The sequence below is a fragment of the Peromyscus eremicus genome, chromosome 1 (assembly GCF_949786415.1).
Source record: "Peromyscus eremicus chromosome 1, PerEre_H2_v1, whole genome shotgun sequence".
NCBI lineage: Eukaryota > Metazoa > Chordata > Mammalia > Rodentia > Cricetidae > Peromyscus > Peromyscus eremicus.
In genome coordinates this window covers 51,329,374-51,399,937 of record NC_081416.1, presented here as the reverse complement: position 1 = coordinate 51,399,937, position 70,564 = coordinate 51,329,374, and the positions used below count along the sequence as shown (strand labels likewise).

At 49.5% G+C, this 70,564-nt stretch overlaps 2 protein-coding genes across 5 annotated transcripts in view; one reads left to right on the top strand and one right to left on the bottom strand.

Moving 5' to 3' along the window:
- Nucleotides 1-3,789, top strand: part of Fads3 (fatty acid desaturase 3) — a 15,808-nt gene extending 12,019 nt beyond the window's left edge. Inside the window, exons 7-12 of the mRNA XM_059261014.1 lie at nt 389-465; nt 841-938; nt 1,339-1,435; nt 1,580-1,659; nt 1,817-1,942; nt 3,431-3,789. Of these exons, the coding sequence (XP_059116997.1) occupies nt 389-465; nt 841-938; nt 1,339-1,435; nt 1,580-1,659; nt 1,817-1,942; nt 3,431-3,482 (530 nt within the window). The 3' untranslated portion in view covers nt 3,483-3,789. The remainder of the gene's footprint in view (nt 1-388; nt 466-840; nt 939-1,338; nt 1,436-1,579; nt 1,660-1,816; nt 1,943-3,430) is intronic.
- Nucleotides 3,790-10,128: 6,339 nt separating this feature from the next.
- Nucleotides 10,129-64,164, bottom strand: Fads2 (fatty acid desaturase 2). 4 transcript variants are annotated; one of them, XM_059260987.1, is made up of 14 exons: nt 64,078-64,164; nt 56,465-56,566; nt 52,896-53,142; nt 38,505-38,615; nt 35,379-35,576; nt 35,173-35,274; nt 28,984-29,109; nt 17,941-18,001; nt 17,650-17,726; nt 12,462-12,559; nt 12,202-12,298; nt 11,586-11,665; nt 10,642-10,767; nt 10,129-10,290 (listed from the first exon to the last, which is right to left on the bottom strand). In XM_059260987.1, the coding sequence occupies exons 3-14, from the start codon at nt 52,914-52,916 to the stop codon at nt 10,239-10,241; spliced, it is 1,149 nt and encodes a 382-aa protein (XP_059116970.1). In that variant the 5' UTR covers nt 52,917-53,142; nt 56,465-56,566; nt 64,078-64,164; the 3' UTR covers nt 10,129-10,238. The 4 variants fall into 4 exon arrangements, with proteins under 4 accessions (XP_059116970.1, XP_059116979.1, XP_059116987.1 ...); XM_059260996.1 differs by lacking the exon at nt 52,896-53,142 and adding an exon at nt 47,691-47,809; XM_059261004.1 differs by lacking the exon at nt 52,896-53,142.
- Between the last annotated feature and the right edge of the window lie 6,400 nt (nt 64,165-70,564).

Below are 70,564 nucleotides of genomic sequence, written 5' to 3'. Positions count from 1 at the left end.
TCCTCACTCTTTCCCATCCTCCCCAGAGCCCCTCTGCCCTCGAGTCAGGGTTGTCTGGAGCCCTAGAGTGCTCTGTAATTGCCTCTGCAAACAGGGACAGGGGAGACTCAAGGGCAGAGTCAGTGTAAGGGCAGTCAAGGGCAGCCAGTGTAAGGCTGGCTCCTAACCTATACAAGGGACAAGGGAGGTGGGAGACAGGGACAAGAGCCAGCCGCCAAGAGACTGAGTACAATCTGGGCCCTGGGAGAACTGGGAGGTCATCTCAGTGGGTAGGTCCACGTTTGTATCCTATGGGTGTTCCTGGAGGAAGAGCCTTTTTTCTCCTCTGCCCACTCCACCCGGGTACCCCACCCCTGTTACTGCATGCCCCTGTGCTCCCTTCTTGCAGTTGGCCCACCGCTGCTCACCTTGGTGAACTTTGAAGTTGAAAATCTGGCCTACATGCTGGTGTGCATGCAATGGACGGTGAGTGGCACTGCTCGGGACCGCAAGCATATGGCCTTCTGGGAGAGGTGTGTGTGCAAGAAGAGAGTATGCACCCTTTGGGTCTCTTCTGTAAAGGGGCTCCCTCCTCGTGGGGAGAATCCCTGGACTGACTGCCAGGCACCTGTATCCCAGGCACGGGCTGGGTCGCCACCGTGGTCAGCCCTAACTGATGAGAAGGCAGGTTCCCTGTCCTTTTACTCAGCCATGAAGGCAGAAGCCCAGTGAGGGGCAGTGGCCTGTCTGGAGCCCCGAAGCAAAGGAAAGAGAGAGCTGAATGACCCCAGCCCTTCCTCCTGCCTCCCGAATCCCCCAATCCATGGAGGCCACTCAACACCTCCTTTCTCGTCCTCACAGGACTTGCTGTGGGCTGCCAGTTTCTATTCCCGCTTCTTCTTGTCCTATGCTCCGTTCTATGGCGCAACCGGGACACTGCTGCTCTTTGTTGCTGTCAGGTATGGCCAGATCCAGAGTGACAGGGAGCGGGGAGGTCTCACACAGGTGGCGGGGGACCCTGACCACAGCCACCCAGCCTAGCCTGTTGTCCCTCTGCAGGATGGGGGCCAGTACCACCTCTTCAGGTGGCTGTTGGGGTAATCAAACACTAGCAGGGTGGCCAGACCCTGGGGCTGGCGGGTCTGAGGAGAGCAGCTTGGCTTGGTCATGGCTCTGTGGGTGGCGCTCAGCCTCACTGGGGACACTGCTCTATAAGTTTCTTTAAATGTCAAGGCGGAAGCAACTAGACAACTCCATCGTACAGATGGGGAAGTTGGGACCCAGGTCAGGGTTCAGCTGGATGTATGCCAGCCTCTACTCTGAGCTGGATACAGGGCAGTGCCAAAGCCTCCCTCACAGGGTCCTGGAGAGCCACTGGTTTGTGTGGATCACACAGATGAACCACATCCCCAAGGAGATTGGCCATGAGAAGCACCGGGACTGGGCCAGCTCTCAGGTAGGTCCCAGGAAGCCTGGTGGGAGGATATGCCAACTGGGGAGTCATGGACTGGGAGGGATCAGGCCTTGCTGAGGCTGCCAGGTGGTGGGGTCAAGGTTCTGAGTCAGCTCCCCTCACTTGTACCCCTCCTTCCCCTGGCAGCTGGCAGCCACCTGCAATGTGGAACCTTCTCTCTTCATTGACTGGTTCAGTGGGCACCTCAATTTCCAGATTGAGCACCAGTAAGTGTGGCCTGTAGGGCTCGCTGGGTTCAGGGTGAGGCCAAAACCAGGGCCCAGGACTCATCTCTGTGAGATCCCTGGAAGATGTGGCCTGGAAGGTGAGGAGTAGGCGGGCTCCCTCTGGCAGCTCCCTACTCAATCTGGCCTGCCCTCCCAGCCTCTTTCCCACGATGCCAAGGCACAACTACCGCAGGGTGGCCCCCCTGGTCAAGGCGTTCTGCACCAAGCACGGCCTACACTACGAGGTGAAACCCTTCCTCACCGCCCTGGTGGATATCATCGGGTAAGGCTGCACTGGGCCCCTCAGGTTGCATGTGCTAGTCTTTCCCAAGGCTCCATGCTCACTCCTGACATGGTCAGCATCTTCCGAGCACCTGGCGCTCAGAGAGGGCCCTTCCTAAGAACTGGCTCTCTAGACCTTTCCTGATCAGCCAATGTTCTCCTTTTCCCCCAGAGTGGAGAACTCATGGAGCCCTACAAATATGGCAGCGAGTCAGACAGGCTGAAAGGTTTCTGCCTCCTGGGAGACAGAAGGGAAACAAAGCAAGCATTTGTAGGGCTGGGGAGATGGCTTAGTAGGTAAAGTGCTTTCTGTATAAGGACAAAGACGAGGTCAGATCCCCGGCACTCGTGTAAAAAGCCAGGAATGATGACATGTGCCTGTAATCCAAGCACTGGGGAGGCGGGAGCGGGATTCCTGTAGGGTTTATTGGCCAGTGAGCTCCAGTTTCAGTGAGAGGCCCTGTCTCAGAAAATAAGATGGAAAAGCAATAAGAAGACGCTGAGCATCAACCTCACATGTGTTCATACCATAAACAAACACACACAGTGTGTGTGTGTGTGCGTGTGTGTGCGCGCGCGTGCGAGAGAGAGAGAGCGCGCACGTGCGCACGCATGCACATGCATTTGCTCACATGTGTGCAGTTGAAGAGTACATGACAAAACTTGAGAACCATTTTAATAGCTTAACAAGAATGAAAACCTAAGGTGGAGGCGGGAGAGAGGATGTGGAGGATCAGGCAAAGGGTGTAATACTGTTTATGGCATGGCAGGTGCTAAGTGTGGAGGAGCAACAGGCACGTGGGTGCGTGTGAGCAGAGGCAAGAAGCGGGGAGACAGCTGGTCACTGGGTAAAGGGCACCTGGCTAAAGAGTGTCCCAGAAGAGGCCCTGCAGAGGCCCTCAGGCAGGAATGTGCCGATCTGTGGGTCTCCCCTCCACTGAGAGGAGAGACCACCTGACGTTCACATCATGCGGAGATGCTCTAAGTGGGCATGCACTCTGAGCAAAAGTGGAGGCAGAAAGGGGAAGGCCAGGCTGTTTGTATCTGTTCAGGCGTGGAAGGGGGTGGGGGGAGGGCTCAGCCCTCAGAAGCAGCCTTGGAGGGGGGGAAACGGAAGTTGGATTCTAGACCTGCAGGCATCTCTACATTATTCTTTTCCTGTTCTTATCTGTGGGATCATGATGGGGCAGGTTCTGTGTCCCACGCCTTTGGGTTGCAGAGTCCAAAAGGGAGAGGTAACAGGGAGAACCAGGTGAATGATGGCCAGGCCCACTGAGGCCCACAACTGGATTTGGCCATCTGCCACTCACCTCCCTGTTGCAGTCCAGATTCCACTCTGGTTAATGAGTACCTGGCCCCACACAGCCGCCTGTCTGTCCCAGGGGGGATGGGAACTCACAAGGATGTCTTTATTCAACACTCCTTATGGGGTGCAGGGGGATGCTAATACCTTCCAGTTGAGTCCCTGACCCCCATCCCCAACTCTCAGGTCCCTGAAGAAGTCTGGCGACATCTGGCTGGATGCATACCTCCATCAATGAAGACAGCACCCTCATGGGTGGCAAAGGGGGTAAGGGTACAGACTCCAGCAGTCACCAAGCTACTGGGCAAGATCGACAGCCCTCCTCACCCCCTGCTGGGGCAGCCTGTCTGCCTGCCTGGTCCTGCTGGCTTTCCTCAGTCCTCAGCATTTTCTGTTCAAGAGCCTTATGGCCGTGGCACATGTCCAACAGGACCGGGGTGGAGGGACACACTTAAAGCTACATGGTGAACATAGCATGTTTTCCTAGAGCAAGAACTGAAGGAAAGCTTGTTATTTTTATATAAAAAGCAACCCAGACACATGGAGCCAAGTGTTGAATTTTCATGGACTTTGGAGCCAGATCTGCTTCAGACTTCCCAGAGGGGGCGTCAGAGTGTTGCGATGGGACAGAATGTGAGGAGTTCCCCCTCCACCCTGGGTGCTCTGGGTCGTGGAGGCAACAGCTGCTGCAGCTCGGCTCCACCTCAGGGCTTGGTTCCTTCCTGTTCTCAACAGCACCCTGGGGTGAGTTATATACTCAAGGACCTGGGGTTGAGGGTCACATCTGCAGGTGACTCTGAGTTGTGGGATGGGAAAGCCCCTGCATTGGCACTGGCCTCCTCTAATCCTCCACGCAGGAGGGTCCAGTAGTGGAGATCTCTGCCAGACTTGGCATGGTACAACTGTTGCAGAGCTGAATAGGCAGGGACTCAGGTGTGGCCATTCTGTCCCTAAGTCCTGAGAATCTGAGGACTGTTTCTTGAGAAGGGACTAGCTTCCCACTTGGGGTCGGGATCCCTGTCTGGATAATGGGTGCAGTTGACTGTACCTATCAACTTTTGGACATCTCTAAGGGGAGATTTTACTTAATCTTGGTTCTCTACCTGCAAAGTGTTAAGGGTGTTTCCCTTCTACTTATACTAAGCACCCCAGTTTGGGAGGGCATACTTCCCCTAGTGCTAAAAAATCAAACTCAGTACTTTAGACATCCTAGGCAAGTACTCTACTACTGACCTAGAGCCAAGCTTGGTGAAAAGAAAAGAGAGGGCATGGTGGACCCTTTTGCCCCCAGCACAGACATTCCATGGCTCCAAGCTGGGCTGCAGATCTTCTTTAAAGAAGTTTTAGCAGCTTTAGGCAGCAGCAAGCACAGCAGAAATACGGAGCTGGGGTCTCCTGAGGGAGCTGAGGCCTCCCCACCAGTTGTGGGGACTGCCCCCCACTTTTGTCCAGCACCCCCACTGCTCCAGACTGTGCTGTCTTTGAGAGGGAAGGCCACAAACATTGTAGTTCTGGTCACACATTTCCCTGGTCCTGCTCCGCGGAACCTGACTGTTCCAAAGCCCCTTAATGGTCACAGAGACCATGAGTTGTGCCTGGTTTCCTGGGCTCTGCCCCTCCGGGATGTCCTCCTAACCCACAGAGTTCCTTTGCTGCCCAGCTCAGCTCACTGTCAGGGATGGGAGGGTTCCCAGAGCCTGGCCTGCTTTCAGAGCGCACGACAGAGACTGGATGCGTAGCATCCTTCTTCTCTCACCCTGGGCCAGGAGAGCACCTGATGGTCTTCCTCCATTCCCATTACCTTCCAGGCCTGCAGTAGGCAATGTAAAGCTCCCTGTGACCTCATTGCCCAGGGAAGTGCCAGCAGGAGTCTCCTGGAGAAAGCTAGGGAAACAGAGGTGGGCGGCACCATCATCTGCTCGGTACCCACTTTGATCCATTCCATTTAGCTTCCACCTCCCTTTCCCTGGGATTAGGTGGATGGGGCTTGTGGAGGGCTAAGTCATGTGTCTGTGAGGACCTGAGGCTGCCTGACCTCAGGGAAGGAATTCAAGCTCTCAAAGCCAAAGGATCACTTCCAAAGTGGTGACACAAAAATGATGTCCCAGGAAGGCTCTTAGCAAAAGGCTGGGCTCAGAAGTGTATTTATAAACCTTGTGCACATGATCCCATGCCCTTGGGCTAACTACTTTGTGCCTTGAGACAAGCCCTTTGCTTTCTCTGGACTTCATTTTCCTGCTCAGGTAATATCCCCTGAAAGATGCTTCAAAGCCCTGTACACACAACCTGTAATCCAGGCTACTTAGGCTGAGGCAGGAGGATCACAAGTTCAAAGGCAGCGAAGGCAACTTAATGAAATCCTGTCTCAAGATTATAATAATAACTATTTTAAAGGGTCTGGGGATGTAACTCAGCAGTAAGATTGATAGTCTAGCATGTTTAGGCCCGTCCAAGCCCTAACACTAAAAAAGAAACTACTTCCTGCCTCAAAAGCAAATTTCTTATGCCCAGAGTTTGTCACACTGTCTCTCTGTGCTGACTGTTCCCACTTCCAGAAGTCCCCTCTCCATCCAAATCTTGATAACCCTTGGTGCTACATAGGTATGGCCAGTCCGGGAAGGGCTCCGGAGGGCATTCCCTTCACATACTGTCTGGCAGCACTTTGTCTACACACTGGCAAATGGTCAGAGTTCTGTTGGTATCCTGAGATGCTCAGAGACATGTCCTGGTCAGAGGAATCCCTAAGCCTTCAGCACCACCCAGGGGTATCCACACAACTGCAGTGTGGACGTGGACTGTGTGCCATGCTGCCCCTAGTGGTGGCTCAGGGGAGTGCACTCTCCCTCCAAATCCAGAGTTACCTAATAAAATACCCCTCCCCCCCAGGGACCCCTTCTGCCTGGAGCCCATTATTGACAGGTTTTCTTTGTCCCTTCTGTCCCTCTGTCATCTTTGCTATAGCTCTTGGCAGTGGGTCACCTCCACTCAGCTGAGTCCCACTTCCCTGCCTGCATGTTTCTCAGAGCAAAGATGCATGGATCATAGACTGTACTTACCAGTGGCCAGGAAAAGGCCTTGTTGGCACCTTTGAAAGACCCCGTTGCCCCCCTTTTTATTGTCTATACAACAGTCCTGGGTCCAGAAATAAAGCTTCCTGGGGGAAGCCACAGCTTGTTTGTTCTTTCGGTCCACCAACAGCCAACCGTGGCCGGCTCCCGTGGGCCAGCCTCCGCCTTTGTGGGTGTGGTTGGCAGTGGGAGATAAAGGGCCCTGAGAAAGGACAGTGTGCAAACACACTGTGTCCTTAAAGACCTCAACACTTTCCAAGCCCTGCTTCCTGTTACTGGCTCTCTTCAACATTAGCTCTTGAACCAAATGGTCTGAGGAAAGACCCAAATGCCTTCAACGTCCAAAGAAAAGCACTGATGACAGCAGAGGACATTAGGGCCATGACTGTGATGTCCTAAAACACTGGGTGGCTGTGTGTTCTATTTATTGTGAAGCCAGTCTGGCTAGAAATGTAAAATCCTGTCAATCAAAAGAACACTGGCGTCCAGAAGCTACAGCAGATTTCCTGTAGTGCAGTCTCAGGTCACCAGATGATCTTCCTTCGGGGACCACTGCTGCCTATTCCATCTCACAACAGTATAATCCTCTCCAAGTCAGCATGGCAAAGCCAGCGGAGCCTCAGTGGGCTCAAGATGTGGTAGCCCAAGCTAGTCCGAGTGGCTGCAGCCTCTTCTCCAAACCTTCCTGCTAGAGGTCTTCCCTCCCAGTGGCCCTGAAGGCCTCCTGTGTGTTCAGCTGGGTGTATGAGGAACTAGTCAAGCTGCTCATCACCTCTGGGCCTCTACCTGTACACACAGACACACATGCACAGATATCCACACTGCTCCAACAGCCCCACCTCTGGATCTGATGCTGGGTGCATGCTCATGTTACCTTGAAGCTGGTAGGGGATTTTTCCAGTACACCCTATTCCTTATCGTTTCCTCCACCTGTACTAACCACCCCACTGTGCCTCTACCCACAGGGCCTCCTGTACAGTATGACATTTGGCATGATGGGGGAAAGGGGAAGAGATGGCCAAGCCAACTGGGGTAGAAGCACAGATTTCCCATGTATGCTCTGAGTCAGCTGCTGTCACTGTGCTGACTCAGGGTGAGTACTTTCCCTCTCTGGTCTTAGCATCCCGGCCTGGGAGGTGTTAGGGTTTGGTTACTGTGGACTTTGGATATTAGGGTCATAACTTTGGTAGGGGACAGAACCCCACACATTTGGGGATATTGGTCAAGAGCCTCAGCTGAGCCCTGTGATAAGAGAGGAGCAGATACAGGTGTCCTCAGCTCTGGACCTTAGGTAGTGATCAAGGGCGAGGCGGGAGCTAGGATGTGTGACATAGGGTAAGAGTGTTACCATAGAGAAGACAAGCTCAAGGGTGTGGGCCTAGATTTCCCTGGCCCCTTCACAGCTGAGACCACCTAGTCCTGCAATGTTCCTCTCAGTCATCCTCCTGCTCCCCAGATCTCTGGGTGTCAGATGCCATAGATACCAGATTCACAGTTCGCAGGCAGAGTTTGGCCTGAGTCATACTGGGTGTTGGGGGACCAGGTCCAGCCCAAGTAGCAAGTAGAAGAAAGACATAGGTAAGTACTGAAGACGTGTTCAACAGAGTCTGCCACCTCCAAGGTCTCCAGTGGGCTTATCACTCAGGTGAGGCCAGGGCCCGTGGGGATGAACAGAAGTCAGCAGCAACCTTGGATTCATTCTAGCTCAAGCCTTTCTTTTCTTCAGTGTGGAAACTATGGCACCAAGGGTCCTGGAGATGAAGTGGCAGAGGACTCATCCAGGGCCAGTCAGTGGATCAGTGACAATGTCTGCCACCCCAGGCCCTGTTCTAGCCACAGTGTGGTCACTGGGAATCACTCCCACACAATGGCTACTACCCCTGTACCTATCTGGCTCAGGCCTGGGGTCATCCATGGGGATGAGATCTCTGCTGGAGCTCTCCCCAACCTTGCTGGGAGCAGCTCTGAGGCCAGCAAAGAACCTGGAGAGTGTTGGCCACCACATGCCTGACAGCTCTTCCCTGACACATCTCAAGTGACAAGGCCCGCTGAGCCTGTCAGAGATGGATCCTCAGAGAGCAGCAGCATGGGTCTAATCACAGGGTGAACTGGGCAAGTACCTCCGCTGTAGATTATTCTGGCTTCCCAGGCTGGAGGTCAGACAGACCTAAGAGCAGAGTCCCCTGCATATGAACAGTAACCAGGGCTGGGATGATACAGGCCTTCCCCAGGCTGTAGAGACTCACCAAGCATCCATATGGGCACAGCAGCACAAAATAGGACCAGGGTTCTATTTGCTACTTGCCTTAACTGTCAGGCCTTTCTTTCTCCCGTGAGGCAAATGCCTCCCTTCCTCTCAGACCTTGCTTTACCGTACCCGTGACCTTAGCATACAAGAACATTAGCCATCCATTGACCTTACTGAGCTACAGGCAAGTGAGAATAAAATTACTTTTTTTTTTATTTCCCAAAAAAAGTAGAGGTGGGGAAACAAATGTGATACAAAGTATGATCAGCTCCTTGTGGGTTCTCTGCCTCTGTGGAGCAACAGCAGCTGGTCTCTCTTGGCTGGGCATCCTGGAAGGCTTCTCCAGTGCAGGCCAAGCCCCCTTCCTCCAATTTAAATATTGGTTAGTCAGTTAGATCTCAGAATGACACAGCATGGGTCCCCTCCTGATACAAGCCGACATCCCCCCTCCCACCCGCCAAAACACTTCCCTCATGCCCTCAGCCTCCCTGACCTCCCCTTCCCTCTACACTCCTGCTTGATCCTCGCTGGGTACCCCCAACAGCCCTCCTGAGACACCCCACCCCACCCTGTTTCTCCTGCCCTGGTAGCAGCAGCCTCAAGCCACAGCTTATACTGTGGCCTTGATGGCGAAGCCTAGCTCTACACGAAGGGCCTTAGGGGAGCCTAGCAAGGGGCATCTGGTAAAGGTAGATTGTCCTGAAGCCCAGCCCTCTGTCACCCTCCTATCAAAAAGCGTTCTGTTGGAGATGTTAACACAACAACATCTAAAACAAAATTGGAAAGATAGGAAAGAGCCAGGTGCTGGCCATGCTGGCCAGACTGGCAGCCCTATCCCGGGGGAGCAGCTCGGGGGCTTTCCTACAAGGTCCACATTCTCTAGACCAAGCGTCAGGGACTGGCCAGAGGATTTGGGAGATGGTCTGGTCCCCCTAGAATCTTGGGGCTTTGAACTAAAAAGCATCTGGCCAGAGTGGGAGATAGGTTAGGGTTAAGGCTCCAGGCTGGCCAGTCCCTCCTTCAACCTGGCCACTGCCTCTGCTGAGCCCACACACAAGGGACACTCCCTTTGGTCTCTGGAGTTGGGTAGATGGTGAACTAGAACCCGCACAACCCCAGGACCTGGAGCTGTGATGATGGATGTGGGAGGACTTTTCCTTGGGCACCAAGGTCTAAGCTGGCCCTGGACAGCTGGAGGGAGACCCTACGTACTAATCCCAGCCATGGGAAGGATGCCCAGAACACAAAGTATGTCTTCACCCAGACAAGCAGGGAGTGTAGGGCCAGTCCTGGACCCTGCTGCACAGCCCCCCAGCATGTCTGTGGGACACAAGGGAGTGCAGACGAAGGTCTGGTGGCTAGGCTGCAAGGGGCGGAGTCTTACACTAGGGATCTGGAGGTGCAGAGGCAGAGATGTACCACCAGCTCCAGTCACCTCTCTCCTGCTCTCTGGGAGAAGGGCCTGGGAAGCAGAGAGGACAGAGCTGGAGCTGACACAGGGGAACCCCATGAGGCTAGGATGGGGGTCGGGGGAGAACAAGAAAGGATGAAAGACCAAACATGGGGAATGTGAGCCAGCGGACACTTCATGAGAACCCTTCAGAACAAAAGCCCTCCCCTCCCTCTGGCCGTCACCCCAACTGTGCCCCTTCCCCGAGGATGCCTGAGGACTGCTGCTTCATTTATGGAGGTACGCATCCAGCCACAGCTCCCCAGACTTCTTCAGAGAACTGCAAAGAGAGAGAAGACCAGGGCTCAGGAACCAGGATGCAAAGGGGCCAAGGCTTCTAGGCAGCGGGACATGGGGGAAGTCGTGCTACTCATCTCAGCTACTGACTAGGGCTTGCCACTTACCACAGCGGCTGTGGGCTACTGACTAATGCTTTCTAGGGAAATCCCTGGGAAAGGAGAGAGAGGAGCTCCTCTTCCAGTCCTGAGTGGACCAGAGGTCAGTAATCCCCACTGGGAGCTAGAGTCCTCCTGTGAGTCCAGCCATGTGCCTCTCACCTCCTCAGCCCCGCTGCATCGCTGGCCCCTTCCAATGCCTCAGAGCCTCAGCACCTGTCAAGTCCACCCCTCACCTCACGATGTCCAGCAGGGCCCTCAGCAGTGGCTTCTCCTGGTACTCGATGCCATGCTTGGTGCAGAGAGACTTCACTAGTGGGGCGATCTTGTGCAAGTTGTGCCGTGGCATGGTGGGGAAGAGGCTGAGGGGGCAGGTGGGCAGAGTGAGTGCACTGCAGGACCCATGCTCTCCACCCCTCCCTACAGCCCAGGGAGGCAGGCAGGTCTGAGGCCCTATCTGCAACCCAGATAAGACTATGCAGCTCCTACCAGCTGTCTACAGGGACCGCTAGTGATGCGTAGAGGGGCAATTCATGAGCAGGGGCACTCCAGAAAGCCATATTGGTATTGCACAGCCAGAGACAAGGGTCTCATGTTTTTAAAAAAGAAAAAGAAACAAATCTGAGTGCTATGGCTCAGGCCTGTGGTTTCATTATTTGGGAGAACAAGGCGGAAGAAGTTCAACTCCCAGCTTAAAAAAAAGGACATGAAGGAACAAATGGGAGATGAGATGGGAAGAAAACGACAAAAGATGAGACAAAGGAAGATGCACTGGGGACAGTCATGTGGCCGCCTGAGCACCAGACAGGCTGTCATACAGGTCCTCAGTTTCCCAGTCAGTTAACTGGGAGTGTCTCGGCCCTGGGAGCATTATAGGACTGTGAGATGGTCTTGCAAGCTTTCTGTATCTGCAAAGTGGCCGCACGTAAAGTAGCACAGTCCCCAGGATGGCCATGTGGCACAGGGCCTGGATAACAATGCCTCCAGGATGCACTGATCCCAGAGCCCCTCTCCTGCCCAACCATGTTCTTGGATGGGGCAGTGGCCTTGTCAACAAGAGAAGACAAACCTGCATGGCAACCTTGGCCTATGGGCTGGCGACTGCCCCCCCACTCCTTGTCTTCCCTCCCCCACCCCCTGTCCCCCCCACTCCCCCCCCACCTTGCCGGGCCACACTCACTGGTGCTCAATCTGGAAGTTGAGGTGCCCGCTGAACCAGTCATTGAAGAAGGACTGTTCCACGTTGCAGGTGGCTGCCAGCTGCAGAGGGGACAGGGAATAAGTGACTGGGGGTGAGAAGAAAACCAAAGGACTGAGACTGACCTCATAAAGGTCACCTTACCCAGGGTCTCAGGGTCACCTCTCTAGGTCATACTATGTTCTACCTGGAAGCCTCAGCCCACCCAGATTCCTTGAAGATCCTTTGGAAGATTCCTACCATTCCTTCCAATTTTCTTCTGGGTTGTTTTTAACTCAGTCTGGCCTTGGACTCCTGATCCTTCTGTCCCCACTTTCCAAGTATTAAGATGATAGGTATGGGCCGCCATACTGGGTTTATTGGGTGTCAGAGATCAAACCCAGGATTGTTTGTGTGCTAGACAAGCACCAACTGAGCCATCCCTAATCTTCCCACCACCCTTTCTTGCTCAACTCTGAGGCTGCCAACAGGCTACAAGTAGTCCTAGGGAAGCCCAGCACAGCCCTGGATCCACTGAGGCAGGCAAGTTTGGGTGAAGGCATGGACAGTGGGGTCAGGGCTTTGCAGGGTCCCTGTGACGACCTTTGCCTTCCCTCACCTGGCTGCTGAACCAGTCCCGGTAGTGATCAAGATCAATCTCCATGACGATGTGGTTCATCTGTGTGACCCACACAAACCAGTGGCTCTCCAGGAACCTAGAAGATGGTGCAGCTCAGTGCTGAAGCCTCAGGGTGGGGGACAGGCAGCCACACAGAAACAGACCCACTGTACCTACCCTACCCCCACAGCAAGTACAGGGTTCACATCTCAAAGTCAGGGCTCTCAAAAGCACAGGGTGAGCCAGCAAAGCTGGGGTACCTGATGAAGTTGAGGAAAACCAGGGCTCCCAGGATGCCATAGAAAGGGATGTAGGTGTAGAAGAAACGTACATAGTAGCTGATGGCCCAGGCCAAGTCCTGTAGGGGAAACAAGATCAGACTTAACCTGCCCCACCCTACTTGGCATAGTGCACCTAACCACAGAGGCATGTGTACACACAGCTCGCACTGCTTAGCACAGGTGTTCAGAAGAAACCACAGCAGTTGCTAGGAGGTTGGGACACTGGGCCGTACACAGTCAGACACTTGCCTAAACCACCTCTTCACATGGGGTTTGCATGGTGAGTTTCAGGAAAGAAATGGGATATTGGCTAGCAGGTAACCAGTAGGTCCAGAGGATTGTAATGTGAGCCCCCAACATGTGACCAGGTCACTGGCCATCAGCCTTGCCCCTGCTTGCTCAGGTATCTGGATTGCCTTCCTTTCTTAGGAGGGAAAGGACCAGGAGACACACGCTCCCCCGCTTCCTGCAACCCAGACCAGGTCACTCCCCAGGTTGGACTCTCTTTTGGGACCCTCTCCCCTCTTCACGTTGTCTGCCCCTCCTTGGGGTTGGCAGCAAGGTCCTAAGCTTGGATATCTCTCCTGGGAAGTCTCTGCCCTCTGTCACATGCAGAGAAATCCATGTCTTTCCACTTCCTCTGCCACTCAACCCAGGTGTCTTGGCTGGACCATAGCAAGAACCTCCCTTTTCTCTCTTGCTGATGGTTCTCACGAATCCAGGGCAACCAATGACCTGTGCTCCAAGCAGATCCCAGCTCTCTGCTACAAGACCCTCCCATGTAATCCAAGTGGCCATAGAGCTCTGCAGGATCCAGAAGTCCTTTTGCCTCAGCACCCTGACCCAGTTCTCAGGGCTTTTGCACAAACTGTTTTTGCAGTCACGAATACTCATGCCCAGCCTATGCTTATGCAGAATACTTTATCAAGGACCAGACTCTCCGAGGCAGTGGAAAAACCCTGAAGAGGAGCTGGAGAGATGGTTCACTGGTTAAGAGCACTGGCTACTCTTCCAGAGGACACAGGTTCGAACCCATACAGAGGCTCACAGGCATCTGTAACCTTAGTTCTAGGTGACCTGATGTCCTCTTTTGGCCTCTGTGGGCACCACCAAAACCAAACCAAAGATCCTGAAATGACAATAGAATCTGGCACATTGGTGTCTTGGTTCAGGCACAAAAATGGAGAACAAAACCAGGACCACATCGATGATGAAGACATGGCGGGACACAGAATGACTTAGAGAACAAGGGTGGCCCTAGTCAGTGCTTTCTTGGTTGCAAAGAATTGGGGCCGGTCCCTAGCACCATTCCAGGTGGTCAGAGTGCTGTCAACTAAGTGGGAAAGGGGGTGGGCATCTCAGGAGGGCCGGAGGGCCGGAGTGGGAACAGATGAAACAGTTAGGAGTAGCTGAAGACAAGATGCTCAGATCTGGCGAAGTGGTGGCTTTGGTCAAGAGAAGCAGGCACAGCAAGCTCTTGCCATACTTGATCATCCTTTTTTCTTTCCTGGGCAGAGTTTGAACTCAGGGTCTCATGTATGCTAGGCAAGCACTCTGTCACTGAGCCACATCCTCAGCCCCACTTTAATCTATTGCATAAATGCAAGGCATAAGTATGTAGGTATGTGTGTGTGCATATGCTAGGATGTGGTACACACACACACACACACACACACACACACACACACACACACACACACAGAGAGAGAGAGAGAGAGAGAGAGAGAGAGAGAGAGAGAGAGAGAGAGAGAGAGATGCCAGGCATGGCTTGGGAAGTAGAGGTGGGAAGCTAGTGAGTTCAAGGCTAGCTTGGGCAATACAGTGAGGTCTTGTTTCAAAATTAAGTAAGTAAATAAATAAATGGATGGTGAGCCTGAGAGGTGAAGGCTGGTAAACAACAGGGAGACTACCAGGGTAAGTAACCATGGATAATCAGTCCCAGGAAAGTGCGGTCTGAAAAGTACCCCAGGTGGTGCTGTAGGTGCCTGTGCTAGATCGTGAGCACTCTTTCCAACTCTTAGGGCTTCCCATCTCCATCCTCAAGGCTAGGGTCTCCCAGCCCTCAGTGTGTGCCAGTAAAAGATGACTCTTCACCATGGGGCTTCTATGCTTTGTGGGATGTTTACCACCCCTCTTGGTCAGATGCCAGGCTAGCATCATCTTCCCACTGCTAAATCTGATCATCATAAGTGTCTCCAGATACTGCCAATGGCCCAATGAACTGCCCAGGACCTGGTTACAGCAGCTGCTCAGGATGCAAGGCCTGGGAGCCTGTCAGAGTCCCCTGGCTCTGCCCTCTGATGCTCTTGAGGGACATGGTTTGATTTCCCTTCCTGCTCTTCCTGGTTGATGCTTTTACTCTTTGTGGGACAAACAACAGCAACACAGACCTAGGGATATAAAGATGGCTCATTTTCTCATAACTGAGGACCCGAGTTTGATCCCCCAGGATCCCCTGCATGAATGGTGATGGGTGCTTGTAATTCCAGCATTTAGGAGACAAGATCAGAAAGATTTCTGAGGCTCTCTGGCAGCCAGTCTAGCCTAATTAGTGAGCTCCAGTCCAGTGAGAGACCCTGTCCCAAAGGAGGTAAAAATGGTGTTCCTAAGGGTGACACCTAAGGTTGTCATCTGGCCGCCACAAGCACAGGCACACAATGACTGTAACACTCACGACAGCACAAAACACAATAGCTGTACATGGGTGTGCATAATATGTGTGTGCATATGCATAGGATATGGTACACACACACACACACACACACACACACACACACACACAGACAGACGCTTGAAGATGCCCTATGGTTATGAGGTGCTGTTGTGTGGAAGAAGTGTGGGGAGGAAGGTACAAGGATGTGGCGTTAGGAGTTCTCTGTATCCCTTGGCGTCAGATTGGACAAGGCACAAGCTTTCAGTCTCAGTAATTCTCACTGCGAAACTTTGTTGTTGTTCTCACTGATGATGTTGGGTTTTTTGTTTGTTTCGTTGTTGTTGTTGTTGTTGTTGTTTGTTTTGTTTTGAGACAGCCTTGTCATGTATCCCCGGCTGGCCTGGCACTCATTATTAGACCAGGCTGGCCTCAAACTCACAATGATCCACCTGCCTCTTCCTCCCAAGTGCTGGGATTAAAGGTGTGTGCTACCACATCTAGCCACTGATGTGATTTTAAAAGGCTGAGAACACACCCATGCTAAGGGGCCGTGCACTTGTCTGTTCTCTCCTGAGGGCAGGGACCATATTTCCCTCATAGCTAACTCTCTGCTTGTGGTGACCACTCCTTAGAGCTTACTCTACCAGGGGTAGGTATTCACAAACCTTATACAAAAATCACAACTGTACTATGCAAACCCAAGCTGGCCTCCTCAAACCTACACACAGCCTCCTCCCTCCCTGGAGGTCCCTCTAAGCCTATTGTTTTAGGTAGGAACATACCCTCTACGATGGCTAATCTTGGTTGTCAACTGGACATCTGGAATTAACTAAAAGAATCACAAAAAACTGAAGCTTCTGCTCTTTGCCTGTTTGCCCTCACTCTTGCTGGCCAGTTCCTCTATCTTTTTGCTGTGGCATTCCTTCATTGATGTTAGAATCTGCTCTCTAGGAATCCTCTGGGACTCCAGCACCACAGCAGGACTGCCGAGACATCCGGTCTCATGGGCTGAACAATACCAGATTCTTGGCTTTTTCCATCAGGGACAGTCATTGTACTACTCTGACGCTTCCCTATAAGCCGCTCCGGTAATCCCGTGTGTGTGTGTGTGTGTGTGTGTGTGTGTGTGTGTGTGTGTGCGTGCGCATGCGCGCACATTCATTTTGTCAGTTCTGTTCCTTTAGAGAACTCTAACACACCTTCCAAACTCATACAGTGACATTCTAAGCCCCAGCACCTCAAAAGGCAATGTCTTCGGACATTGCTAAAGCCCTTGCTAATAGAACTCATTAAGACAAGGTCATTCCGATAGGTCCCAATGCAATAGGACGAATGTCATCCTATAAGAAAGGAACAAAGCTAGGGGTACAGCTCAGTTGGTAAAGTGCTTGCAACTTTAATGCCCACCTACAAACAAAAGCTGGGCACCACGGCCCATACTTGTAATCCTGGCACTGGGGAGAAAGTCAGGCAGATCCTGGCGCTTGCTGGACAGGCCAGCCTAATCTGTAAGCTCCAGGCCAGTGAGAGACCCTGCCTCAAAGGAAGTGGCACCTAAGGTTCCTGTGGTGGTTTGAATGAGAATGCCCCTGCGGAGGCTCATATATTTGAATATTTGGTGCCTAGTTGGTGGAACTGCTTGGCAAGGATTAGGAGGTGTGGCCTTGTTGAAGGAGCTGTGTCACTGGGGATGGGTTTTGAGGTCTCAAAAGTTCACATCATTTCCAATTAACACTCTGCCTCATAGTTGTGTCTCAAGATGTGAGGTCTTCGCTACTGCTCCAGTGCCAGGCCCACCTGCCTGCTGCCATGAGTCCCACCATGGTGGTCACGGACTCTCACCCTCTGAGACTATAATCCCCCAATAAACTCTTTCTTTTATAAGTCACCTTGGTCATGGTGTCTTGTCACAGTAACACAAAAGTAACTACGACAGCTCTCCTTTGGCTTCCACATGCACACACATGTAAGCACACCTACACATATACACATGCACCCATAGACACACACAAATACACATTAGAAAAACAGGGGAACACCTGAACACAGATACAAAAAGGCCTAGGGAGATGATATAAAGAGAGACAAATCTACCAGTCAAGGAGAGGGGCATGGACCCCCCCCCCCCACTCCCCAGGGTGCTGTCAACTGATTTTAGACTTCTGGCCTCCAGGGAGTGAGAAAATATGTTTCCATTGCTGAGGCTATCTACTTCCAGTGGGCTGTGTTAGCCTCTCGTCACGTCGCCTTCTGGATCTTTCTAAGGGACTCTGCAAGGGCAAAGACTGCCAGGTAGACTCCCTGCATGTCTGTATTGGAGGCATCTTTAGAACTGACATGCTGCAGCCTTCTTGACTTTCTTGGCTCTGGTGACCTCAGGACAGGTCCTTCCTAAGAGTGACAAAGCAGCTCGCTTTGGGAGAGATGTCTGGGGATTCGCAGGCCCACAGAGGCACCAGGGGCGAGGTGCCCCAGTCACACTCACCCACCGCCAGCCAGCACCACTTGACTTACCACCCAGTCCCTGCGTTTGATCATGGTCATGATGATCTGGTACTGGAAGTACATAGGGATGAGCAGCGGCGGTCCGACTGTGGGGAGAGCAGATGGCCTGTCAGAGGTGAGGGGGCCAGCTTGACACCACCTGCAGGGTCCGGAGGTGTCTACACAAGCTGGCTGCAAGCACCCTTCTCTCGAATAGATGTCCCGTCACTTTGCCGTTTTGAAAAGGGTATGGGAGGAAATGGGGCAGATGGGAACACTGGGGTGAGAGCAGGGTTGGGGACCCCTGGCAATCGCACTCACTGAGGAAGAAGTATTCGTGCTGGTGGTTGTAGGGCAGGTATTTCAGCTTCTTCTTGCCGTACTGAGGAGAGAGGAGAGATCGTGAACATGAGCCTCCGTATTCCACCTCCAACCCACTTTGTGCATCACCCTCCTCTGCGGAGACCACGCCTCTTTCCATCGATCTGTATCTGGGTCCAACAAGGCTAGCAGCTGCCAACTTTCTTGGGCCTGGCTGCACATGCCAGTGTTTTTACTGGAGTTAGGGGTCAGACCCCCGGTCTTGGCAGCCCTGGTGAGTTTTGCTCAGCCACCTGTCCGAAATGGACCAATTAAAGAAATGTGTTAATGGAAAAAACAGAGAAGGAAGAGTCAGTCAGTGTGGTCACACTGTGAAGAAAAAAATAAAGAGGTCCAGTGAACCACACTACACCACACCACTAACCATCATTGGGATCCTAAAATGAGGTTTGGGTTTAAACCAAAAGCAAGAGGTATATATAACTAAGCCAGTTAGGTCAAGGTGTGGCCCTGCCCATCACTGATCCATCTCTATCTCTATCCCAGTCTCTCCTGCAAGGTGATCTGGCAAATTCTCAGAATTGTGAGATCTCTCTGGGAGACAAGCTCTTCCCTGGCTGGCATCAGGCTTCAGTCTTTTCCTTCTCCCAGCATGCAATTCCCGGGGAATTTCCAGTTTCTTGGGGTCTATTGTTCAATAGTCCGAGAGCCACAGGGAGTGGGCCTAAGTTTCTCTTTAGAACACCTTCATTCCTGCCAGCGCTGTGAGGCCCAAATCCCAGGCCAGTCCCCAGGCTGGTGGCTGAAGTTCAGGCCCAGAGTTAATCGCTGCTCAAGGCCATGAGAATATGCCTGCTGTTAGTCTTTTTTTTTTTTTTTCTCCCTGTTGTAGTTTTGTTGGGAGTGTTGGGGATGGACTCCAGGGCTAATCCTCTGCCACTGAGCTACACTCCTAGCCCTTGGGTCAACTTGGAGATGAATAGTAAAAAAGCTTACATAAGCTTAGGTACCCCACAGGGAGCTTCTGGAACTGTCTCTACCCCTCTGGGAATGATAGAGGCTCCCAGGTCTCAATAGGGCACTCCCAGGAGACAGCTAAGAGAAACCAAACAGGGACCAGGAATCCTTAACAGTCATCATCCTGGGAACACCTATTCTTGAAATCTCGTAGTCATTTCTAAAGGCTAATCTCTTTTCCCCAGTGGTTCTTGGCACACGAGGAAGTCAGCTAGACAGAAGAGACCCTACAGCACTGGAGAGGTGGCTCCTCTGTTAAGAGCACTTGTTCTTTTAGAGGACCCAGGCCTGGTTCCCAGCACCAACATGGTGACTCACAGCCATCTATAACTCCAGTTCCAGGGGATCCAATGCCCTCCTGTGGCCTCTATGGGCACCATGCACTCATGTGGTGCACAGACACATGAACAGACAAAACAGGTATATACATAAAGTAAAATACACATGAAATAAAATAAATAGAAGCAGCAGCAGCAGCAGCAGCAGACACCCTGTAATTCCAGGGCCTGACCCCCAGGGAGCAGCCCACCCCTGCCTCAGATCAAGGAGCCCCTGCTCTTTTTGCTTGCACTGCTGGGAAGGGTGTGTGCGTTGGGGGGGTAGTGCAAACCTGTGCTTCGAGTCAACAGATCCAAACTTACTAGATGCTGCTTCTTGCCAACACAGGGCCCATGCAGGTCCCCAGGCCTCTCCGAGCATGTCTGGTTTCCAAGTTATTGGTTGTCAAGCGTTGCCGATGGGAACTTCGACATAAAGGCTATCTGACTCCAAGACAATGCCATCCTTCCCTCTCCAGACCCAAAACTTAAGTCACCCTCCTCAAACACTTTTGGGGGTCAGGAAAGCAAAACGAATTACAGATGGAAGAAAACTTGGATGTCTCCTAGGCTGACACCCCGTCCTCCAAGTCAGAACACAGAGGGGGAAGTGTGCGTCAAAATCAGAGGTCCAAGGGCTCCCTCAAGGAAGGGGTGTGGGTGGGAACAAAGTCCAGCCTGTCCCCAGAATGCGTGTCTTGGTGCCAGTGGCCATGGCCACACGCCTGCTGAAGGACAACCAGAAACGATCCCTTTGTTCCTTGAAGCCTCCTGTGTCTTGGCAAGGACCTCATGCATTCCCAGAAAGTATGTCGCGTACACACAGTCTGTCATTAGAGTCAGGCCTGAGGTTGGCCTTAGAGAGGTCAGAGCCAGGGAAGCCTCAGAGGGGCCTTTGATGGCTTCCCAGGGAAGGGAGGGGATTGAAAGGCGGGCACAGAGGGAAGAGAGATACCTCCCTAAGGTGCCCAGTGAGTGGGGGGAGCGGCAGCCTCGGGGAAGGTGAGGACAGGCCCTGGGGTCTGCTCTGACCTCCTCCCAGGAGCCAGGGAACTGGTACCCAGGCCCAGACTCTGAATGAAGGCTTCCCAGCCCTGGAAGCCCCGAAGGCTTCCCCCTTTATCTGTTCCCTCTTGGAACTGTGCTGGCTAGTTTTATGTCAGTGACACAAAGTCACTGGAGAGGAGGGGGCCTCAACTGAGAAAAGGCCTCAGTAAGATCAGTGTACAGGCAGGCCAGCAGGGCAGTTTCGTCACTGGTGATTGATGGGGGAGGACCCAGCCCACTGTGGGTGGGGCCACCTCTGGGCAGTGTGGTCCTGGGTTCTAGAAGAAAGCAGGCTGAGTGAGCCACCGTGGGGAGTAAGCCAGGAAGCAGCACCCCTCCCCACCACCACCTCCATGGCCTCTGCATCAGCTCCTGCCTCCAGGTTCCTGCCCTACTTGAGTTCCTGACTTGCTTCAGTGATGGACTGTGATGTGGAAGTATAAGCCAAATAAACCCTTTCCTCCCCAAGTCGCTTTGGTCGTGGTGTTTCATCACAGCAATAGGGACCCTAAGACAGAGACTGAGCACCAAGGACAACCTTCAGGTCAGCAGAGGCCAGAAGGCCCCTTTAGAGAACCATGGGAGACGGCCACCAGGGGAGACCATTTGAAGGTTGTCTTTGCACAGCGAGTACTGTTTCCATTGTTTATGGTCACTGTGGGGGAGAACTGAGACTGTTGGGCTGCTTGCAGCTGTCTCCAGCAGGTCAGCATTGTTGGCTCATACATGCCCTTTTCAACATCCCGGATTGACGCACCAACATGGCCAGGCCGCCCCAGGCAGTGGCAGGTCTCAGAAGCAGCCTCTACGGATGCCCGGTCTTAGAGACGCAGGGACTCAGCATTTGGAAACCATTCTCCATTAAACCAAACTCCTTAACCTCCCTGACCTTCGGGTTCCCTGCTGCGAAGTGGAGGTATGCTGTGCGCTTCATAGGAATTCTGAGAGCCCAACAGATGAAGTAGATACGAAAATGAAGGAGATACTAAGGCACTATGGGGTGGTGAGCAGAGCATCATTTACAGTAACATCTGCATGTACAAAGTGACATGTTGACACAGCACATCTGTTTTCATGGCAGTTTTCAACTCGGTGGCCTCTGAAGGGACAGCTGCAAAGGGATGTTAGGGTATGGCTGAACCACATCTCTTCTCCAGAGCTCATAGGATGGTTAATCCTGATTATCAGCTCCCTGGTGATTCTAGATTGAGTTCATTGAGGTCGGAAAACGCACCTTAAATGCAGGTTTCACCATGACATGCACTGGGGTCTTAAACTGAATAGAAAGAAGAAAGCAAGCCGAGCACCAGCGTTCATCTCTCCCTGCTTTCCTGACTGGCTCTCCACCTCATGGACTGAATCCCCGCGCACTGGAACCCAGGAACCCCCACCCCACCCCGCCGCCAACGCTGCCGCACTAAGTTGCTTCTTGTCAGGTTTCCAGTCAAAGCAATGAGAAAAGAGACAGGTACACCCACAAAGCACAAGCTGGCGTCTTAGCGACACCAGGCCCTGCGCTGTGGTGATCCTCCAGCTGGTTTTACTTGACCCATACCTTGTTAAGTCATGGGATCAAGGAAGGAACTGAGAGAGGTGTTTTAGAACGCCCTGAGCTAGTGGGGTAAACACACGGCTTCTTTTCAGAAAGCTGGACCTAACCAACGTTTCCAAGGGCTGGCAGGCTGGATAGCAGCTCTACCATGACTTTGAGTCTGTCATTTTTTTTTTTTCTGCCTTAGTGGTTCTAGATACATAAAGGTCGACGACAGCTCCTGCCTCATAGGCTAAGTAAGGAGTAAATGGTGTTGTGCACACCTGACAGGTACTCCTTGGGGTGCAGGTCCACAGACTCACTTCCTTCCAGCTGGGAGGTGCTGAGGCCAAAGTATGGGGAGCAGAGGCTCCTGCTCATCCCCACTCTTGTCCCACACAGGAAGGAAGCTGGGGATGCAGTACAATTAGAGGGGAGGGGCCAGGAACAGAAGACACTTTTACCAGCTAATCTGTTGTGGCCAGAGCCCAAGACAGAGGTGATGGCACACGCAGAGCTCTCATTGAACTGGGACAGCTGAAGACCACAGATGGGGGACAGGCAAGGGGCAGGGAGCAGGAAGCGCTGCCAACCCTGGTGGCCAGTGTGACCAGCTTCTTCACCACAGGACAGATGTGACAGTTAATAATGACTATCAACTTGACAGGCTCCAGAACCACTTAGGAGATAGGCTTCTGGGTACGTCTGTGAGGGACTATTTAGATTAGGTTAACTTACGGATGATATCATTCCTTAGGCTGTGGTCTTGGAATATAAAACAGAAAGCAAGCTGAACACTACCATTCACCTCCGCTTCCTGGCTATGGATGCAATGTGACCAGCCAGCCTCCTGGTCCTTCCACCATGCCTTCTCTACCATAATTGAATGACACCCCTGGAACTCTTAGCAGAAATAAGTCCATTCTTCCTTAAATGGCTTCTTTGGTCACAGCAATGAGAAAAGTAACTAATATATAGAACTGGTGCCAAGAAGTGAGGCCATTGTGTGATAATCCTGACCACGTGGTTGGTAGTGCTTGGGACCAGCTTGTGGGAGGAATATGGAAGAGTTTGCAGCCATAAGCTTAAAAAGCCCTAAAATGCTATAAATAGGGTTTACTGGGCCATTCTGCTGGGAGTCTGGAAGAGCTGAAGGCTGGAAGGCTGAGGGCTGAGGAGGGCTGGCTCCTGAGGTTTTGGAAGGGGACAAGGACTCTTTCAGGAACTGGGCTAGAGGCCACGTGTGGTGTTCTGGCAAAGAATCTGCCCATGTCCTGAGAACTTGGGGGAGGCTGAATTCAATAGCAATGGATTAATTAATGTGTTCGGTGGAGGATATCTCAAGGCAGAACGGCTGTCTGTGGAACAACTCTTACCCAGATCGAAAAGAGCGACGTAGAGGAGCAAATATTAAAAATGTGCAGTTCGTTAAGGAAAAGAGCTCAAACAAAAAGTTGTAGCCAAAGCTCAAGGTAAAACAGGGGCTGTGACTGTTAACAGGAACTGTGACTGTTAACAGAGACTGTGACTGTTAACATAGACTGTGACTGTTAACAGAGACTGTGACTGTTAACATAGACTGTGACTGTTAACAGAGACTGTGACTGTTAACAGAGACTGTGACTGTTAACAGAGACTGTGACTGTTAACAACAGAGACTGTGACTGTTGTTAACAGGGGTGACTGTGACTGTTAACAGGGGTGACTGTGACTGTTAACAGAGACTGTGACTGTTAACAGAGGTGACTGTGACTGTTAACAGAGACTGTGACTGTTAACAGAGAGACTGTGACTGTTAACAGGGGTGACTGTGACTGTTAACAGGAGTGACTGTGACTGTTAACAGGGGTGACTGTGACTGTTAACAGAGACTGACTGTTAACAGGGGTGACTGTGACTGTTAACAGAGGCTGTGACTGTTAACAGAGACTGTGACTGTTAACAGAGACTGTGACTGTTAACAGGGGTGACTGTGACTGTTAACAGGGGTGACTGTGACTGTTAACAGAGACTGTGACTGTTAACGGAGGCTGTGACTGTTAACAGGGGTGACTGTGACTGTTAACAGGGGTGACTGTGACTGTTAACAGAGAGACTGTGACTGTTAACAGAGAGACTGTGACTGTTAACAGGAGTGACTGTGACTGTTAACAGGGGTGACTGTGACTGTTTACAGGGGTGACTGTGACTGTTAACAGAGACTGTGACTGTTAACAAGGGTGACTGTGACTGTTAACAGGAAAAACCTCCAGTTCTTCACTGTCATAACAGAAAAGGTGTCCTCAGGGCAAGGCCCCACCTATCAATGGCTCCAACTTGTGAGATGCAATGCCATTTGAAAAGAGCAAGCCTGGGACCTGTAGAGAGGGCTCCGCAGTTAAGGGCACTGGCTGCTCTTTCAGAGGACCTTGGTTTGATTCCCAGAACCCACATGGCAGCTCACAACCACCTGAGATGTGAAACTGAAGTGTAAGTTACAATGAGATACCCCCTTCATCATTTTAGAGATGCCAGAATCATGGCATACCCTCCAAGGAAAATGACACGTACAGGAGAGAGGCTAGAGGTCTGCAGGCAGGATTGCTGTGGGGACAAAGCTCCCTAAGTCCTTTGGAACACAGACAATTCTGTCATAATCCCTGGAGGCTACAAACGGAGCTTTAGATTTTGGTGTTTGCCATGCTAGGTATCAATCCTGCTTTGGTTGCTGTACCCATCTTTCTGGGCTATGAATGTTTACTCTGTTCCAGTGCATGTTGGGAGTATGGAACATGGGCTTCGATGTTACAGGTGCTCACAGTCTCAGAAGAGGCTGCCCCAGTCTCAGAAGAGACTGTGCACTCACTCAGTTTCTTAAAGATGTGTTTTTCATTTTTATTAACGTGTTTGTGGGCATGTGTGAGTGAAGGTGCCTATAGAGGCCAGAAGAGGGTGTCAGATCCCCTGGAGCTGGAGTTACAAACAGTCGTGAGCTGCCCAACGTGGTTTGCTAAGATCTGAACTCTGCCAGGAACTGAACTTGGGTCTTCTGGAAGAGTAGCAATTGATCTTAACCAGTTCCTGCATTTACACTTGTGAACAGTATTGGAACTGCTAACGAAGACGGTTGAAGTTGAACTGAACGCATGAGACTTCAAGAACAGCAGGGAAGGTTATGGAAGGTTATAACAGCGATGTGTTTGGGTGTTACGAGATGGCACTGAGAGAGCTAATACTGATTATCAATTTGACGGCTCTGGGCTCACCTGAGGAACAGCCTCTGGGAACGCCTGTCGGGGGTTATCTAGGTTAGGTTAACTAAGGTGGGAAGGCCTACTCTACCAGCAGGCAGCGTTACTCCACATGCTGGGGTCCTAGACTGAACCAAAGGAGAAAGCACGCTGAGCATTAGCATTCATCTGTCCCAACTGCAGATGCGGTGACCAGCCAGCTTTGCGCTCCTGCCGTCACTCCTTCCCTACTCGACGGAATCTACCGCCTTTATCACTAAATCCTAAGAAGCTCTTCCTTCTTTAAATGGCTCCTTGTCAGGCACTTTGTAGCAGCAAGAAGAAAAATAATAATACATCAGACACAGGCAAGGTCGTATAGAGGGACTCTGCAGGTTTGAAATGGAGTGTCTGAGGAATAACAAGGGCCTTCCTTGTCTGTCTAGAGCTGAGGGTGGTTTGGCAGGAGTGGCCACAAGGTCAGTTGCTGCCTCTGAGAACTCACAAACTCATACACAGAGCAATGAGCCACGCGGCCACAGCAGGCCCTGGCAGGATGCTAGATGCCCACCCGCGTCCCCAAGAAGAGGGTCTCATGTGTCCTAGGAGCTGGGGCGGGGACTAGAGAGTCTGCTGGAAGCAGGAAGATAAGTGGAAAGCAGGGGTGAGTAGAGAAGGAAGCCCTCAGGTAGGAAGGCTGGCACGCTCCCACTTCTGGGAACACACTGACTACACTATGGGGATAGTGACGTGGCAAAAGGAAGGGGTGGCAAACAAGATTGTCATAGAACACGGTTTAATTAGGCTGAGAGTTCCCACCCAGCGCTGGAACCCCAAGCAGAAATTACAGAGTGGTGCCAGGAGAGAGAAAGCACTGGCCTCCTTATTGTAAGAGTCTAATTGATTGATTGCCTTCCCAGGGCAGCTGAACCAAAGGAGAAGCTAGAACCATGAAGAGGCCTCGGGAGACACTATCTATGCACGAGGAGCCAGCCATCGGTAACTTCCTGAGTACTGGAGAAGCCCTGCCGTTAAAGGGCATGATGCACGTTTAAAAAGGAGCATGCCTGAGGTATTATGCAAAGGAGAAAGCTTTGTCCAGGTCCTGAGGGAGGAGCAGCAGTCTAGAGTAGACATTGGGGTGTAGGAGAGCTCACCAGTTTGGGAAGGGCACTACAGCCCTTTAGTGGCTGAGGACATTGACTGACTATAGAGGATGTAGAAGCAGAACACGTCACACCCAAATCCTCCTGGGGAAAAGTTACAAATTAAGGTTCAGTGAGATGGCTCAGAGGCTACAGGAGCTTGCTGCCAAGCCTGATAAGCTCGGTTACATCCTCAGAACCCACATGGTGGAAGAATAGAACTGACTTACACAAGTGGTCCTCACATGGACCACACACAAATTAAATGCATCAGTGTAAAAATGGGTTTTATCGTCCCCCCCCTCACCCCCACACCCCAGCTAAAAGTTGAGATGTAAAGCTGTAAAACACTAAAAATACTATGTGTGGAGAACTTTCCTAAACTGAAAAGAACATCCAGGAGAGAAACTGGATGCACATGGCCACATAAAACAAACCAAGAACACCCTCCTGGAAGGCGTAAATATGACCAGGTGGGGGAAGACTGCTCTTAATACTTCTGTGAATCGAATGCCCTTGTGGCTGGTCTGCTCTGGTCATCCACACCTGAGATAAAGGCCTTGGCAGGCATCAGCTCTGGAGCCTGGAATGGAGGCTCAAGCCCCTGAGGCATAGCCATTTGGGGCTCTGTTGCGATGGGCTGGACTCTTGGGCACTTGCACACAGTTCAGCCAGGAACCCAGGAAACATGGCTTTTCCCTTGTAAACACCTGAATGCCTGAGAGGCTTTCCACAGACGCTGATGCTGGTCTCCATCTTCAAATGCCACCGCCAAGAGGACAAGCAGAATGCCACAGCCTCCCTCCCGAAGCCAGCCAGCATTTGAGAAGTGAGATGAGACAGAATTCATCAGCTACTGTGCAGCCGGTCTGCAGAGCTGATGAGCCTGGCTTTCCTTTGTTTGTGAGCGACTTAGGACCATCTGTGAGAACAGCTAACAGCTTTACTACAGACATTAAGGAAGCCTTTGTCCTCACTATCAGAAGGCCTCTGGGTAATCAACTCTACTATCCAAACACTTCTAACCAAAGCTAACAAGCCATTTCCTAGAAGAGAAACAGAGACAGGTGTTGGGCAGAAAATGAAATCCCTGCCTAGCCAAAGTTCGGAACTGTGGCTGATTTCCTGTGCGTCTTGGATCAGACAGAGATATGAACCAGAACTGAGGGGACAGGCTCTCTCTCAACTACGTCACAAGCCTTGGATGCCAACACAGTTAGGATACTCCTTCTTCTATGACCCTGCTTACTGAGGGTAAATCTGTATCCTCCCATAACTGCCTGTTGAGGGCTCTGCTCTGCTCTGCCCAGCACTGTAATTTTCCATCACAATGTTGGGATTGAACCCAGGCCTTGAGCACTTTGGGCAAGGTCTCTGCCACTGAGCTATACCCACAGCTTGACTTGTGTCCACCCTCAGTGTATTTCAACAGCTTTCTTTCCCTCTTCCTTCCTTCCTTTTTGTAAGTTAAACCCTAACACAGAAGCTCTATGGTAGAACATGAGCTTAACACCTGTGAGACACTGAGTTTGAAACCCAACACCTACCCCAAAGATGGACTAAGATCAGTAGCACAAAAACTTTTTATATGAAATAGTGCGCATCGTGCTGGACTATACAAATGGAATGTAATACACACAGTCCCCAAGAGGAATGAGACCAATCCCCTTGAACTCCTGGAACAAGGCCCACATTAGAAGTAGTGAGCTGCAGAATAGAAGGCATACTTTATTTCTAGTTTTGTTTTTAAAGAAAACTATATATGCATGCTGTGGTGATTTGAATAGGAAAGGCTCTCATAGATAGGAAGTGGCACTATTAGGAGGCGTGGCCTTGTTGGAGGAAGTGTGTCACCGAGGGGAGGCTTTGGGGTCTCAGAAGCTCAAGCCAGTCTATTTCCTATTGCCTGTGGACTAAGATGTAGAACTCTCAGCTCCTTCTCTAGTACAATGTCTGCCTGCATGCTGCCATGCTTCCCGCCATGATGATAATGGACTAAACCTCTGAAACTCTAAGCCAGCCCCAAATTAAATAGTTTTCTTTATAAAAGCTGTTGAGGTCATGATGTTTCTTCACAGCAATAGAAACCCTAACTAAGACACATGTTCATACACACGCAGAAGATATTGAGAGCTGTAGACAAGCGTTCGTAGCGGGCACTTACAAAGCTCTCTGGCTTCTCACCGACAGTGGTTATTATTGGGCCCACGAAACTTGAGGCCAAGAGGTGACAAGGATAAGACACTGAATATACATTTCTATACTATTTCAATGTTTGTATCAAGTATGTCCTATATTTATAATAAAAAAAAAAGTGACAGTAAAATGTGTGGGAAAATAGAAGGAAGTGTCCTAGATCTGAAGGCTTATCCTGGACTAACTGGTGAATGACAGCCCAACCTACCACTTCCTGTCTTCTGTCTGAGCCTTGCTCTCTTTCTCTCATCTGCTGTTCAGGCCGCCGTTCTCCAGATAACGCTTCCTGCGCACGGGCTGGTCCACTAGACCATCATGGAGACCTAGAATTCTGCCTTCCTGAAAAACTTGACCCAGTTTCCTGTGGGCAGGAGGGACGGATGCACTGAGCCTGCTCATGAGGTTCTGTGTCCAGTACTCTCAAGAAAAGCCACGCAGTGTAAACTGTGGCTGGGATAACTCAGGGTGACTAGGAAAGGGATCTGGGTGGCAGAAGCTGCTGATGTCCTGGTTAAATGCTGACCCTACAGGACTCCTTCCTTCCTCCCATGACACGTTCCAACCAATGCCCTCACTCATACCTCGAGGGCCTGCCACTCGCCAAGGACAAACACGTGCAGGCTCTTTATGTCTGGGTCCTTGTGGAAGATGTTGGGCTTGGCATGGTGCTGGAAATGTCGATGGTTCCACCAGTTGGCGGAGGCACCCTGTAAGGAGAGAGGAGCTAGATGAGCCACACAGGCCAGTGGGCCCTTGACCTTGCCAGTGATGGGTCTTGTTGGGAACCATGTCCTGGTACCTCCAACACAAATGACTGACTGGCTTCTCCATCACATATGGGGATCATGCCTGGAGTCCCTGGAAATCAGACTATAGACCTGCCACTTCTGAACTCAGAGTACTGGTCAGTTTTGAAAGATGTCAAGTCATTTCTCCAGCCTCAGTTTCCCCAGTACTGAGCAAGGGAAAAGGACTTCAGAAACAGTGAAATTATCTCTACCAGGGGACCAGCAGTTTCTCTCCTGACTTATGTGCCAGAGAAATCATGATGTTCACACACACACACAGAGAGAGAGAGAGAGAGAGAGAGAGAGAGAGAGAGAGAGAGAGAGAGAGATTCAAAGCAGCATTCTTAAAAATAACCATGACAGAAACAATTCAAATGTCTATAAACTGGAACTACGACGTGATATCCACACAATGGAATAGTTTAGCTCAACCATAAAAAGGAATGGACTGGGCCAGTAAGATGGTTCTGTGACTAAAGGTGTCTGCCCCAAAGCCTGATGACCTGAGTTCGATCCCTGGGACTCACATGGTAGAAGGAGAAAACTGACTCCTGAAAGTTGTCCTCTGACCTCTACATACGTGCTGTGGCGCTCCTCTCCCCAAATAATAAACACATAAGTAAATGTAAAAAAGCTTTCTTTAGAAAAGAATGACCACTAACACATGATATAAGCATGGGTGACCCTAGAACCACCACACAAAGTGAAAGAAGCCAGTAAAAAACAAAAACCATGGGACTGGAGAGTGGCTCAGCTTAACCGCTGGAAGGGACTCTTCTAGAAGACCAGGGTTCAATTCCTAGCACTCACATGGCAGCTCACAACTGTAATTCCAATTCCAAGGGACTCAACACTCATGGCAAAATACCAATACGCATGAAATAAAAATAAATGAATTAAAAACAAAAATCCCACGTGAAGCTCAGCGGAAGGAAGTTGGTGGCTAAGCAGGGGTAGGAGTGAGCAGTGGAGAAATAGGGTTGGGGTGCTGGAGACGGGGCTGCAGATGTGTGGGGTGCTGCAGATGTGTGGGGGTGCTGGAGACGGGGCTGCAGATGTGTGGGGGTGCTGGAGACGGGGCTGCAGATGTATGGGGGTGCTGGAGACGGGGCTGGAGATGTGTGGGGGTGCTGCAGATGCCCTAAAACTGTGTGCTTGGTGTGTGTCTGTGAAGGTTCTCCCAGGAACTCCAAGCGTTCACTTAAATTGGACAAATGGCTCTCTGCGTGTATTATTTCTCAAAACCACTGTTTTATCTAAATTTTTCCCCGTGGATCAAAGGCCTTCATGTAACACCTGAAACTATCAGAGGAAAATACAAGGAAATGCTTCAAGGTCTAGGTACAGGCAGCCATTTTCTGACAGGACACAGCAAGACAAGTGTGATGGCACTGAATGGAAAGGAAACAATTGTCGGTGACGAGCCAGAATGGGACACAAGCCTCGCCAGCTATTCATCTGACAGGTAAGAATCCATAAAAGGCTACAGTATGAGACACCAAGAGATAAGTAATCCATTCAATAAGTAGACATATGAATTTATGAGGCTGTTGCCTGAGAAGTAAGTACAAATGGCCAGTCTATGAAAAAAAAAAGTTCACTATCCTTGGCAGCAAAGGAGATGCAAATCACCACACCGAGATTCCGTCTCGTCCCAGTCAGAACAGTCACTGTCAAGATAGCAAACAACAAATGCTGCTTCAGGGGTGTGCGTGTGCGTGTGTGTATGTGTGTGTGTGCGCACACGCGTGTGTGAATGGATAAAGAAAACATGGTATGTGCGCAACAGAATATGATTCAGCCATGAAGAATGAAATTATGACATTTTCGGAAAAGGAACAGAACTGGAGATCACATTAAGTGAAATAAGCCTGACTCAGAAAGACAAATGCCATACATTTTCTCCCAGACGTGGACCCTAGATTCAAAAATAGAGACATGAAGGTAGAAGTGAGGCCATCTGGGAAGGAGTGGGAACCAGCGTGAGGGGAGAAGGCGGCAGCGGGGGTGGAAAGGATGAACACGAACAAGTACCGTGTACACTTGGGTGAAAATGTCCTCATGAAATCTAATATTCTCTACAAATTGCATACGCTGAAAAATTAATATAAGCCTACAAAAGAAGAAGAAGAAGAAGAAGAAGAAGAAGAAGAAGAAGAAGAAGAAGAAGAAGAAGAAGAAAGGAAGAAAGAAAGAAAGAAAGAAAGAAAGAAAGAAAGAAAGAAAGAAAGAAAGAAAGAAAGAAAGAAAGAAAGAAAAGACAGTTGAGTACGAGAGGGAATCCCAAGTTTTCGCAGGATGGAAATGTATCTCAGATGACACAGGGTTCATCTGCCATGAGCCCTTTCCAGTGAATGCTGGCTGACAGCCGGGAGGAGCCAACATTTAGATGGCATCCTGGTCCCACAACACAGGGAGCACAACAAGGGCATTTGAATGCCACAGGCTGCTATGTGACTAGTTCTCAAAGCCTTCTTCAGAGTTGTGTCACTCAACAAAGTTGCCAGGTGGCCCAAGTATGACACGGGCCTTTTCTGTCCCGTCAGGAGCAGGTGAAACGTTGACCCTTCGCTGCCTCTGAGCTTTGGTAGGGCCTGACCATCTGCAAAAAGGTCTATTTGCTCCAAACAAGCTTCTTACTTGGAGAGTGTTTTGGAGACAAACACAGCTTCTGAACACTGACAGCATGGGTGGATGGTAAGAAACAGCTGTGGTCTTTGCAGTGACCTCAGGCCCCTGTAGGCAACAGGCTTCAAAACCCACCACAGCAAAAAGCAGCATGTCCGAGTGGGAAGGAGTCGGATGACGCATTCGCGTCTGAAGCCAAAAGGAACAAAATTCCCAAGAGAAGCATCAGATGGAAAAGTCCCTGGCACAAAGACACTGAGGCGCGAGGTAGGTAACAAGTAAGCCGGCTGAAAGCCCACCAACCTAGAGATGTTTGTGGAATGAGGAGTGAGGGCCATCCAGGTGGGATACACACCCCCTCCCTGGACTTGGGACCAGACACCGTGATATTTTGGCTGTTCGTGTTTGATTCCACCCTGCTTTGAGTCTCTCCCATTCGCCTTCACCAGGCAAAGCCCCACTTATCCTCCACGGCACAGGGAAGCTGCATCTGTGAGGATTCTGTGTTCTCAGAATAAGGGGTGAATGGTATCTGCTCCAAGGCAGCTGCTGGCCTGGGCCCAGGGGAGCCAGTGCTGAGCCAAGAGACCATTGGTGAGCCAAGAGACTGTGCTTATCTGAGGCCAGGCTGGGTTCATACTGCCTTGGCCTCCCAACTACTAGGACTGGGCCACAAGGTGCTCCACCACACCTAGCAAGAAGACGCCTCAGCAGAAGTGTAGCCAGCAGAGCTGGGTAGTCAGCTCACAGCCTGGGGCCAAAGAGAAAGTGTGCACCCTGGCAAACGCATCTGTAATACTTTCAAAATCTGCTTTGGGGATCATCTTGTTTTCAAGGGAGACACTTTCTGAGCTTGACATACTTAAATATTTTTAATTACATTATCCTACCTTGAAGTGAGAGTATAGCAAAAGGGTTGGAGCTGTAGCTTGGTGGTAGAGCACTTATCTAGCATGTGCAAGGTCCTGGGTTCAATTCCCAGCACCACAAAGTTTTTTTTCTTAATAAAGAAAAAGCATAATAAATTTTGTTTTGATATAAATAAAATATTTATATTTAAAATAATTTCAACAGACTTTTCAATTTTTGTTTTTGTTTTTTAACAATTTATTTATCTTTATTTTATGTGCATTGGTGTATGCGTGTATGTCTGTGTGAGGGTGTCAGATCTTAGAGTTACAGACAGTTGTTAGCTGCCATGTGGGTGCTAGGAATTGAACCCGGGTCCTCTGGTAGAGCAGTTGGTGCTCTTAACCACTGAGCCATCACTGCAGCCCCAGACTTTTCAATTTTTGAACATTTTATATTTTGGTGTTCTGGAGTTAAAGGGTTGATCATTTAAAAAATGATATATCAGCTGGGCGTGGTAGCATGTCCCTTTAATCCGAGAACTCAGGAGGCAGAAGCAGGTAGACCTCTGTGAATATGAGGCCAGTCTGATCTATATGGGGAATTGTAGGTCAATCAGGGCTACATAGTGAGACCATGTCTAAAAAATAAAATAAAATAAAGCGAGAAAGAGAGAGCAAGTTGTACCACCACACTCAGTTTATACGGTGCTGGGGATGAACCCAGGGCTTCAGGAATCTCAGCAAGCATTCTACCAACTGAGCTACATCCCCAGCCCCCAGAGTAACAATTTCACAAGCAAATGCTCTACAGGGAAGCCAGCCCTCTGTCCTGCCCTTGTTTGTCTGATGTAAGAGCTGTGTTTCAAACTATCCTTCAAGGACTCAAGGCCTTGGGACAGGAAGGGCCCTCAAGACTCTGCCGGAACCTGGAAATAGGACACAGTCCATCTTTGTTCACGGCATGGGGAGGACAGGGGCAGTGGGTAAAATGTTTCTTTCCTACACAGAGGAGGATTTTAGGCCACAGAGGAAAGTACAAAATGAAACAAAGCCCTTATGTGGATTCCCTCCTGAGGTTCTGGGAAGAGTCCAGATTCCCAGCCCTCTAAGGCTCAGGGCCAGGTAAACTGCTAACTGGGAACTGCTGAGCAGATCATTGCTGGCTCACTCACAATCCAATCCAGTAGCAAAGCAAGCGTGCAGTGGGGTCATGGCCACAGAGCGGAGATATTTAACCTGGGCACAGGGCTCTTCCCCAGCCAAAGACGGGAGGGTAGAAGTCTGGGCGACCTAGCTTTTCTGAGGAAGCAACTAGATGCTATTGAGATGGACTGATTATGGGAGACAGTGGGTTTTGTTTGAGAGAGTATGTTATGGTTTGAGTACGGCACATCTCCATCAGCTTGCAGGCTGAACCCTCAGTCCCACGCCAATGGCACTATTTTAGTAGACGGCAGGAACTTGAGGAGATGGAAAAAGTAGATCAACGGAGGGGGGCACACCTTTGAAGGTTGTGTCTGACCCTTTTTTTCTCACAGTCTTCTTCCTGCTTGCCTTGAGTTAAGTAGCTCCTGCCACATGCTTCCACCGGCAGGGTATTCTGCCTCACCGGGGACCCAGAATTAACAGAGCCGAGGATTACAGAGTGACACTTCTGAACCCTCAAGCCACTAGGAGAAATCCTCCCTCTCCTACACTGTTTGTGGCTGGTATTTTGTTGCAGGGTTGAGTACAGTTGGCAAAAAATGGTTTCCCAAGTTGAGGTAACACCTATCAGATCAGCTCAAGGTCACTGGCAAGCTTGGCTTCTGCTTGACTGTAACTCCTCTCCAGGGGGCACGGCCTCATCTGAGCAGAACCAACTCACTGTCTCCATTTTAAACAACTTCAGACCTTTGGTTTAGTTAAGTATTAAACAGTTGGATGTCTCACTAAGGACTCAGCTAAAATGACAGTAGAGGTGATTTGCAGTTCTTGATTTACCATGGCTTTTGGTTGTGTAGCAGCAAGCCACGGATCATTAAACAACCAACAGGCTACATTGCCTTCTGTTGCTAAGCTGTGAGGTTTGGTGGGCTAGGGGAATTACAAACGTTTTTAACTTGGGATAGTTTCCATTTACAGAGAATTGATCTAATGGGATGATTACCCAGGCTGCTGATAGACCCCTCTATCCTCCAGTTCCCCCATTTTCAATGTGTGTGCACATGTAGCTGCATCTTTGCGGGGAGGCTGCACACATGTGCACACGCATGTGGAGGCTGGGCAGTCTTAGGTGGCATCCTCGGGAACACTGTCCACCTCACACTGGCTTGGAGTTCAGCAGGTAGTTCAGACTGCCTGGCCAGTGAGCCCTAGGAATCCTCCTGTCTCTGCCTCCTCAGTACTGGGATTACAAGCACGTCACACTATAATCAGCATTTTTACATGCATTCTGGTATCAAATTCAGGTTTTCCCAAGGGATTTACTTTCTGAGCCATCACCTTTAACCCCAATACTTACCTTTAAGTGGCCAATGACAAACTTGTGGACAATGTGGTTCCATCTGGATTTCTTATAGACAGAAAGATGGCCATAGTCATGCTGCAGCCATCCAGCTTGGGCCTGGGGAAAGAGGGCTGTGAATGTCACTGCAGCATCAGCAAACAGGCACGAGGGATCTGAGGGGTGGGGGTGCTCAGATCCTGGTCAAGGGTGTCAGGCCTCACCTGAGAGGTAGCAAGAACAAAGGCAGTGATGAGGGTAGGAATCCAGCCGTTGCCAAAGTACGAGAGGCTGAACCAGGCGATGCTTTCCATGACGATGATGTGGGCCAGGAGGAGGAAGAAGAACAGGTGGTTCGTTTTGAAGAGGTTCATGTCCTCGGCAGTCTTCTTCAGGGCCCGGAAGTCCTCGGTGATCTGAGACTGTTGAGCAAGGACACAGGAGAGAGTCAGCCACTAGACCCTCCAAGGTGACATGTGTTCAAGCACCGTACACACCATAGCTGTGGCAAGCATCTTGAATCCTGTGTGAGCCCAGTCACCAGATGCAGCAACAGCCACCATTACTACAGATATGTCGCAGCTGGATAAGAAGCAGAAGAAAAGTTGGACTCAAAAGCTTGTACTTTTAATCATACTAAGTGAATTAAGCCAGTGTCAGAAAGACAAATATGCTGTGTTTTCTCAGTTCTCAAGCGGATTCTAGACTTCCTAGATATATAGTATCTTATATGTGCAGATGACACTAAACTAGAAATAAAGCTGTATGGGAACAAGAGGGACTAGCAGGGCTGGAGAGATGGCTCAGTAGTTAAGAGCACTGGCTGCTTTTCCATAGGACCAGGGTTTGATTCCCAGCATTCAGTTGGTGGCTCTCAACTGTCTGTAGATCCAGTCTCAGGGACATCCAACACCCTCTTTTGGCCTCCAAGGGTACTGCATGCATGTAATGCACAGACATACATGCAGGCAGAACACTCAAACACATAACATAAAAATAAAGGTTAAAAAAAAAATTAAAGAACTAAAGGAGGTAGGAGGAGGGGTTAGAAGGGGAGTGGAAGATACGGGACAACATGCTCCGAGTACACTGTATGTGTGTGTGAAAATGGCCTCCTATAACCCCGTGTAGTAAGAATAATAACAGTAATTAATAATAAGCAGCTTGTATCTCCTGACCAGTGTTCTCAGAAGCATTATTCACAACAGGCAAACACAGAAGCAGGAGCTCAGAAATGGCTCAAGGGTTAAGAGTGACCACAGCTCTCCCGGAGGACTGAAGTTCCCAACGTTTATGTAGGGCCACTCACAGCTGCCTGCAATTACAGCTCCAGGGGATCTGATGCCCTCTTTGGACCTCCACAGGCATCCACATGTACATGAGCGCGCCCGCACACACACACACACACACACACACACACACACACACACACACACCCCTTTTTCTTTTTAATTAAAAACAATCCAAATATCCAATGATGGATGAGGAACTAAGTTCCAGGTGTATCAGTCCTTTTGACACTGTAACACAATGTTGTCATCCACAACATACTTGAAAACTTTTTCTAATTCAAGTTACAACACACACACACACACACACACACACACACACATAGAGTAATGTTTAAGTAAGTGTACAGTTTTGTGTTAGGCTGCAGGTTGGGTATACCTGATTGTGTCCTGCACATAGACTCTTCAGCCTTAAAAACAAAGGAAAATTTGGCATACTGCTACAATGTGTCCTATCATGAGTGAAGTTTGTGCTAAATGAAACAGGCCAGTCAGAAAAGGACAAATGCTTGCACAAAGATGTCCGAACAAAACCTACTATTCCGTACGATCAATATACACTAGTTGTCAGATGTGACAGCCCATGCCTGCAATCCCAGCACATGAGAGGGGAAAGCGGTAGGATCAGGAGTTCAAGGCTAGCCTGGGCTACATGAGACCCTGTATCAAAACAATAAAGAAAACAAAAATAACAAAAGATACACTTTTGTAAAGGACAAATACACGATTCCATTCATGAGGTGCCTGGGGGAGTCAAATATTTCAGAGACAATGGAATGATATTTGCAGGGGCTGAGGGGAGTGAGGAGCTCTTGTTAACGTCGCAGAATGTCAGTTGGAGATGATGTAAAAGCTTCTAGAACTGGACGGTGAGGACAGTTCTGCAATAGTGCAGTTGCCGGGCATGCCACAGAGCTCTACACCTCAGAAGAGAGCGCCTGCCTCTTCTGCTACCCGACTCTGTGCAGGTGCAGGACTCTGTGCTCCTGCTCATGAGCACCAAGGACGCCAGAGAAGCCGCAGTGAGCGTTGAACATGGGGGCCAGGGAGGCAGAGAGTCCTCTATGGAGGACCAACCAAAAATCCAGGCCAGGAAAGAGCTTGTGCCCTGCCAAGCAGGCTTTGCTGGGACCCTGGGGTAGAGGCTAGTGAAGAATTACTCCAGCTCAGGCAGGGAGCAGGAGGGGCCAGCCTGGTCCGGTTTCTCTCAGGAAACTTCTCTGCCCTGGATGGCAGTAGGAGGTGCCATCTCCCTGAGACAGACAGGGATGATGGTGGCCCACCCACTCCTGCTGGCACCAAGGCCACACATAGTATGCCTGTTGAAGGGGAAACTACCTCAGCTCTGAGGACCTGAACCATCGCACCCTACACGATCCAGGCCAGCAGGCTCAGGACACAGGGATGGTACCCTCAGCCTTGTTTAGGGCTAGCCGAAGCCTAGGCTCCATGAAAAGGGTGACTTGAATAGGGGAAGGTAAGGATTGAGGGGAGGAGAGGAGAGTGACTCTCAAGGGTTCGAGAAACTCTAAAACATGCTGTTCTACACAGCTCCATCATGCAAGCCAGGTCTGGCCTGTAAGTGGCTTCACCACTAACACTCGGCTGGTGAGGCCTGGGGAGTTATTTTTACATACATCTTTGAAGGCCAGCACTCAGTAGAGGGTCTCACTCAGTGACAAGTGAGTAAATGATGGTCACTCTTTCTCAAAGTGACTCATTCCAAACAGCCACACTTTTCATTAGCTGATACTGTCTCACTATTTCTGCCCTTTCTCAGATAGTCGTGTACTAGACCAACATCTGGCAACTTCATGTAAAGGAGAGGGGCAAAGAGACCCATTGGGAGAGAGGGGATGCCGTTAAACTATCACCCGGCTGGAGGCTCCCAGGGGACACTCTGAGGTCCTCCCTGACCTAGGAGCTCAGGGCCTCCTCCTGGGCAGACTCAAAGGCTCTCCTGTCACTGCCCTGACAGCGGGGTCTTGGGGAGGAAGTACTCTCACCCCTACTGTCCATCTGGCCTCATCCCACCCCATCAAGGTTACAAGTCCCACTCACGCTCTTGCCACGGTCCAGGCTGGGCTCCTCGGGGGCCAGCTCACCAATCAGCAGGGGCTTCAAGAACTTGCCCACGAAGTCAAGGTCCAGGTGGAAGGCGCGGAAGGCATCCTGGGAAGCAGAGAAGCAGGTGGTCAAACTGAGCCCTGGCCCTCTGCCGGCTCCTCTCACTCCAGGAAGGATGATGCTTAGCAGCAGCCCCAATCTCTGCTCAGATAACAAGCGGGACTTCCCACCACCCAGAGGCAAGTGCTCACTCCAGACTCAACCCCAGGACACATTCCCATTGCAGGACTCCAATGGCAAACAGTATCCATCCTGAGCTTCTGCACTGGCACCAGGTCTGCTGAGCTGGCCAAAGGTCTGCGGACAGACAGATCTCCAGGGAGGTGTAGCAGGTAGGCACAGGACTCAGAGAAGACAGTCCTGGACTACTCCTGAGCTGAGTGTCTTTGGCAGTGCACAAACTACACCACCTACCACTCCAGAGATCTTCTCATCACATAGCCACAATTATCAGTGAAGGGATAAGACCCAGGGTAGGAGTTTAACTCAGTGATAAAAATGCTTGCCCAGCATGTGTGAAGCCCTCAGCTCAATCCCTAACATTTAGAAAATGACTACAGCATAGAAAATGTGCTTAAATGACATTGAACAATAACGTGGAACTAGGTAAAATAACTCCTGAAAAACCCTGCCACAGTGTTGGAGGGAACTAAACTATTGTTAAAGACATGGGTTATGCCTTGTTTTATTTTCATTAGTTTGTAAACTTCCTCTAACATTACTATTATGTTCTGCATTTTAATCTCTCTTGTTCCGAAGATGAAGTGAAAATATGCTTAATTCTGGCAACATTAGAAAATGCACAGAAGAATAAAGAAGAGAAATATTCATCATGTGGGAAGTAGTTCTGCCTGCCTCTTCTACACAGTACATGCATGACAAAGATTATCTCCACAAAATCAAACACCTCTCCCGGAGCTGAGTCTGCACCAGCTGCCCCAGGGTGTGTAACTGGATGCTCCAGTTCCACGTTTATCCTGCCTTCCACCACTCAATCAAATTGAGACACTGCAGGATTGAGTTGAACAAGCCATGTAGTACCAGGAAAAATGACCAGAAAAGCCAATATAGTGAGGTAGGGAGATGTAGGTGTGGGACGATGGTCTAAATGGAGACATGTAAACCACACGCTTTCACTAGAAAGGCTCCTGGTTGGAGGGAAAACAGAAGTTCCATAAACTTTTGGGAGGTAGATGTGGAAATAAAAATGGGCACTGGATTTTTGACTCAAAATAGGGATTATTAATTTTTTTTAAGGTTTCATGTCACCCAGGCTGGCTCATCAGCTCACATGTAGTTGAAGATGACCTTGATCTTCCTGCTTTAATCTCCCAAGTGCTGGGACCACAAGCATGTGCCAGCATGCCTGGTTTATGCCATGCTCGGGATTGAATCCAGGAGCATGCTACCAGATGAACCACAGCTCCAGCCGCTAATCATTTTTGTGAATGAGATAGAGGTATTATAATGATCACAGAACATTATGCTTGGGAGAAGATGCTGAAGAATTTAGGGACACATCACATGATGCTGCAACTTTTCTGCTGTTTTACTTTTTAAAAAAAAATTTAGGTTTATTTATTTTATGTGTATGAGTATTTTGCCCGCATATATATATATATATATATATATATATATATATATATATATATATATATATATATATATATATATATATCATGTGTGCCTGGAGCCCAAGAAAGCCAGAAGAGACCATTGGATCCCTTGAAACTGGAGTTACAGATGGTTATGAGGCACCATGTGGGTGCTAGGAATTGAACCCAGATCCTCTGGAAGAGCAGACAGTGTTCTTAACCATTGAACCATCCCTCCAGCCTGTTTCACTTGAGGTTGTTTGTTTGTTTGTTTGTTTACATTTATTTATTTGTGTGCACACCCAGCAGATGTGGAAGTGAGAAAACAATGTTTAGATTGTCCATTCTCTCCTTCCACCACATGGGTCCCAGGGACTGAACTCAGGTCATCAGGCTTGGCAGCAAGAGCTTTAACTGAAGATTCATCTTGTCCACCCTGCTTTGCACTTTTGAGACAGTATATGAGGTAGCACAAACTGGCCTCGGACTTGTTAGACAGCCGAAGGCTGGAATCCCTGATCCTCTTGTCCCTACCTTCCCAGTACTGAGATTAAAGGCATGCTCACCATACCTGGTTTTGATACAACTTAATTTCAAAAGAAAATTGTCTACACATAAAGAGAAAGCGAATTGACCAAACATTACTATTAGGAACTCTTGGTTCAGAAGAGACAGCGTTTCTTTATCTTTCAACCTCTATGTTTAGAAAACAAACAAAATAAATCTCTCCTAGTGGAATAGAAAGGGCAAGATTAAATCAAGGGGCCAGATCAAAACCAAGGATCTTTTCAGAGAGAGAAGCCTGCTGACCCAGGAGCCTCAGGCAGGCGGTGAGGAGGGTGGTCCAGTTTTGCTAGCCCCAGGCTCAGGCTTCTCTACTAAAATAGGCCAAGACTCAGGGAAAGCAAAAGGAGCGGCAGGCAGGTGCAGGAGCAGCTCTGAATAGGCTCCTGGTGGGGTCAGCGGCCCTGATTCTTAAACATGGCGCTTGCTGCTTGTCTGCTATTTCTCCCTCTGCAGCCACCCAGCTTCTTCTCCAGGCACAGCTTCCCTGACCCTGCCACCTCTGGGCAGAACTCACTGTCCTGTCCTTGCGCTGAGCTCAAGGTCCCAAAACCTGTTTCTGAATGTGCCCAGGTTCTTCTGCACAGCACAGCTATGATAAGGTACTTTCCACATCCACAAATTTAGCCCAGGATTTGAGAAGCAAAGACTCAATAAGTAGGGTGCATAGTGCTTCATTTAGTAATCCAGAGTTCTTTGACGACTGCTCAAAGCAGGTGGAGAAGCAGGAGGGACCCTGGATTCCACAGGTAGAGAGTAAAGAAGACAGCAAACACCAGGGACACTGGTTTCTGACTTCCTTTCTGCAGCACATAGGTGCAGGCAGGGCAGAAAGTCTGCTGGTCTTGTCCCTTCCAAGGAAACGAGAATGAATAGGTAGGCCCATGAGCCCTTGGCAAGAGAATATCTGTTAACGCAGGATGTGTGGACTCCCCTGGCTGCACCGGAAGTAAGTCCCTACAGAGGCAGACCAGGCATGAAGATGTGATGCCACTTCCCCCCTTCCCTTTTCATGTATGTGTGCATATGTTTTTGCATATGTGCATGTGCACACATGTGCATGCATGTGGAGGCCCAAGATTAATGCTGAGAACCATCCTCAATTGCTCCTCCACTTTATCCGCCAAAGCAGGGCTTCGCAATCAAACTCAGAGTTCACTGGCACGGTTAGTCTTGCTAGCCAGCTTGCTCTGGGGGTCCTGTCCCTCTGCATTCAGAGGCTAGAATTACAAATCGGCTGCCACCCTCACTTGGTATTTATGTGGGTTCTGGGATCTGAGCTTCATTCTCACTATTGGGCAGCAAGCATTTTAACTACTAAGCCATCTCCCCAGCCCAATTCTATTTGTATTTTACCAGAACCGCTACTAGGGGATGCTGGGACTGGATATGGGGTCTCCCTCCCACAGCAGTGGGCAGGAGTCAGATGGCTCCTACTCAGCTGAGGAGAGAGAGCTACCCTCCAGGCCTAGAAACTCCCAACTCAGGTTCTTTTCCGAATCCTGACCCTCCTGCCCTTTCTACAGGGGCACAATTCCATTTTCTCAATTGCTGCTTTTTCACAAGAGCAGTATAGGAGTGGCTGAAAGACGGAACCCCCCTCTAGTCCCCTTTGCCTTCCTTTGACTCTAAGAGGTAAGCAAACAAGGCAGATGGGCCAAAAAGCGTAGACAAAACAGAGTAGGCTGGAGGAGAGGTGAATGTCTGGAACTGGAGGATCCAGGTTCAAGCCCCAGTCTGAGAAAGAGAAAAAGAGGGAGGGACACAAATCCAGTGGATGCAGGCCACCATCCGTGAATTATTCATCTTTTTGCTGAGGCCCTGCTCAGAGCTCAGCTCGGAGCCATGGAGACACTCAATGAATGTTTGATGAGCGCTTGCTGAAGATGGAAACTCACAAGTGGGGCTCTGGCACTGACCAGATTCCCAAGAAAAGTGCAAACACTGCCTGGGGCGTGGTGACAGTGCTTTGTGCCTACAGCAAAGCTCAGACACAAGAAGCTCTGGGGGATGAGCAAGAAACGACTAAAGATGTGAAAAGAAGAGAAGAGGGGAGGAGAGAGAGAGGAAGGTGAGGCTGGAGGGGTTGGGGCCACAGATCCTGGCTAGGGCTGACCGCCACCTGAGCCTCAGGACAGGACAGCAGCAGGACTGACCTGAGAATTATATGAGATAGCACACACCAATGGATTTGTGAACTGCAAAAACTACAGTTTTTAACGACAGAATCTTACTATGGTACCCAGGCTGGCCTTAAACCTTTGGCTTCAAGGCTCTTGCTTCAGCTTTCTGAGTAGCTGGGGCTCTGAGCACATGACACTAAATGGCTTTTTTTTTTTTCAATTTTTTAAAAATTTATTTTTATTTTATATGCATTGGTGTTTTTGCCTGTATGTCTGTGTAAAGGTGTCCAAAGCCCTGGAACTAGAGTTACAGACAGGTGTGAGCTGCCATGTGGGTGCTGGGAACCTGGGTCCTCTGGAAGAACAGTCAGTGCTCTTAACCACTGAGCCATGTCTCCAGCTCCATACTAAGTGACTTTTACTGATACAAGTAAGGCCAGGATCTGACTACAGAAGGACCATCCTTCTAGGGAAGAAGTGAGCACTTCTGAGGTGTTTTCTTCAGAAACAGAAAATTCTGCACTGGATACCCAGATTGTCCTGAAAATGGCTTCCTTGATTCCTGGCCTCCCTTCCAGCCTCTTGTGAAGACATCATAGATATCCTGGGAGCACCAACAGAGAGAGTGCTCAGGGATCCAGCCTCTATCTGCTCACCAGTCTCTCCCCAAACTCAGGGCATCCTCATCACTCCCCTCAAGCTCTCAAAAAGAAGGCAAGGCCCCAGGGGGCAAAGCTACCTGCGGAACCAGCCTGGAGAGGGATTCCTGCTCTTGGAGTTCCCTTTGAAGGTCTCCTTGTTGCTCAAGACCTTTTTCCAACCTGATCTCAGACAGTATAAAAAGAAAAAAACCGGGGGTGGGGATTCGCCAAAGAAAACACCACTGCCTACTTCACCGTTCTCCAACTCTATCTGTAGGGAGTGTGTTTTGTGCCCCCCAAAATCTTCTTTGGGAAGGCAGTAAGCTCTTGTGTTGCGGCATCAAATGAGCTTGCTTTGATATACTCAGTTCTCTTCTCCATTTCTCAAGTTCTTTACATTCTGGTTGCTGCATTCCTCTTGTCTCATAACTCTCCATCGTGTCCATCTGGTGCTCACTGGGGTAGGGGTTGTCTCCACCTGGTTACACCATGCATGGTCAAGCCCAGTGATCATATCTGTAGCCTACACTGAGTTCCACCTTACCTTTCCTATCATGGGGCTATTAACATCCCAGACACCAGACTGGCAATCAGTGACAGAAAACAGTGAAGGCAGCAGCGAACAGCACGCCAGGTTTTTAGCAAGAAGGAGCAAGCCATCCAGGTATCTGACGGCTTAGCACTGAACACAGACATTTGGAAGAAACCGGGTCAGGGAAACACTAAGAACTTCTAAAACAAAGATGAAATACATCTGATTTCTTAAGTAAACTATGAAGTTCAAGGCGTTATCCAATTGATCTTCCACAGAAGAAAACCAATTTCTTTCATGAGATGGAATAAACAGATCAACTGTATCACATTGATAGTTTTACTTTTTAGGAAACGTTTTGGTGAGAGCCTGGAAAGGAACAGACGTTTTATGATTCGCCTACGGAGTCATGCATAGACTAGCACCACAGAATAGTAGAAAGACCTCCAGTCAGAAGTTGGAAAGTCTTCTCCCTGGAAAACCAAGGTCCTCTCTGGTTGTGGAAAGGTCCAAGCTAGGACACTCAAGGAGTATGAAAAGCTTACACCCACCTAAGGTCTGATTAGCATCACCAATCCCCTGGGCTTAAGCAGGGTCCACAAGCAAGGAAAATAGGCTTTAGGCAGTATGAATATGGTCAGTTCTCTCCTCAGTCTTGAGTAAGATTGTATCCTGTTCATCAAAGCCTCCAGTCCATTGATTAGTTTAGAGTATGGCTACTTAGGTTGATCTCAAAGAGAAGAAAAGAGGTGTAAGTTACAAACTGAAACTAACAAACTGGGACAACGAAAGCTCACTAACAAGTCAGCGCCCTGGACTCTCAGGTGGAATGTGTTCTCTCTTCTTGCCTCTTCCCACTCATCTTTCCCAAGTTCTCTCCAGCCTCGATCTTTCTCTCTGCCTTTGGCTCACCACTACAGCCTCAAAGGTTCCGTCTTCCTCCTTGACTTTGCTTTTACTCTTACCCACCCGACCACACACTCCTTTATTGTTGGGGGTGGGGCCAGGCATGGCGTGGGGTTCTATGCAATTGCTGAGCTACACATTTGGTGTGCATAAGAAGGGCAGCCTTGATTCCAGAGAGGTCCCTGAGATTCCAACAACCTCCAGGAGTGCAAGAAGGAAGGGTGATCCTGGCAAGATTTAAAAACAGAGGGCTATTGAGTTGAATGTCCGAGAGTAACCCCAGAGGCAGATAGACCTGTTGCCAAGTCAGTCTTGGTGCTACCAAATTCACCTTCTAGATCCCCTCTGGACCTGGACTTTGCAAAAGCCAGCCCATTCGCCTTCCATCAATTCCCCACCCGGGTTTCCCAGAAGGCTGGCACTTGGAATGAGTCGGGATAATCCTCGGGAGCGTGGGAACCTGAGCTACTAGGCAGTCTCTGTCGGGCAGCCATTGTGGACTTTCTCAGACAGGAGTCCAAGCAGGAGCGAGTCCTGGCAAGGAACCAGCTTTCCTTCTCCGCCCCCCTGGTCTGGCAGGAGAGTCCCACATATGGCTGCCCGCTCTCAGGCTCCTCTCTGGGCGCCCAAGAGTGGCCATCTTCCACATGGGGAGCGCCAAAGCACAAAGCCGGAGCGCCCCCTTGGGAGAGTCCCTGGCTCCAGCTGTACCGGCGCGCAGTATGCGCTGTGGACATGCATCGGGCACAGTTTGCCACTGATGGGACTTCCACAGCGGTGCTAAGACCTGGAGTCCAAAAGGCTCGGCACAAGTCTGCCCAGCTGGCCCAGAGGACGACGATTCCGGGTGCGAGATGAGAGCAGTAGGTACACTTTCTTTCCCTCCTGGACGTCCTGCGCTCCATTCAGAACTGGAGATCTGTTTGGCGCCCAGGGACCCCGGGTTCCTGACACCGGCCTGCAGCAGACAAGGATGGCTGGCATCCCTAGACCCTTACCGTAGCATCTTCTCCCGAATAGTGTCCGATGACCCGGTGGCCCCCCGGGTGCCGCTGGGACCATTTGGTGACGTTGTAGACCTTGCGGTCGATGACGAGCCACCGGTCGGTGCGCAGGTTGTGCTTCTGAATCTCCTCCCAGCGGAAGGTGGGCATCGGAACCTCGCGTTCCGTGTTCCCCTCACCCTGGTTACCTCCCTTCCCCATGCTAACTGTCCACCCGGATGCTTCGCGCGCTACCGCCTCCGTGTGCCCGCCGCTCGCGGCACCGACGGTCCCTCTCCCGGCCGCAGTGTGCGGTCGGCGCCCTCCTCGCTTTCGGCTTTTGTCTTCTACTCCTCCTCCCACCGCGCCTCCTCCCCTCGCCTTCGCTCCTCCTCGCCTTCACTGGCTAGCCAGTATCCCTGCCTTCCTTCTGGAGTACCCCTAGCTTCCCAGTGCCCCCAAGCGGTTCCCTTCCTCCGCCCCACCCTCGGCCCGCCTGCTGTGGACTTTTGCCTCTGGTGAAAACTCCAGGGTAGCTCAGGGACTCGACACCTCCTCCCCCCACCCCTCCGGCTCCCCCCACTCCGGGCTCCGCATCCTCCCGAGTTCCCCGCCACCCGGGTTTCCACAGTGATCAGCAGAGCGCCTGCACCAATCAGGGCTCGTCGCCCCGCCTGCCATTGGCCCAGGAGGATCTTTCGAAGGCCAGCGGGCTGGAGCGGCGGGTCCCAGGCTCCCCCTCCCTCGCGCCCGCCCGCATGGAGTCAAGCCCTGCTGGGAGGCCGGCGACGTGTCCGACCTCCTCCCTTCGCTGGCTGGAGCCGGGGAAGCCGGAGTAGATCTCAGAGGAGCTGGGAGGGCGAGCGGGGGTGGAAGCTGGGCTTTTCTTTGCGCGCTTCAAAGCGGGAGCGCGCACAGCCCGCGTTCCGGGGATTTGCACCTGATGCCGGCACAAAGGAGGCGCAACGGCTGTGGTGAGCAGCGCTCGGCCTCCGCCTGGATTGTTAAATGAAGTCCCTCTCTGGCTAGCTGGAGCTGAGACTCCAGTATCTCACATTGTCTGCGCGATCCACATTGTTTGTTACTCTCCTGCAACCTCCCTAGAGAAAGGAGCCAGGAGTGAGTCTCTTTTTAACCAGGGTTCTGAATCCTTTCATCAGACCATCTTGGAAAAGAACCGTGGGACCTCTGCTTTCTTCCTCATGCTAAGTGCCGCGGGGGTGGCCACTGGGGAGGATGCCAGGATGAACTGGACACCGGTCTTGTCTTGGACTGCGCAAGAGCACACAGACTGGTTGGGAAACATGGAAGCAATAAAAGCCCACGATTGCACCGACTGCAGGAAAAAAGGCACTGATACCAAAGGAGTAGGGAGAGAGCTCCTGTTCACTAAAGTCTCATCACAATCCTATGATATTGTTATAGCTAACTTCAAAATGAAGACCCCGAGGTTGAGAGAGGTAAAAGGGTCAAAACACACATAGTAGGCAGAGGCAGGCGGATCTTTGTGAGTTCGAGGCCAGCCTGGGCTACAGAGTGAGTTCCAGGAAAGGCACAAAGCTACATAGAGAAACCTTGTCTCCAAAAACCAAAACAAACAAACAAACAAAAAACACACACATGGTTAGCCAGAGGCCCTGCTTGGCTTATTCCATGGCTCTTTCCAGACTTCGGGCTCCCTAGCGCTTCATGACATCGGTGCAAAAGTAAATACTGGTGCAGGGAGTGATGCCATCCCCACAGTCCCTTCCACGGTCCTTTCCACGGTATCCTCACCTCAGCCGGTGCTGGCATCCATCAGGAGCATCTTTTCTTCACTCCACAAACTCCAGACTCAAGGAGTGTGAGGCTTCCTTGGCTTAGAGGAGGTTAAACAGGCAGCCGAACAAAAAGACCTGCCCAAAAGATAAGAGAGAATGAAGTAGGTACAGTGGCCATGTGCATAATGCCAACGGTGAGAAGCCTGAGGCAAGATATGAGTTCATGAGTTCAAGGCTGGCCTGGGCTGCAGAGCAAGATTTTGTAAGGGGAGGGAGGCTTGAATACAAAGAGCAAGACTGGCTTTTATGCATGTTAAAAATTTGATGTGGCTGGGGCAGTGGTGGCACATGCCTATATTCCCAGCACTCCGGAGGCTGATGAAAAATTTTAAGAGTTGTAAAGTTTAGCGAGATAAATGATAGTTGAAAGGGAGCCCCAATAAGTGTCTCACAGCAGAACCTTTGAAGACTGAGGAAAGAACAAGTGGATGGCCCCAAGAATGAGTCACAGTGCACTCCAAATGAAGATAGGAATAAATGAACAGCTCAGACTGGGCTGACTGTGGGTAGAGTTCAAGTTGGGGACATTCCCACATGCTTACAGGTAGAGAAGGACTAAAGACTTCACAGTGGAGACAGTGGAGGGTATTAGAAATTCATCAATCAAGGGTGTGCTCTGATTGGATCTGTGGTATGCAAAGAGAATTTCAGGGCTTGGGGCGGTGGCTCAGTTGGAAGAATGTTTATCCAATATGCTCTAGGCCCTGACTTAGATTCCCAGCATGGTGGTGGACACCTGTAATTCCAGCATTCAAGAGGCAGAGGGAGAACGAAGTTTATCCTGCTACAGAGTGAGTTCAAGGCCAGATCTTGAGACCCTGACTGGAAAAAAGAAGGGAGGTAGGGAAGGAGGGTTGAAGAGATGACTCAGTGGTTAGTCGCATGTACTGTGTTTTTAGAAGACCCAAGTTCGGTTCCCAGCACCCATGTTGACTGGCTCACAAGTGCCTGTAATTCCTGCTCCAGGGGATTCAACATCCTCTTCTGGCATCCTTGGGTACCTGTGCTCACATGCACACCCACACCCAGTCACACACACACACACACACACACACACACACACACACACAATTAAAGTAGTTTTTATGTTTTTGTTTTTAGAAAGAGAGAGGAAGGAAGGAAGGAAGGAAGGAAGGAAGGAAGAAAGAAAGAAAGAAAGAAAGAAAGAAAGAAAGAAAGAAAGAAAGAAAGAAAGAAAGAAGGAAAGAGAAAAAGGACAAACTACAGAGGCAGCTTGGGACCAGGAAGGGATGCAGGCAAAGTCAAGGGAACAACAGGGTAAGCTAAATGTTCTTGGGAAGAGGACAGGAGGCCTGGATTAGGCAATGGCTCTAGGAGGCTGGCCCCACACCAGATGTGGCCTGACACTGCCCTCTCTGCTTGGATGGGCTGGTGAAGCTGTTTACCTAGAGAAACCTTACCATATCCGGCCTACTCTCGAACCCCCTAGAAGAAGAGGTTATCTCAGACACAGAGAACCCCCTAGAAGAAGAGGCTATCTCAGACACAGAGATGCAGTTCCTTTGGCTTCTGCCCGTGCCTCGGATTATGGCACCCTGCAGCTCCAGCAGCACCAAGAACTGCAGCTTCCTAGAACCCCACCAGGACATCATTGTGATTATTGATCTTTATCGGGAACAAGAGATCAGCTTGGGTGGCATAGAACCCGACCCTCCCAGCATGCCAAATGGGTAAAAGACCAGGTCTAATCTGCATGTGTGTGGAGAGGCATGTCCTGTAGGGTTGGTGCTCTCACACATGGTCCTCACTGACTGGGGAGGACACCTTTCCATCTTGCCCTTCAAGGAGACTCTGGTGGCTGCTGAAGATGGCTGCTCTGTAGAAGGAAGAGTCTAGTTACTCAGGGGGATGGTGAAAGTGAATCACACCCTTCAAATACCCTGCCCTTAGGAGGGTGTCAAGAGGGAATGCAAAATACTGGTGCCTTGTGAGCAAAAGAACATGGACATGATTGGCAGACAGTAGGACATACTACTGATACCAGAGACCCAGGACCCTGTCTACACTCTGGCCTTTGTTGGACACATCATTCAAGAGATATCACTTGATTTCTCTGAGCCTCAGTCTTTTTTTGTTTTTGGTTTTTTGAGACAGGGTTTTTCTGTGTAGTTTTGGTGCCTGTCCTGGATCTCACTCTGTAGACCAAGTTGGCCTCGAACTCACAGAGACCCCACTGGCTCTGCCTCCCGAGTGCTGAGATTAAAGGCATGAGCCACCACCGTCTGGCTGAGCCTCAGTCTTCTTAACTGAAAAGTAGGTATAAAACCTACCTCACAGGGCCGGGCGGTGGTGGCACACGCCTTTAATCCCAGCACTTGGGAGGCAGAGCCAGGCAGATCTCTGTGAGTTTGAGGCCAGCCTGGGCTACCAAGTGAGTTCCAGGAAAGGCGCAAAACTACACAGAGAAACCCTGTCTCGAAAAACAAAAAAAAACAAAAACAAAAACAAAAACAAAAACAAAACAAAAACCAAAAAAACCTACCTCACAGGATTATGAAAATAAAACCACACAATTACAATGAAAATTGAAAACACTGGGTAGTCTACAGAGTATTCCATCTACTCAGTGTAAGGGGCTTGATCTTGCTGTTGTTACTGTAGTCCTTGGTCACAGGGTGTTGATGCTGGTGCTAATGTTTGTTTCTGTCATTAAGAGTTCTTGAACATTCACTATGCACCAAGGACTGTTCAGAGCTTTAAATTTCTCATCCATTTTCCTCAAGACAATGCTGTAAAGTGGGACCCATTATTCTCATTTTACCAATGTTGAAATAAGGCTCCAAGAGGTTGCATAGCTTGCCCAAGGTCCCACAGCTTCTAAGCACTTCTGGGATTTGTGTGATCCGTGATCCACATCATTTCCACCAAATCACTCGTGTCTGAACAGTAGGTAAATGATTACGCTTAAAACTGTTCTTTCAAGCACTCCAAGATTTCTATTGCATATCCAGCAATGCGAGGTGCAGAGTAAACAAAGCTGGCAATGTCTGTGGAGCTAGCAGCCTTCCCTGGGAGAAAGCCTGGCTCCGGAGACCTTGGGCTCTCTTTTCAAGTGCATTAAGTTCACACGGATTTGCTCATATTGTAATATCCTAACTTTTAGAGCTGGAAGGACTCATTTTAAGAAGGCTAAGGGCTGGCACAGATTAACCTAAGGCCACATAGAGATGAACTGAAAGTCAGAAGTTCTGACTTAAAGGTCAATATCTTTGTGGTGTGTGTGTGTGTGTGTGTGTGTGTGTGTGTGTGTGTGTGTGTGTGTGTGTGTTATATGCACATTCATGTGCATGTAGATGCCAGAGGTCAATGTTACTTGTCTTGCTTGATCAATCTCCACCTTCATTTTTTGAGACAAAGTCTCCCACTGAACCTCAAGCTCGGCATTTTGGCTAAAGTGGCTAGCCAGCCCGCCTCCAGGAGCCATCTGACTCTTTCCTATAGTGCTAGGGTTACAGGCACCACGCCCAGCTTTTATGTGGATTCTGGGGATCTGTACTCAAGCCCTCACGCTTTCGAGGTAACCAATTTACCAACTGAATCATCTCCCCAACCCTCAAGGTCAGTAGTTTACTGATAACCCCCAGGGGAATACAGGTGGCCAGGCCTGTCCCAACACCACAAAGCACTTTAGTGGTGCTTATGGAGCCAAAGGTCTCCAGAGGGGTTCAGAATCTAGATTCAGGGGAATCCTCTGCCCTGCTCTTACCTTTGGACTCCTGTTGAGAGAGCTAGGGTTGGGGTTCTAATGTGCTTAGGGTAAGGACTTGAGGGGACTGTTAAGTCATGGGGCTGGGGGTTTGTGTGCACACACACGTGTGTAGATGCTCATGTGTTACATGTTAAGGCCAGAGGCAGATGTCAGGTATCTTGCTTGATTTACCCATACAGTTGTTACCTCTGATGCCTAAGCCTATGACAACTAAAAACGGGGCCACAGTGAGAGTGAACACCCCTCTATCAACCTCATTTTACATTTGGATAAACTGAAGCTCGGTGAGGAAACTGGCAAAGCTGGGATTTGACTTACAGGTGTGATTCCAATGAACAACCTACGCTCGAGTTGGCCTGACTTCAAGCAAGCCGCTTAACCCCAGTGATAGTCCACCCATAGTTTAATTATTCTCAACCTTCCTGCTGTGGGATGTCTTTCTGTATACTGTGAATATGTGTTGCTCTGATTGGTTGAGAAATAAAACTCTGATTGGCCAGTAGCCAGGCAGGAAGTATAGGCAGGGTGAGCAGACAAGGAGAATACTGGGAAGAGAAAGGGCAGAGTCAAAAGTCACCAGCAAGACACAAAGGAAGCAAGATGCCAAGGCGGAACTGAGAAAAGGTACCAAGCCATGTGGCTAAACATAGATAAGAATTACGGGTTAATTTAAGTGTAAGAGCTAGTCAGTATTAAACCTGAGCTAATGGCTGAGCAGTTATAATTAATATAAGCTTCTGAGTGATTATTTTATAAGCAGGCCACAGGACTGCAGGGGCCTGGTGGGACCTGAGAAACTTTCTGACTACACCTTCCTAAGGCTGCGAGCCTTTAATACAGTGCTTCATGTTGTAGTGACCTCCAACCATAAAATTATTTCATTGCTGCTTCATAACTGTAATTTTGCTACTGTTATGAATCATAGTGTAAATATCTGGGGGTTTCAATCCCCAAGTTGAGAACTACTGGTTCTTACTAGGCATTGCTGGTGCCTCCAAGAGCTTTCCTGACAACCATGTGATGTGATGCACATTATGTAAGGCACACAGTACATACACATCTAGATTGAGATATGACCTGTGCACACAGCCAGCATGTTGGAGCTAGAAGCATTTTAGCATCTAATCTAATCATTAGATCAATCAAAACGAAAACTGGCTTCAGGAAGCTGGGTAGCTGCAGGATAAAAACCAGGATTTGTGGCTTTTAGCTTCTATTCCAGGGCTCTTTTCCCAGTGAAGCTTCCAGAAATACAAAGGGGTAGGCACAAACATCACCCCCAAGCTCTGGCGGCTCTCCCTTCCCATATACACTATGAGATGGGACAGATGAGTTCTGATACACAACCAACTTTGAGAGGCCCAGAAGAAGGACTGCTGAGGAGAGGAAGTCACAGGGGCAGAGCTGAAGCAGAGGACTGTGACCACAGACCTGGAGCAAGAAGGGGCACATGGCCCAGGCAGGGCAAAAAAGACAGGGTCCTGGAAACTTGGTGATTGTCTGGCTTTACACGTAAGACAGAGGAGGTGAAGGGCTGGGGAAATAGCATGCTTGGTAAAGTGCCTTGCATACGACGATAATTTCATGCAGAGGATATAGGTGGAAGGCAGGACGATCCTTGGGGCTTGGTGGCCAGGCAGTCTACTTAATTGGTGAGCTCCAGGTTCAGTGAGAGATCCTGTAACACGAATTTTAAAACGCCTTATTAATAGAAAAACAAACAAAAAAAACATCGGGAGACAGGTATTGGGGTGAATGCTGAAAGATCAGAGAAGCAGAACAAGCCACAGCTAACCTCACCTCGCCAACTTCTCAACGGAACCTGTTTCCTCAAACTGGAAGCCTCTGAGTCCTCATCCAAATGGATCTCAGCTGAACTGCTGCTAAAACGCCTAAAAGCTTAAAAGCCTCTAGTTCCTGGTCCTCACACCTTATATACTTTTCTGCTTCCTGCCATCACTTCCTGGCATGTGCCACAACTGCCTGACTGTTTCCAGTGTAGCCTTGAACTCACAGATCCGGATGGATCTTTGTCTCCCAAGTGACAGGATTAAAGGTGTGTGTGCCACCATTTTCTGGCCTCTATGTCTATCTAGTGGCTGTTCTGTCCTCTGACCCCAGATAAATTTATTAGGGTGCACAATATATTGGGGGACACAATATCACCACAAGATCCTGTCTCAAAAAATAAGATAGGTGTGGGAGGGAGGGTAGGGTCCTAGAAAGATGGCTCAGTGGTTAAGAGCACATGCTGCTCCTGCAGAGGACTTGAGTTCGGTTCCCAGATCCCACATCTGAAAGCTTATAACCTTTTGTAACTCCAGCCCCAAGGGATCCAACACCCTCTTCTGGCCTCTGAGGTCACCCACACACACATGCACATACACATAAATAAAAATAAATATAAATAAGGTAGAAAGCAGACAAAATGACTCATTTGGCAAGGGCACTTGCCACTAAGCCTGACGACCTCAGAACTTACCTAGTAGGAGAGAACTGACCCATGAAAGTTGTCTCTGACAGCCACATGTGTGCATCCGCACACATACATGGTAATAATAATAACAGCAATAAGGCGGATAAGTGATTGAGGAAGACATGTGCTGTTGATCTCTACCTCCACACCCATGTGCACCTAGTATACATGCACCCAGACACACACCCAGACACACACACACACACACACACACACACACACACACACACACACCAGAGACAGAGACAGAGACAGAGACAGGCAGACTAGGGATCTAATGTCTACAGCAGTTAGAAAATCTGAGAAGTTTTCCGTGTCTAAGAACAGGATGGTCTGTGGTCTATTTGAAGCTAAAAGGCTGGTGAAAAGAAAATAAAAATATAATGGTCTAGGCACCTGCACCCACCACTTTCTTACTGAGGAGACATACATGTCCTGGGTAAAACACATAAGTGCTCCAACATGCGTCCGGTACCAACTGCTTCCATGTTACAAAGGCCTTGTCAGATTTGATGACCAGTCCAGATCCCCATAGACCCAGCTGCATTTCTCAGCTTCAGATCTAGAGGTGACAACACCCTGTCCTTGCCCAATCATTTAGCATCCTTGGCCATTCTCATCTGGAAGCCAAGTGGAGTAGCTGACGCTCAGGAGACCAACGTGCCGATTTAGGGTAACTAGATGGAGGTAGTCTCATCCGAGCTCCTCACCTGCCCTGTGCTTCTCTTGGCTCTTCCCTCTCTTGTAAAGATGATGGTGTTGTGTGGGTTATGTCTAATTTCCTTTCCCATCTGTGACTCTACTGGTGGCTTCAGATTCAAGCCACCACCTGTCCTATTTCAAGGTGGCTGGTTGAGGCTGCAGTTAGTGTGTTCAGGAGCCCACCTATCCCGGGCGCAAGCACACTGAGAGGTCTGGGTTGTCCTGTCTGGTCCCTGGCAGATGCTACGGGCCTGCCTGCCTGCCTGCCTGAGGTAGAACCTGCTTTGGAGCAGCAGAGACTGAGAGTCTCACTTCTCCTTGCTCCTGCTTAGGCCATAACTCTGGGTGTTGACACTAAAGACCTTTCTTCAACCATTTACCATTTCTGTTAAGCCCTCCAGGCAGATCTGCAGTTTCTCAGAGTCCCAAAGATGTATATCAGGTGAACCAAGTTAACTCCAGGTCTGGTGGGCTCTGGAGTGCATTTCCTTTCTATAACACCAAGGCTCTGCCCTCCCCTGTATCTGTGGCCTCCCTCCCTGGGTTATACATCCTGTGCTTAAGGCCCACTGCCTGGTGCCCACCTCAATTTCAAGGCTCTTTTTTTTTTTTTTTTCCCTCTTCCAATGGTTACCGTCCAGGCACATGCAGCTGCTCACTTTCCCCAGACATGACTGTGACCTCTTAATCCTTAATCTTAGTCCTCCTGGCTTTGAAATCCAGTTCATCCCCTAGCTATAGCACCCTTCCCACATTACTGGCCTGAAGCTCCTACTCCACCTAAAGACCCCATTGGGGAGTTGCCTTTACTCTGATAAGTCCAGAGTTCCCTCATTGGGATTCTCAAACACTTCACGTGTGCATGCGTGCGTGCATGTGTGTGTAGTGCATGTAAAAATATATTGTATGGGTGCATATGCATGTGTGTGCATATTTGTGAAGGCCAGAAACTGACAAATGTCTTCCTCCATATCTCTCTCTCCACTCCCCACCCCCCTTTTTTTTTTTTTGAGACAAGATCTTTCACCACCTCCATGGCTGCCTCACCAGAGCTGAGATTATAGACATACACTGTAGCATCTGGCTTTTATATGGGTGTTGGGAATCGAACTCAAGTCCTCACATTTGAGTGGCAGGCACTCTGTCAGCTGAATCTTGTCCCCAGCCTTGGAATCCCAAAACTTTTCTGTATATAGTATCAAAATAGCTCATACATCTTTACCACCCAGCATGTAAGTTCCTTGTGGGAAGAAACTGAGTCTGACTCAGAGTTAAATTCTTGATGAGGATGCCTGTCAAACATTTGTAGAATTCAATCCCAAAGAAAACGCCAGGAAAGAAGGTGAAATCATGCACCCAGCACAGCAGCGGGGGTGTCCTGACTTGCAGGGCCATGTTTCCAGGCCTCCAGAAGTGCACGAAGTGAAAAAGTCACACCATTGGTTAGGAAACTCCAATCACAATCCAGCTTTTCCTCTCAGTTAGTGCGTGCGTGCGTGCATGCGTGTGGTGTGTGTGTGTGTGTGTGTGTGTGTGTGTGTGTGTGTGTGTGTGTGCTGTGCATGTTTATGTATGTTGGCATGTGTACAGGCACATATATTCACATGCGTGTATGCACATTTGTGGCTGGGTGCTTGGTTCATTGTTTCAGAATACTGGTAGCAGAAAGGAGGGATGCTGTGTCCTGTTAGACATCCTTCAGTCCTGCCGGGGGGCCTTGCAGCTGCGACTCCATTTTGGTCATTACCTCAGCAGCCCAGCTGACCTCATCCCAAGAGACACAGAGGTAAACCTTTGTATTGGCCAAGTAGCCAGCTCCTACCTTCATGGTGACCTGGCCATGTGAGAAAGGCTTTATTCTCCGTGGCTTACAGAGTTCTTACTTCATGGATGGAACCCATGTGTATTCTCTGGCAGGCACCACCTAAGCCCCAGGGATAGGAAAAGAAACAAGACATTATTTTCTTGGGTCTCAAACAAACAAATAGCTAAATAAACAAACAAACAAACAAATAGGTCCTGGGCAGGTGGGTAAAGGCACTTGCCACCAAGCTTGACAACCTGACTTCAGTCCCTGGAACCCAGAAGGTAGAAGCAGAGAACTGGCTCCTGACAGTTGACCTCTGACCTCTACATGTGTGCGTTCCCACACATGTGCCCCATCCTCCCAATAAATAAAGAAACGTAAATTTTGTGGTTGTGTTAATTCCTGTCTGCTCTCTCTGTCAGGTATTTGACTGAGTGGCACCTCAGGTCCAAGGCACACGGGGCCTTTCTCTGCACACTGATGGGCTGCGGCAGGGACTAGTCCTCCTGAGGCACGGGGAGTCCTGAAGCTGCCTGACTGCTGAGAGGAGAAAGGAGACTAGGAAGAAGACGGGGCAGGGCACTGGGTGGGGTGTGGGCTCTGAGCCACAGATACAATGGATGAAGTGTCCCCGTGGAACCCATTACTTTGTATGTGTTACTCAGAAACAACAACAAAGCCACTTGCTTGCCTTGGCCTTGGGCTGTGTCTACTTGGGGTTAAAACAAAAAACCTTTGGGCTCTGCCCATCAGTTGGTTTAGCCAAACAACTGAAAGTTATGTTCTTTCTGTGTTAATTCTGAGGCCAAAGACCTATGCTTGGCATGGGAGGTGAGGAGCTGTGGCCGCCATAATGTGTTGCTCAAACTGCAGAGAAGGAGGAGGAGATGGCAGTGTGGACTTTAGTTTCTAATCTGCCACTGAATGAGACTTTCCTGAAATATGACAGAAAAACAAAACAATAACAAATCATTGGGGAAATGGAACGCAATGTCATAGAAAAGGGAACAGGAAAATGTCAGGTAGAGACTTCAAAAGATAGAGGTGACAGGGAAATTAGAGCACAGTTAGGGCGCTGGAGAGATGGTTCAGTGGTTAAGAGCACTGGCTGCTTTTCTAGGGGACCTGGGTTCAGTTCCCAGCACCCACATGGCAGCTCACAGTCACCTGTAACTCCAGTCCCAGAGGATATGACACTCTCTTCTGGCCTGTTTGGGTACCAGGCATGCTCGTAGTGCCCAGACATATACACAGCCAAAACATATAAATACACAGATGCGAAAATAAATAAAAATCATACACATAAATAAAAATAAATGTCTTTTTAAAAACAGAATAGCCAATGAGGAGAGATTATCTCCAGAGCTCTACAGCATGGAAGTGTGGAGATAAGCTGCAGTTTATGGTATACAGCAAAGTATTAACTAGTGTCCACAAGAGGACTCAGCCAGTAAAGGCACTTGCTACCATGCCTGACAGCTTGAGTTCGATCCCCAGAACTTAGGGTCAAGGAGAGAATCAATTTCCACAAGCAGTCCTCTGGCCTCCACAAGCAAGCCTGCGTTAACACATGCATCACATGAGCACACATACAGAGAAATAACTTAAATTTTTAAAGAAAATTTAAAAACAGCTTAAAAGAATCCAAAGGTTCATAATCCATAATATTTGAGGAGACAAAATGCTAATTGCCCTGATTTGATCATTACATACTACATATATACATCTCATATTGTGCCTCACAAATATGTGCAAATACTGTATCAACTTAAAATTTTTTTTGGTGTTTTGGGATCAGAGTCTCTTGTAGCCCAGGCTGGCCTCAAACTTGATATGTTGCCAAAGATGGCCTTGAACTCCTGATCCTCTCATCTCCGTTTCCTGAGTGCTGGGATTAAAGAGTCGCATCACCACATTGGACAAGTTAAGGCATTTTTTTTAAAAGAAAATGCAAAAATAACTCAGTATCTGAGCCCAGATGCTTTCATTCTCATAGATGTAGAGTGACTTCACCACATTGCTAGAAGCATTCCTAAATGCTGACTCCTAATTACTGCACTTTTCTAGTCTCAGACCAGCAACCGGCAATTTGTGGGAGGTGTAGTGTGCAGACCGCACTATGAGGACGCCTGCCCATGCTGTCACCCAAGGCCCAGGCCTCTGTCTGCAGCCTGCTGGGTAGATGCTGCCGTGAAGGGTCCCACTCTTTCGGTGCAAGACAAACAAAACAAGCCTGTGAGTCAGTGATTTTGCTTCAAGACCAGGCCTCTCCAAGGCTTGGATTTCCCCTCCGTGAGATGGAGTACAGGCAGTGAACTGTAAGTGCTTTCCCGTGTGTGGTCCCAACCAGCTGGGATCTGCCTGTAGCTCTTGGTAAAAGAACTTGTCAAGCAGCACATTTTGGCCAAGTGGGGACAGAGGCAGAACTGGTGGTGTTTTACTGGGCCCAGCCTTAGCCAAGGGACTCCTGAGGTCTGTCTGGCCCTAAGAAAGAACACTCATGCTGTCTCTGTGCCTAGAGACGCAGAAGGATGCAGAGGGAGAAAGACAGGGGTCTCTTTTCTGTGAGACACACAGCAGGCCGGAGAGAGTGAGGTCTATAGGAAACACGGGCCTTAGTTCCTCAAGGCTTCTGGGACAGGGTGGCGGTTAGGCCTGTCCTCTTAGGAAGCTTAGAGTCCTTTGAAGTGCTCAGCAGCAGGGGCAATGGTGAACCACGCTTGGTGAAGAAGCAAAAGTGATTAAAAACAAATAAACATTTGTTGATTTATTTAGTGGGAGGCATGCATGTGCCACAGCATTCCTGTGAAGGTCAGAGGACAGCTTTCCAGACTTAGTTCTCTCCTTCTACCATGTGGGATCTGGGGACTGAACTCCGGTCATGAGGCTGATGTTTTGCAGCAAGCATCTTTATCTCCTGAGCCATCTTGCCCACCCGAGAGTGGACATGTTTGACTACCGTGAGGAAACTGTCTGTGGGTCCCTGTTGTAGCATGGGGAGAGTTTTATCTACTCAGTGCATTTCTCAGCCCCAGAGGGAACAAAAAGTGTCCTGTTTATAAATAAAGCACGTATGTGGGTACACTATGTAAACAGGTCCAGTACTTCCCTCTTCTCTGTTATTCTACTTACCATGATTTCAGTAAGAAAATACTAACTGGAAAATTCCAGAACTAAATAATCCACACATTTTAAGTACACTTTATTGCAGGGTATTGCCATACTCGCTCTATTTTATTACTTGTCATTGTTAATCTCTTACTGAGTCTAATTTATAAATTAAACTTTACCCAAGTGCATACATACAAGAACAAACATTAATAGGGTCCAGCACTATCGGAGGTTTCAGGCATCTGCAGAATGACTTGGCATACACTCCCCAAAGATAAGAGGGGGCTTCTGCAGCATAGCTGTACAGGCTGATGATAAAAGAAGGGACTATCTTTACAACGGTTCCTTGGGGCTGTAATTGACAACAGCCAGAGACACACTCGATAGGGTTCTCTGGTCCTGCCTTTGTGCAGGTGAATGCCACAAGCCGCCACGGTTTGTTCCCGCTAGCCACTGTGGACCACTGGCACCTCGAGGCTGATGAGCCCTTGTCTGTCCACATGTTGCTCCTTGGCTCACTGTGTTCTTAGAGTTGTGGTTAGAAGCTGCCAGCATACACTGGGCACTGTGTGCGGAAGCCTGGGAGGTCTGGGGCAGGCTGTGGTTAGTCCACACAAGCCAGCCCCTGCCCTGTAACAGTTCCAAGACAGGGCCTCAACGCTATGGCTGTTCTGGACCCATTAGCTGAATGAAGGAACTCTTTCCTTTTCCCCCTGATCCAACCCCAGGTCACCCTGACAGTTTCCCTCCTTCCCCACCCCAGCATCCCCAAACATCCCCTCCCACCCCATCCCAAGCCCACCCTGGCCTGGTCTGGCCCCCTCTCTAGGAGCTTCCTGACAATCTTCTGTTCTAGACAGCTTAAACGATCTGGAAATGCAGGTTGGGTCCTGTCACCTCCTCTTCTTAAAGCTGCTCTCATATTTAGAGTAATCTAAGCTCCTCGTGACAAGCCCGTCATGTGGGCTTAGAAAGTCAAGTTTATTCCTGCCTCATGGACTTGACCCAGACCACCACCTGCGCCCAAATTGTTCCTCTTAAGCCCCTGCCCACGTTTGGCTCTAAAGACCATCTCCAGAGCTTCCCTCCCCCGCCCCCACCCACTCGCCGCCCTCCCCCACCCTGTCCCTCTCGTTCACCACCCTAGCTGTCATGCTTTGTAATGGTTGGGTCCCTGCTTTATTATTGTCTTTCTTTCCTCCAGAATGCTAATTTCTTCAGGGCGGGGACCAGGTCCATCCTGCGCACTATTGCATACTCAACCCCCAGCAAGAGCCTGGCACACGCTTGGCATCCAGTGTTATTTGTTGACTGAGTGAATGTGTGACAGGGGAGAGCAGAGACTAGAAAGAAGGGCACCAAGATTAACATGTGAAGGAAGCCAGTCAGCGGAGGACTGGAAACCCTTTCTTTCCTGGGCTACAGGCCATGTACAACATGTGTAGGAAAAGCCTGTGAGGACAAAACAGGCGAAGGCAGGCAGGATGTAAATGACATAAAGAATCGTGAGACTCTCGGGCAGGCGCTCACGGCTGCCTGCCTCTCCCCGGTCCCTAGCCCATCCCCGTTCTCTCAAGAGTGCCTTTTTCTTTCTTCAGAGACGGTCTCTGTTTCCACTACCTGACCCTGTGTCTCTGGGAGGGCCATTCTTTGTCTTTCAACACAGGAACTTGGAAATCTCAGCAAGTGCCTCCTGGACTCCAATCCCCACCTGTAAAACACACACACACACACACACACACACACACACACACACACACACACACACACGAGCTAGTGCCATTGGGCAGAAAGGGCCAGGCTGCTAGGACATGCATGCCAGCAGTCAAGAGGCCCAGAATGTTGTCCATGGGCCTCCCAGCCCAGACTGCTATTAAGGATCCACATGGGTGGGTGATAAGAAGGGACTGTGGTGCTGCCCAATTTTGTTCTCCAGGGTACAGGCCCTTCTGTTCTTGGTTATCCGTCCATATCAGCAGGTAAGTAGAGGGATAAGGGTTAAGTTTACAGCTACTCCTCAGGTGGCCTGTTCCAAGAGCCGGAAGTACAGGTGATTTAAAGGCTGGGCAGGAGGGGAGAGCGATGATTCCTTTCTGCACCTTATGACCAAGACGCTATCATAACTTCTGGATAATTTCCATGAAAAGAAGCTACCTTCCCACACACCTGATCCAGCCACATTAGTTCACTGCACTGGTATAAGCAGCAGTGGGGTTGCATCTGTAAGGAATTTCCACACTTTCAGTCTTCCTGGCTCAGGCAGAGTAACCACCTAGGCTGTGCTCGGGGAAGGAACTGGGAAGAACATCGAACACCCAGCCGTACTAGCCCGTGTTGGGGGTTGTAGACCCCTTATCTCACCGATGAACCACCACTGCCTGCAGAGTAAGTTTATTCTTGTTTTACACAATAGGAAACACACACACACACACACACACACACACACACACACACACACACACTCGACAGTCATTCACCCCAAGCTGCAAAGTTATTAAATGGAAACTCAACTGAACAGCTCATGTTTTCTCAGTCATATAGAATGTGTAGTTGAATTACATAGAGATATTCACTATGCGATCCACCATCAAGGCCAGTTTCAGGGGCGAGGTCGGGGAGTCACTGTTAACCCCCACACATAGGACAGCAGGAGGTCTGGGCTGAAAGAAAGCGAACGAGAGGGATTTGCAGTTCACACTCTGCCTATGTACCTGCAAGCAGCCCCTTCTCCCCTCTGGGTCCTCGTATTCACAACAGCAGAGGAGAAACACTGAACAACCTGCAGGCTGAGCAGCCTTAGTCCAAAGTCTGGTTAATCTTGATCATTCACTTGAGATTTAGAATCCCCTTGAAGACTCATCTGGGTAGTCTCCGAAGGTGTTTCCGGAGAGCTTTGAGGGGTAAGACCCACACTGTGGGAAGCACTGTATGCACTGGGTTCCAGGACTGATTATCAAGCAGAAATGGCTGGGCACCAGCATCCATCCTTATCTCTCTGACTGGACACCGTATAGCTAGCTGCACCATGCTCCTCCCGTTACAGCCAAAGCCACCCTCACTGCCACGCCTTCCCACCGTGATGGACGGCGTCCTCACACCGTGAGCCCAAACACAACTTTCCTTCCCTGAGTTATTTTTGTCCTATGTTTGATGACAGCAGTGAGAAAAGTCATGGGTGCACCCGGAAACGCAAAACTGTCTTGAGTACTGGTGTGATGGGACCCTCACAAAAGCCCAGATTTTAAAGTTGGGCATGGTGGTGCTTACCTGGAATGCCAGACTTAGGACACTAAGACAGGAGGATTGTGAGTTTGAGGCCAACCTATCTCAAGGAAAGGAAGGAAGGAAGGAAGGAAGGAAGGAAGGAAGGAAGGAAGGAAGGAAGGAAGGAAGGAGAAAAAGATGAAAAGGAGAGAGAAGAGAGGAGAGAGAGGGGAGGGGAGGGGAGGAAAGGACAGGGGAAGGGAGAAGAGCAGAGGAGAGAGTCTCCAGGTTTAGGAGCATTTTGGATTTTGAATTTCCAGATTTCCTGACTTGGTAGACAAGCATTCTAAAATCCCCAAACTCCAAAATCTGAAGCACTTCTGGTCCAAGCATTTTGGATAAAGGATATTCTACTTGTCTCACTTGTAAAGGCCTTTCGAGCTCAGCTGTTTCATGGCTCAGTCACTGTCCAGAGATTACTCAACCTTCCTCGACATGCTGGCATCTTTTTTGAATTCTCTTCTGACCAGCTGCCACCCTTTCTGCTTCAAGTCATGGAAATTGAAGGCGTTCATTCCCTTCTTTATCATATGTCCCACATTCTTTCACACTATTTGGATGTCTTTCATCCATCCATTCCTGCCTCCTTTTCTGCCAGCAACATGCTGGCTCAGGTTGCAGCTGCTCATCCCTCTGCCTCAGCTCTGCCCCAGCTCACGGATACTGCCAGACCCATCTTAGTACAAGAGCTTGAAGCCGTTCTCTCTTCTACATTCTCAGGGACTCCACCACTTAAAGCCATTGCCCTACCCTCCAAAGCATTCTGATTCTGGTCCCAGAGCAACTTCTCTGCCTTCCCTTATTATCCACACATGTGCCTGGATCTCTGTGCAAGTCAACAGGCTGGAAGGCCCCAGAAGGATTGGCAGGGCAAACAAGGGTGGCCGAATGTAGTAGGCAACAGTCTAGACAAGAACACCGTGGGGTTCTCTGCCATTTGGATGGTGAGTTGTGCTCTGCAAAACAATTCTATTGACTTTTCATTAGATTTTCACAACCACCTGTGGCCACCAGCCAACCTGCCGCCTCTCGTTTCATAAGGCCCAGAGACAAAATTGCTTAATGGTTATCTGTTAAGAATTACAACCCTGGGGCCCTAAACTCTCAGACGTCTTTTCCTTCTTATGTGTTCTTAGATGTCTCCTAAAATCTCCCCCAAGGAAACACCCTTTCCCTCAAAGACCTTCACCTTGAGATAGTCTCATGTAGCCTAGGTGGGCCTCACACTCACTCAACACATAGCCAAGGCTTACTTTGAACTTCCCGAGTTCTAGGTGTACACCACCATGACCGATTTTTGAGGTGTAGCTCTAGAAGCCAGGGCTTTGTGCATGCCCAGTAAACATTCTACCAACGGAACCACATTTTCAGTCCATCAAAGGGCTTTTTATGTGAATACCAAAGAGGGGGGCAAGGCTGCAGGAAAAGACTCGCCTCAGTTCTGGAAGTTTCCTGCAGGAATGATACGCCTTTGACTTTGAAAAGACAAGATGTCAAAGCCCCCCAGACACAGGTCTTCCAAAGTGCTCTTTGTGAGGAAGGAGCGAGTAGGCAGTTTAACCTCCCTCTGCCCCACCCCCACCCCAGTCACCAGGCCCCTGCTGCTAAGGTGTCACCAAGGGATCTCACAAGGCCAGTGGTGTTTCATTCTGGGGTGAGGCCCCAGGACTGCAGCATGGAGTTTTCCTGCAGCTGCAACTGCCAAGCTGCAGTTGGAGCAACCCACTGGGCTTGATTGTCCCAGGGTTGTTGAGGTCCAGGAGGACAATGCCAAGGGCATCAAAATGACCTCAGTGAATCAGAGACTGTCCTTCACCTGAAATGGCTCAGGATTCCCTAGGATCCTCTTTGGGAGGACCCTATAGCTGTGCCTTTGCCCTTGGCCCTACCTGGCACAAAAAGTGCCAACCTGGAAGAAGACTGCCCACCCCCACTGTTTGCAAGTCTGGCTGTTCTCTGGATTTATCACACCAACTAGAAAGGTCAGAGGTGAGAGGTTGTGGGTTTATTCAGGGAGAAGTTACAGATTTCTCTAATTACTGTGCTCATGTGTCTCCTGCTGTGGAGCAGGAAACCTCAGAGGCAATGCCGCCTCCTCACCTTCATGGCCCTAGCCCATGTGCTGATAAGCCAGACTAAGTTCAGCATAGAGGGCATTCTGCCATTTCAGCCTGTGATTCTCCTGTAACCCAAAGTGGGCTCTGCCCTCTGTGAGCCAAAATGTCTTTCTATCCCAGCAATGAGTTGCCTGGGCCTTTCCTTGTCTTTGGAGTTCTCCAGCTCAGCTTCAGGGAGGTGAAGAACATGGATTTCCTGGGAAATATTCCCACACTCACAGGAATGCTGTACCCATAGCTTGGCAATTCCTGTTCCTAGCTTCCTTTTGGAAAGTACCCCAGGGAAGGGAGTCCAGTGTGCCACCAGAAGTCTTGAGGACTCACTTAAAGCAAACTTTGCCAGCGCCATCTGGGAGGCTGTAGCCAGTGGGTAGAGACCATCACTTCATCCTGGATTCCCTCACCCCCTGAATCACAAAGATGCACCTGCCTCCTCCTGGGCTTAATGATTAGCATCGGGAGGGTAAACAGCTTTGGACTCATGGTCTTATTTACAAAGTGCCTTCCCTTCTGTCATCTCCACATCAAAGCTTTGAGGGTAGCATTATCTTCACTCTGATGACGAGGACGTATGACATAAGTGGCCTGAAGTCAGGTGGCCAAGGCTCAGTAGGTCTGACTCCGTGTCAGAGTTTGTCTACACCTGAAACTGCCAACACCAGTCCTTGAACCTGTGCTGGGCTCACTCCACATGGAATCAAGGCCCTTGTTCCCAGAGATGCTGATTCAAGAACACAGGAACATGCCATTTAAACAAAAGATTTCTCCTTTCTGCTCTTCTCCTATGAGGGCACAGAACCTGGCTTCTAACACTGTCCTCACCATCCATCTTTGGCCGTCACCAGTGAAGACTTACATGTCAAGTTGAGTCTCACAGGAGAGTCTCGGGGCTGTTTGTTTGTTTGTTTGTTTTAACTAAGATGCATTGCATTGTATGTGTGTTTGCCCATGTGCACCATGTGCATAAAGTGCCCAACGAGGCCAGGAGAGAGTTTCAGATCCCCAGGAACTGGAGTTTTGATGGTTGTAAGCTGCCATGTGAGTGCTGGGAACAAAACCCAGGTCCTCTGCAAGAGCAAGCGCTCTTAACTGTGGAACCATGAGAGTCTACGTTTTCGAACCTTGGGCCCTGCTATACTCCACGGTCTCTAAGTGGCAGCTCTACCTTGATTGCTAAAGTCAGGGTCCTCCCCAAACACTCTCCTGTCTTCTCCGGTTGCCTTCAACATTCATGTCTCTGTATTGATCACACTAAACTCACAGGTACATTGATAAATCAGATGTTTTTCCCAAGGCTGGCCTCGAATTCATAATCCTCCTGCCTCTTGAGTGTTGGGATTACAGGTGTATACCACCCCATTTGACTCAGTCAGATTTTTTTTAAAAAAATCTATATATCTCCATATCCAGATCTGTTTTACTTATAGTTCCACAGAACAATCCACTTGAATGAATTACAAGTAAGAAAACATACTATTATATAAAACAAAACTAACCACAGGTCTGTACCTGAGACTGGTACCCCAGGTGGATGTGGGAGCTGCTACCACATGCCATAGGGCTCCAATGTCCCTCTCCCAACACCAGGCCATTTCTACTTGCTGACTGCCTCCAGGGTGTGTCTTATTGGCTTAGCCCTCTCTGCTTCTGCCTCCTAATTCCCTCCGGGGCATGTTGTGTAATTTTTGTCTATTCTGATAAATCATCCAGTCTACAGCTATGGCTTCCCCATCCCAGCAAAAAGACAGAAGCTGTGCTAGGCACTGAAGCTCTTTAATGGGAGAATCAACCTCCTCATTTATCTCAGGCTCAATCTTCAGGGTTCCCCTTACAGATAGGCTCTCCCTATCCTCTAAGACCCAGTCATTCACTTGTGCCCAGGATTCAGAGCTACATGCCTGCAGGACCATAATTATCGTGATCCCTTAGGCCTATGGCTAAAAAGGAGCTCCCAGAAAAAAAAAAAAAAGGCATCAGCTGAAAGAACAAGGTGCTGTCTCTTGGCTATGTCTAGGGAGGCCAGCAGAGAGGACCTGAGGGAGCAGGGCTTAGTGTTACTCCTCTGCTAAAGGCACTGAGTCTCGGTTCTGTGCTGCTGTGTTCTGAGACCCCAAGAAGCGAAAAGCTTCCAACATCTCTTGGGCTTAATGGTCTTCTCAGGATCAATGCCACTAACTCCTCCTTTCCTCCCGTCCACTGGCTCACAAGAAGGCTGGCATGTTGGTAATGACAAGAGAAGGGTGACTGGGACCCTCAGGAATTCATAGACTGGCCAAGAAGACAAATGCTGTCAGTCCACGTAGAGCACACTGAGGTGGAGCAATTGGAAATCCCAGGCACTGCTGATGGGAATGGGTGTTATGAAAAACAATATGGGGGTTCTCTCAAAGCTTTAAAAGCAGAACTACTGTATGATCCAGCAATTACACTTCTGGACATGTTCAAAAGAAGTGAAATCAGGATCCTGGGGAGATATTTATACATATTCATAACAGTATCCTGGAAATAGTCAGAGATGAAAGCAACCCAGTGTCCATCAACAAACGACTGGAAGGGTGAGAGGTGGCATTTGCGTACAGTGGAAGCTGTGTTACTCCGCCTGAAGAAGAAAGGAATCAGGCTGGTGGCACATGTCCCCAGCCCCTAGGAGGCTAAAGTAGGGCAATTGTGGCTACATAGTAAAACCTTGACTCAAATGATTTTTTAAAATATTTATTATTTTATTTTATGTACATGCGTGTGTGCGCACATGCGCCTGAGTGTATGCGTATGTACCACATTCCTGAAGGAGAAGAGGGTGTCAGATCTTCTGGAACTGGAGTTACAGGTGGTTGTAAGCCACTGTGTATGTTGACTCAAGCTTGGGTCCTCTGGAGAAGCTTAGCATTCTCAACAGATGAACCATTTCTCAAGAATTTTTTTCAACTAAAGGGCGAGTGGGCTGAGGAGGTGATTCAGAGGGTAGGAGTGCCTGTTATGCAAGTGCAAGGACCTGAATTCAAATCCTCAGAACCCATGTAAAATTCAAACATGGTTTTATACATGCCTGTAGCTCCAGTGATGTGGGAGGCAGACATGGGATGGGTGATCTTAGGGCTTTTCCGGCTGCTAGCCTAGCTCTATATTCAGGTAGAGACCCTGTCTCAAAGAAGTGAGGTGGAGAGTGATAGAGTGGACACCGAATGTCCTTCTCTGGCCTCTACGTGTGTGCATACACATTCCCGTATAACACAAAACATACACAAAAGGAAAGGAAACTGACATGTGGCCATATGCTGTAGCACATGGATGAGCTTTGAGGATATTGTGCTAAAATAAGCCAGGCACAAAAAGACAGATGCTGCATGTTGCCATTTAATGTGTGAGGTGCTTAGTCAAACTCATCCAGACAGAAAGTGAATGGTGGTTGCTAGGGGCTATGGGAGGAAATAGGAGCTGTGCATCTTACTATGGGTGTTCAGTTTTGCAGGAGGGATGGTCTCACACAATACCAATGTATCTCATGCTATTGAACAGCACACTTTAAGATGGACAAGGTGGTAAAGTGTGTGCTACATGTATTTTACCACAATTTTGAAAAATGGATGGTGCTTTGGAGATGGCTCACCAGGTAAAGCATTTGTTGGACAAGCGTGAGGACCCAGCCTTGGAATCCTCAGAACCCAAGTAAAAGCCAGGTGGATATGGTGGCCACCTGTAATTCCGGTGCATGAGAAACAGAGACAGGATTCCCCGGACAAGCTGGCTAGCCAGACAAGCCAGTTGGTAAGTTCTGGATTCAACTGAGAGACCCTGCCTCAATATATAAATATGAAGTGGAGAGCAATTGAGGAAGACATAGATGTCAATCTTGGGCCTCCAGATGTACACACACACACACACACACACACACACACACACACACACCTCCAAAATATGCACCCCCACACATACAAGCACTCACACTCATATGTGCAAGCACTTACACTCATATGTGTGTTCACCACATAAATACACACAGATAATTTTGAAAAAAGATCTCTGTGTGTTCAGAGTGAGCAAATGCTTTACAGAAAGGTGAGCTGCTTTTAGCTCCTCAAGCTGCACAGCCCTTACTGCAACTCCATGACTCAGCTTTTCCAGTGGGGCCCAAAATCAGCCCTAAGTGATGAAGACACACATTCACCTGGCTGGTTCCAATAAAACTTTATTAGCAGAAGCAAATGGGGAGTGGGCTTGTCCTGCAGGCTTCAGATCCAATGGTCTGGAGGCTACCGGCATGGGCTTTTTTGGTCTGTGAAGTGAGCTCCATGTTAACACATAATTTTTCTGAGATATGATAATCTCAAAAGGTCATTTTTCCTGGAGGACAATGACAGTTTTGAAACTTATTCCAACAGTGCTTTATTTTCCTTCTTGTTTTCTCTTGCCATTATTTTGAGGCAGATACTATATATCCCAGGCTTGCCTGGAACTCAGTATGTAGCTAAGGAGGACTTTGAACTCCTAACCCTCCTGCACCCATTTCCAGTACTGGGATTGCAAGTGTTCACCACCACACTCAGTGCCATTAAAACAAAAGCACCTCTGTAAATACTCTCCAGGAGCTAGCCTTACTATCTCGTTCCTCATTCACAGATCAGATAAACCCAATGCTTGTTTTTCTTTCTAAAGGGCCTGAAAAGTGGAGAAGACTGGTCTGTGTGAAGTCTGGGTGCAGTCAGGGCACGGCTGGAGAGGTGGCTTGGGGATGTAACGGGAAGCCAGCACACCTGGCTGGGATCCCCTACAGTGGTTCTTATTTCAGGATCTCCAACCCCATTCCCAAGGGCTCACGTGGTCTTCTGCAGTAGTCAGTCTCCAGTGGGACTGACAGAGAGGCAAGGGAAAGAGGACAAAGTTGGAGAGCTCAGAGCAGGAGGGAAGGCCCTTCTAAGGCTGCTGCTGACTGCTTGATGCTGAGGATCCTGGGTACACACCTCAACTTCTAAATATCTCTTCTCCTCCTCACACTCAGTAGTAATGCTGGAGCCGGACACTGACCTTGAAGAAGGTATGCTCTCAGCATGGGTTCCTCATACTCCCGTCACACCTAGGTACATCCCCCACACCCAACATGGGCTTACATCATGACAGCTATCTGCCTTCTGCCTGGGAAGTGGCAATGGATCCTAAGAAGGGACCAGTTCTGGCTGAGCACCCCTGCTCTCTAAGGCTACTTCATTAGTTATTCCTTGATTCTGGTCATAATCCATCGCTGAGGCCTAACACAATATTTTATGTTTTTAGAGTCATATTTACTTTTTCCAGGGAATGATTACATGGCTTTCTGTGCAGTCTATAAATACAGACAGGGTTGGTCCCATTCGTTGTACTGATGAGTGCCACAGTGCCAGAGGAAATGACTTGCATAGCACTTGGGTGTCACTCAGGCCTGGCTTGCTATGACTGTCGCTCTCCACTTCCTCCTGTTGCCCTTGTACGAGGACAAGGGGCTGTTCTTGGTGCCACTAGACTGATTGGGTAAGTGAAACAGCCTCTTGAACTGTTGACAGTCTGGTTCCAACAACGTGTGTGGTTGTAAAAAGGCTTGCTCTATTTTGAACAGACAGAAGAATGTGTTGTGAATCTCCGGTCCCTTAAC

Coding starts and splice junctions, on each gene's coding strand:
- Fads2 (XM_059260980.1), bottom strand. CDS start 46,136: ATGGGGAAGGGAGGTAACCAGGGTGAGGGGAACACGGAACGCGAGGTT. Junction 17,727..17,940: donor GCACGAATACTTCTTCCTCA/GTGAGTGCGATT, acceptor CTCTCCCCACAG/TCGGACCGCCGCTGCTCATC. Junction 10,291..10,641: donor GCCCTGCTGGACATCGTGAG/GTGAGGGGTGGA, acceptor CTCTCTTTGCAG/TTCTCTGAAGAAGTCTGGGG.